A 57,564-nucleotide genomic window follows, 5' to 3' on the forward strand; every position below is an offset into this window, starting at 1 on the left:
AAATTGAATTGAACTGAAATGATTTGAAGATTCCACAATACACACTCTGTGTCAGGGCATAATTCTGATGAACTCTATGCACCCATGATAAAAATGTGGTAAGTTGTGCAGAAGTTTTAAAATATGGAAAATGAGGGAAATTTAAAAATATTATAATTCTTCAGAGAGTTGGTTATCACAGCCAATTAATTATTAAGCAGGTCCTTAATCAGGGATGTGATGAGAGCCCAAATGTTCAATTCAAAGTTGTTTTTTTATACTTGCACTGCAGCTGTAAACTAATCTTGACGCGCAAGAACACAGATATCCAATGCTGTCACAAGTATGAAAAGAAAGTCAAAAATAGAACTATTTTGGCTTTAAGCATAGTGTCTGGCAAACACTAGACAATAACCTGCTTTTCTGTAAAACCCTCAACGTTGCAAAACCTTTTTGGCCAGAAAAGAAAATGAACTACAAAAATTAGAAAACATATTTATTAGTAATATTTCAGATAACAATGCAACAACAGATATTATATACCTGAAACAAATTGTTGATGTCGTTGTCCCCAGGTCGTTGGTCCAGGTTTCTCTGGTTTTATATTTTTGATTATTCTTGGTTCCAGTGTCAACATTATTGTTGACATTTGGGCTTTCTGTTATGGTGCTATGGTTACTTTCAGGTTATCTGTGTATGTAGCTAACAAGAGGTTGTTTACCAGTTGGGTTTGTGTCATACTGCCTGTTACACAGCCAACCTTGACATAAATATCAACATGTTGCTTGAAAACTCAGAGCATTACCTTTGTACTACCCTCTTGGTTTTCATGCTGCAACTGTGCTGATTGATAGCAGATGGTCAGCAAGACATCTTCCCAACCTGTTAAGTCCAACCTTGAGTAACATGAGCTCTTGAATGGAAGTTGACCATGTCAACACTTCACCTGTCCATCAGCTAAAGCATGCAGCACAGGAAATGCCACAGATTTTCCAATCACAGTGAGTACCTAACTGTTTTTGAGTGGCCCAGCCAATGCCCAGGACACAGCTGAAGATGGTCATTGACAGATTTTTCATACCCAGTGAGATAAAGCTTGAAAAACAGGAAGAGTTGTCTAAATGGCTGAAATTCATGTATATAACTGAATTTTTTAGCAATTTCACCCTATTGGCCTTGTTTGACTGACCTGTGGTAAAGATGTATCCAAAAAAACCCTGACACAATAACTGCTGCAGCTTCCACAAAATGTTGGATCAACAGAGAGATTTCTGTAATTTTCAGTAATGCACATATAATATCATTGCAAGCAACTGTGTAATTGTTCTTTTTGTAAGTTTCTTTTTTTTACTGCTATGAAAAAGAGTATAAAAGAGTGTCTCAACATCTGCATGCACTTGCATTTTGAGTTAAATATAAACATGGTCATTGGATTTTTTTTGATCATCGTAAATGTGAAATGTAAATTCGACATCATAAGAGCCCCAGCAGAGATATTGTTCAATGTATTCTTTCTTCTTACTCTGCTTAATTTTATTAGTTAGTTTTATGATTAGCAAACATTTTGAAAAATGAATACATTAAGGGGTTTCTCAGTCAAAATTATTTTTATGCACAAGGCAGAAACTTTCTAAAATGTTATCAGATGATGGCTTTCTCGCTCATGTATGATCTATTTGAAACAATTTATCTTGGAAAAAAAATGATGGAGATGCGCAAAATGAGCTGCGCTGCCTCACCAGGAGAAACTGTTGAAAATTCATTAAAATGACACATTCGCACTCACTTTTTGTACCCTTAAAAGAAAGAAATGTCATCCCCCCCACTGCTGCCATCAGTTCCTCTGCTCTGCTGGAGGATTTTCCCATCCATAGCTAAGGGAGGTATGCTCCATTGTGCAGCTTCTAATGATGATTGTAATGATGGCTTGTCCATCTTTGATAAGAAACAGCACGCCCCTCATTAAAGGCCCTGGGGCCCTGGTTCTCATGGCTGCCGGTGCTTCCCCAGGAGTTGGACAGCAGGCGAAGGGGAGGCGAGACGACACCCGTGGCACACGCCTGTTGACCGTGCCACAAAGCAAAAGCGTGTGACACTCGCCCTACCCCCGCCGCTCCTATTGTCCTCCCCATGGGTCCCACAGACAAGACCAATCCTGTTACCCTCCCACCCCATGCCCCCACGCCCACATCCAACAACACACACTGCTGCCTAACACTCCCCTCCATCCTTTCTCCCTCTCCTTCATGATCAGTTTTACCAATCAGCTGATCGCTCCCTTTCTCACACACCCACCAGTGTTGCCTTCCTTCCCTTCTCTCCCCTCCCCTCCCCACCCTCCGCCCACCTCCTCCTTAACCTCCCCTCTTTCTCCATCAGCTGCTATGTAAGGTGGAAATCCATCATTATGTGTAAAGAAGGTGCTTGTGCATGCTGCTCAGCCATTACAATGCATACACACAAACACACATGCATGCAAACACTTATTTGGGGTGTGTTGGGTTGGGGCCTGATTGGTCCAGGAGGTTTTGGGTGGGGGACTTTAATTCACTGATTCAAATGCAGACAGTATTTCTTGGTGGTGTTGGTGGAGGAGGGTGTGGCAGGTGGGTGGGGTCTGTATTTTAGGGATGCTGGATAGTGGTCACGGACGTGGGATGGAGGAAAGAACAGGAGGAGGGAGGCACGGGGTGATGGGAGGGAGGATGAAGAGGAGGGGGAGCTGCAGCGGCTGCCGGGGTCAGGACTGTGTGTCCTGGGAAAGTTGGGTTCTCCATTTAAATCTGCACATGTTGTGGCCTTCTGGTGGCTGCGTGAATGTGCACGCTGACAGATGGCCCCGGCCCATAACTATAGAGTCCATGCACCCCGGTCCCCTGAGGGAGAGAGCGAGAGAGTGTGACAGATAGAGATAGAAAGAGAGAGCGAGAGAGAGAGAGGTTGCTAGAGAAGAAGAAGAAGAAGAAGAAGAGAATGTAGCGCTCAGCTGATCCCATCAAAAAGAGAGACAAGGGATCGAGGAAAGGCAGAGTAAGGGGAAAGAGGAGGGATGTTGCATGTGTGTGTGTGTGTGTGTGTGTTCATAAAGGGGGAGGGGTGGGCCCTTAATCCCAAACTCTAAATTGAGTTAATGTATTTGCTTGGTCTGCATACTCCAAAAGGAGGCCTGGGGTCCCCAAAGATTCTGATTAGGTGTCTAGTTTATCAGATGTTGGAGGGTGGGGAGGGTTTAGGGGAGACTGTTTGTACATGAGTAGAATAGCAGCTTTGTATGTTAGGTGTGTGTGTGATTGTGTCTCTGTGTTGATGAGATTTATGTGTTTGTGTGTGCGTTGCCAGCTTCAGACGCTGCCCCATGTCTCCATTCACTGAGCTGGTAGATCTCTGGTGCGTTCCTCTTTGTTAATCCTTTTAGGCAACAGTGTCCTTCGCTGGTTTAAGATGATTTCTTAGCAATGTTTCGTCTGCCTTCAGGACGACGAATTGTCTGACTTTGAAGACAAACGTTTTTAAAAGCATTAATATCATTTGCAGATGACAATTAAAAAAAAAAACGGTTTGGTGTAATGACTTGATCACAGTTTATAGGCTGCATTATGTTCAGAAATCCTCTGTAAGGGTAGAAAATGAAAACTTTTGCTTCCACACTTTTGTTGCCTACAATTATTCATATTTTTATGCAGATTATCAAACAAACACACAAATTAAAATAAGTTAAAAAAAATAGATTAAATAAAAGTAAATTGATGAAAATGGGCCTTTTTGGATTGAATTGTAAATAAACATGTGGCTTGATTGTTTTTATGAGTGTTTACCTTTTGGAGTCCGTCTGTCAATACGGCTCTGAAGCATTTTACATTTTGTGTCACAACTTCACAACTTTATATCAAACAGAAATAAGAACAACTGGAGGACGTCATCTTGATAGTCTCTAATAAATACCATCCTTCTGGTTCCACTTCCTCAGCTCATGCACAGAGTGGTTGGAAATCTCTTCTTATCCTGAGGTATTAAGTTCTTGGAGTTTGCTCTTCTTTTTGTATTTGTAGATAAAAACACAGCTTCTTTGAGAAACAAATAGGAAACAAAGGGTTTTCTTTGCATATAGAGAAAGACAGAAACACCTGATATTTCTGTGCTGGGAGAGAGATTGTAAAAAGACGTCCTCTGGACAAATACTTCAACAATGCCAATTGCCATTAAAGAAACGGGAACACTTCATGCAATGTGTCCCTAAGAAATATATTCTTGTTCTCACTCTGTGGGGTGCTGTTGCTGTTAAATGCATGGCAACACATTCTGCCTCCCACATTCTGCCTCCCACACATTTCTCCAGGAGACTGCTGTGCAGAAATCACACACTTCACACAAAGGTGCCGGCTGGGCTTAGTGAAGCAGTTTCTCACCTCGTCTGTGATGACAGAATAAATTAAGGTTAGTTTATTTCATTGGGTAGCTGTAATCCTAATATTTAAGATCAATCACAATCTGCAAGAATTAAAGTTCCCTGTTTGACTCCATAAAGGAGAAAAAAGTATTTGTTTTTAGATTATTATTACTGGTCCAGTGCTTCATACTTTTATCCAAATTAATTTGGAAACTAATCTCAAGGGTTTGACCTTAAAACACAAAACTTTCATGTTACTTTGATCACACACATCAGAGACAATTTCCCTTTTTAAATAAATGCTGAATTAGATAACTATGAACTATTTATGATATTTATGGTCACTGTGATTTTTACTGAGGGTGTTATAACAGCTTTCCCCCGTCACGATATGCAGCCGCCTCTCGCCACTTCTGATGTTTTCAGCCTTCCCTCTCTTTCTCTGCTGAAGCATTAGACCTGCAGTCTACAGCTTGTCTGAGTAATGATTTGCTACTGCTCCTTCAGTCTCCACAGCTGAAATGATTTAACCACCAGAGGGCATAGCAACGCTTCTTTCTCATTTTCACTAAGCAGCAGGTTGGCAGAAATGAACTGATGTCACAGTAACAGTGAGTCAGCATTTGTATTGATCTTTTGTTGCTATGTATGTTATTATGTCGGCTATTTCGTCAACATTAACATTTATTCAGCAGAGGAGTTTCATGGTGCTCCATCTGCGAAGATGATTTCTTTTTTTCTTTTTGTATATAGGAATGAAATCAAATCCGTATTTAACGGTAAACGTTTCTGGTAAGCTTAGCTGATTTCACTTGGAGAGCTCTGCAGCTTCAGATGGCGCTCAGCTCTGTAAGCCTCTTATAGGAGACACGACCACAGCAGATGCAGGGAGAATGCCAATCAGGAGCTCCTGCTGAGCAGAGAAACCCGACGGCTGTGCCACTGCCTGCTCCAAATATCTGACATGGTTAACACAAATCTCCGAAGTACCATTTAGCGTTTTAGATTTGCAGTAGAGAAGCCCAGTCAGAAGAAACAGTGTTCAGGAAAATGGAGCAAACGGGAAGCCTCCAACAAATCTGAACCGCCATAAAACTTCGGATCTTCTTCTGTGCAAAGGCAGAGCCATGCTCCCTCAGGATATTGGGAAGCAGAAGCCTCGCCTTGTGTCGGACCCGGTGTGCGCAGGGGACTGTCCCCCGGTCCCGCCTCTGCACCTGAAGAACCGGGACTTTCCGCTGAGCATGAAGCGCCTTCGTTCCGGCTCCGCGCCCGAGCGCAAGGTGCACTGCGTCCTGGTTGGAGACGGAGGGGTGGGCAAAACCAGCCTCATCGTGAGCTACACCACCAATGGATACCCAACAGAATATGTCCCCACAGCGTTTGACAACTTTACCGGTAAATCTTGATCGTTAGTGTAGCTGATCCAGCGAGACACACACACACACACACACACACACACACACACACACACACACACACACACACACACACACACACACACACTTCTTACATGCCTCAGTTAGTCGTTTATCCACATTTTCGGTCACAAGAAGCGTTTATTGCTGCAAAGCTTACTGAAGCTGTAAAGGATCATAGCTCAAAACATACTGTAAGCTGTCTTTTGATCTTCTTAGCGATGGTTGTGGTTGACGGAAAGCCGGTGAGGCTGCAGCTCTGTGACATGGCTGGACAGGTGAGCATCAGCTTTTCTTTTTAGTTTCTTATTTTAAAAAGCTAGCAATTGATATGATGAATTGGAGAGCTGGAGTTAAAATATTGATGTATGCAGTGTAAATTAAGTTTACTCCTCTCTTCCTTATAATGCGTTGCCATGATAGAAATGGGGGCTGGTTGATGGATCGATTAATGTAAGTCATCAGTGATCGATGAGTAGTTGTCAGTCATTGGATCCAAAATTAGCAGTGATTGTTTGTGCTGGCTGCCCCCTGCAGAGTACACAAGGATTTAAGTCCAGAGGTAAAAGCAAGTCCTGGACTTAAATCCTTTATCACCCCTTCAGTTTGAGTTGCCCACCAATCCCAAGTATGTCCCTGTAAGCCCCCAGTTTATGTCGCCCCCTGCAGGAATAAGTGAGTTTGTATTTCAGTAGTTTTTGTTTGTTTTTTTTGTTTTTTTGTGCTCCTTGTGCTCTATCGACTTTTTGAGGATTCTCTTATCTTCACCCTTTCTCTAATAGACTAATCAGTGATAGATTGGACAAAGATTTACACCCAGGTTGTTTTGTTCTTTATAAAATAAATAATAGGGTTGGGCTATCCAACTTATAACAAAACCCTTTTCCCCGCCTTATCACCGTAAATGATCTACAGATGAATGGCCCCATGAATGTAATCTTGTATGAGGAAGACCAATAGCAGTAACATCACCATAACAAAAGCTGCTGAAAACACTCATTAAAGAATCAAATTGGGAATTAGCCATGCTCGCAGCAGTACTTGTGCTCAGTTCTGATCAGTGTAAGTAAATAAACTATATTATTTATTTCTATATATTATACTTTATCTGTGTTTCTTTTATGAGTGAAAACCAGCAATCACAATATTTCTGTAACAGGGTTAGGGCACTTACAATATTATAAAAGAATAATTATTCCATAAGGAATATCTCCTCAGTGGAGTCAGCAGGCTTGGATCTGAGAGCCACAAATGAGGCGAGACAGATACGCCGCTGATGTTGATTTTTGTGGGAATAACTGACACAAACGCTGAATGAAGCCACCTGTCTGTCTGTAAAACAAATCCGCTTGATTATAATCTGGTTTGTCTTCATATTCACGCAGGGGAAGTTGGAGAGCCTCCGGCCCTTGTGCTACAAAAATGCTGATGTCTTCCTCCTCTGCTACAGCGTCGTCCGTCCCTGCTCTTTCCGTAACCTCACTACCAAATGGCTTCCTGAAATCCGTCAGCACTGTCCCAGCATGCCCGTGGTCCTGGTAGGCACCCAGCTGGACCTGAGAGAAGATGTTCAAGTACTGATCCACCTGGCACAGAACCAGCAGCAGCCAGTGTCCACAGAGGAGGGCCAGCGGCTTGCCCAGGAGCTTGGGGCAGTGAGTTTTGCAGAGTGCTCAGCACTGACTCAGAAAAACCTGAAGGACACTTTTGATTCAGCTATCTTAGCTAGCATCCAGTACACAGAGAGCAACAACGTCCAGCAGCAGAAGAGGCTAACGCTCAGGAAGAAGACCCCTGATAAGATCAAGAGCCTTTCAGAGACCTGGTGGAGGAAAATCAACTGCCTGATGGGAGAGCAGAGCTGTGAATTCAAATGAACACAGTTTGATTACAAACCTGAGTGATGTTGTCTTTTACAGAGCTGACCAGGTGACAGATAATGCCAGTAGAGGAGGCATTATCAACACAAAGAGCAACACAAGTTCCTGAAATAATTCAAATAGCAGTTAAAAACTCTCAAACTGACAGGAAAATTCTGCTAGAAAAATGTTAATAGATCCCCAACAATTGAATAAGTGCATGTTAGAGTACATAGAAAATGAGCTGCACAGCCAGTGTAAAGAGTCTTTGTCATTTATGAGGTATCTAGAGTATAAAGACAGATTTTAGTAAACTGCATTATGTAGTAGAAATGTAGTACCTGTAGTCTTGATGCATGTTCAATCATCCAGCTACGGAAAGATGTTTTTGTGCTGCGTTGATTTTTGACAATTTATTGAAGTGCAGCACTGCATTGCAGGAGCACTGCACTGGAATCCTGTTACTAAACCATCAACTACATAATTGCCATCAACAAAAGAAGGTGGTTGCAAGGAGAAATATTCAGCAGATCATTCAGTGTGCAAAAAGTTCCTAAAACACAACTAGGACTCGAAGATATTTAATAAAATAATGAAAGTAATGTTAATATGAAATGCACTTTGTAAACAATGAACAAATGATGCATGTAAGAATCATTTGTACTCTAAATCATTTTTCCTGACTTGTGAACTGAGAAATGAGCAGAATCTGAGGCTACATGTAGATTTGTGATTGTGGGTTCATATTTTAGCCCTGATTTCGTTAGCCTCACTCATCTAAAGGGTAAAAAAAAAGAAGTATTTGGTTTGTTTGTCACTTTTACACCCAAACATTATATACTCTTTGTTAGTTGTAGATTATTTATTGTGTGTTTATATTTATTGATTTGAATGCCATTCCTGATCATGAAATATGCTCAGAAGCCTTGAATAAAAGTTTATTACACCTGTGCAAGATCGTTTCTTTTAACAACAGAACAAAAGAAAGGTCACTTATAAAGGACTAGAAATCGTAGGACAAAACTTGAATGATTTGTTTGTGCACTTTTATCTTTCAACAGAAAGCTCAATATCAAATTAGAGCATTAATTGTTGATTGAATTAAGTGTTGCTGATTGCGTACTTAGCACTTTGGTCCACCTAAGCAACTCTACAAACTCTACAAAACCCGACTTGACAAGGTGAACCTACATGGATAAAAAGTATCTCTATCTTTAGAAGTTGGTTTTGAAAGCAGGCAGTCAGGGAGCAACTCCTAGTAAGCTGGTAAGCCAGCCTGTGGATTCATTGTGAACCTGGTGGAGTCTCCCCCACTGGCAGCCTCCTCTAATAGAAGCAGACAGGACCACCTGGACTGGATTAGACCAGTTTATTTAAGTTTATTTAGCCTGTGTCTCTTCACATGAAGGCGCGCCTCTCTCACACCTCAAGAAGCAGAAAAAGCAGATTGGTACACTTTCATTGGTTTAGCAAAATCTCATGTGCAAACTGTAAGTAAGAAAAACATTTACAGCACTTTACACACACAGACTGCTCAGCACACACACAATATGCATTTTGTACTTTCATTTTCAGGAGTTTTAACCCACTTTTAACAAAACTCTAAAACTGACGGTCAGTCAAAGTTTACTATTGTAAATGTTAAATATATGCGTGCACACATATGTGTAAATATACAGCTATAGTTCATAAAAATAATTAATCCAGTGATCAGAAATGTTGGAACTACGGGAAAGAAAATGAAAGAAAAAATATACTTTATTAGAAAATTGTAGCATGTAACCAGAAGACTAAAAAGCTCAAATTAATACAATTCTATTAAAAGTTTATTGTCAATGTTTTTAATCATTAGATAAAATAAAAGTAAATTTTTAGCATATGCTACCTAGATGTTTATTCGACTAGTTTATTGCCTTCTTTTTATTTCATTTACACCACTCGGCAGCATGCTGACCAGAAGTTTAACAGGTAGCCTGACCTGACCTGGCCTAAATTCCACAGCACAGAGGCACAAACAGCTTGGGAGATTTTACAGGCAGGTGTTGTGATTCGCTCTCTGGAAATCTGGGTGCTAATGCTCATCCCCTCAGGATTTCTCTGAAGAACATATTGTCCTGATTCAGCAGACTGTATGAGACCTACCCATAATCTATTTGAAAATTTAAACAACTTCCTGTTTCAGTTAGAAGAAGAAGAAGAAGAAGAAGAAGCCTTTCAGAAATATCAAGTTTAGGTTTAAAAAATAATCCTGATTGAAAACTTTGCTAACTTTTTCAGGCTGTGATATTTATTAGGGGAAACACAACGTTGGACAATGTTTGGCACCAGAGCAAACATGTTAATAACAAGATGCTAAAATATGTACGCATGTCATGAACTGGACCCCAAACGCAGACTCACGGAGACAGACTGAACTCAAAAAACACCTTTATTGCTGAACACCAAAAATACAAACTAACTAAACTGGGAATACACACAAACTAAATGAGCAAGCAGGCAGACAGAGACGGAACGAGACACACATAAGGTGCTGGGGAAACATGGAAAAACGTGATAGAAGAGGCAAACAGGGAATGAAACGCAAAGAGAGGAACATGGCAGCAGAGCAGGGAAGAAGACACAAGGACAGACCCATAAACACTGAACACACCGAGAGGGACACAGAGGACAAAGACACAAGGGGAACCTAATAGACAAGAACTAAATGGGGAGACAATTAAAAATATTGAATAAACTCGTGACTAACAAAATGAACGTAAACTATAATACAAAACAACATCAAAACACAAGAACTCAAAGCACTGGGTCAAATGACCCTGGACATTGACAATGAATGCGTTTTGTTTGAAAAGTCTGAGACTGGAACCAGCACACTTTAGAAATAATGATAAAAGGCAGCCCTGAAGAAGATATGCTTTTCGAAGTCAAGCCCAGTATCTAAAATCACACCCAAGTTTCAGGTGCTCAAGCAGTTTTAGTGTCAGTAGCATTAACAAGAAGTGAATCTGGTGCTTTGAAACCTTGGAATTTGCTGAAATAATCTCTGTTTTGTCTTCCTTTACCTGTAAAACAGAAGATTGTTGTTGCAAATACTTATAAAAATTATGAAAATGCATTTCAAAATCCTTTTATTTTGATTAGACGTTATTCTGACGTCATCTATAGATTATAGAGGATGTCAGGATGGTTGGAGGCCAGCAGATGAAGAGACTCTACTGAACAGGTGTCAGAGTAATTGGATGTTCTTCACTAAAGTTTAGTTGAGTGAGTAAAAGGGGGACGACATCTTGTGCCAAAGGCCAAGAGTTACACACTGACCAGAGAATGAAGCAACAAACTGCAGAGCCTTCAGTTCAGGCCCCTCTTCTGTGGAACCAGCTCCCAGTTTGGATTCAGGAGACAGACCGTTCTCCTGCAGCCAGTTAGGGCTCGATCAGGTGACCCTGAATTCTCTCTTAGTTACACTGCTTAGAGCTGGGTTTGCATCACTGCTACTTCTGCTGCCTCCTCGCAGGGACTCACCAGCAAAAAAGGAGGTTTCAGAGAATTTAGAGCAAACATGTTTAGATTGATGATATAATTGAAGCACGATCAGTTATATTGTAGCCTCTAGTCTGATCATTTTAAATGTGCTCTAATAATAATTTGGCTCAACTTTAACAACTTCATATTTTGTCTTCCAGTTTAAACTCCATCAATAGTGTAAAAATTCACGATATACTTTTAAAACCAACTGGTAACTGATCTGCTGTTTACTGATGTACTGTTTACTTACACCGAACTTCTATGAACACAGACACAGAGAAGTAGTGTCTCTGCAGGTCAAGATTCCTCTTTCATTTGTACAAAGTGTAATTAGCTGCTGCATTAATGGCTGCCTTTAAAGCATGAACCTCTCACATTGCAAACACACATTGTTGACGTGTTGCTGGAGACACAGTGAAGTGAACTCACACACAGATGGAGAGCGGTAATCCTCATATCCTGTGAAAGCAAAGGAGATGATGTCTCCAGGATAAAAGCAGTTTGTATAAGTAGAAGTTTGAACTCTAGATCCACCTGCGTCATAAAATTCCTAACATGTTTCTGAAAATACTGTCAGTGTGTGTTCATCACTTCCTGTAACGGTCTGAGTTGTAAGCTTGTAAACTAATAAACTAATGGAGAAGACCTTCATTACACTGAGACAACGCGTTTTGGGCTGAAGATGGCACCAGAGCTCACTAACCTGAATCTCCTCTTTCAACTGGCCACTCTACAATTTGTTCGTTCTTTGAATTCTGTATCACAGCAATAAAAACACAACTTTAAAGAAGATACTTCCATGACAGTTAACACTAAACTGCCATATGTTTCTGGGAAATAAAATAGAATCCTACTGAAAATTTTCTAAAATGAGCTTTATGGTCATGGTGATGAGTTACATTCATCGCAGGTCGGGAACTCCCAAAGAAACACACAGCAGATCCAGGCTGTGTTCACACTCTGAGATGTTTGTTTACTGTGCAGTGCAGAGGCCTCCTCCACAGAGGCTTGATGTTTTGATCTGTGAAGTAATAAAGCGACACAACTACTGCAGAACAAATATTAAAAGGTTAAACTTGAGGTACAGTATAGAGTTTAAGAACAGTTCTCCTGTGTAAAGAGCTGCTCACCTTCTAGTACTGCTGACATTAGTGGTGGAAAATACAACACTTTCATCCTGGTATCTCTCACGCTGACTTCGGTTAAAGTTGGAGTTAGTAGAGTCTGGCTGGGTTGAAGCGAATTGTACAGCAGCGTAATGAATCTCATCCATCTGATGGACACATGGGTCTTGTTGACACTTGAAAGCTCCAGTGAGTAGCATTGTTAATTAAGTGGAGGTGAATAATATGGGTGAACAAAGTGTCCATAGATACAGTTGTTGTAATCAGCCTGTGTGATGAGTTTGAGCCGATGGGTGACACAGCATGACTCACCTGTGCTCTGTTGTCTTGCCTCTCTGCAGCCTCTGATTGTTGTTTCAGTGACCTTCTGAGTAGATAATAAAATACATGTTAAACAAAAAACAGGATAGATTCATGTTTTAAGCATGCGAATGTCCAATGACATAAGACTGGACAGTACGAAGAAGAGGAATGATTAAAGCTAACAGAAACTTTATACAACATTATTGTTGCAGTTTAAATTATTAAACCTACCTTATGTACAAAAAAGTGAAGTTGTGAGGATAAACTGTAACGTAAATATACCAGATAAGGTCAGGATAAACATTCAAAAGAAGTCAACATTAGATATGAGGCCATGTTTCATCTGTATGCAGCTCTCGCAGAATCTTAAAATTCTAGCCAGCTTCTCACGTAAAAGCTTTTTGCTCACAAATATTCTGTAGTTTCCTTGCTGATGGTGTTTTTCTTACATTGTGCTAAAGATTTTCAAAAGGAGTTAAATCAATGCACTGATATGGTCACTCATATCTTTTAGGCTAGAGTCTTTAACAAACTTTTGGCTAATATGTTTTTGTAGCAAGTACACTGATCATGTTCTCATAATCTGTCCTAATTTATCAGTTTCACGATATGTACTAGGATTTTTAAACTTGTGAATGATACTGCCAACTAAGCGTCAGTGGACTTTAAATTTCTCTGGATGAGAAATCAAATAAGAAACATCCCACCTACTTCAGAGCAAGAGAAAGAGTAGTGTGACGACCAGAGCAGTAGCAGCGACTGAGAGAGTGATGGGGAAGTTTCCGATTAAAATATACATTTGAAAATATACATGTGTATACATTATCACTCTCACTGCACTTTATGTACATTAAAAATAAAATAAAATAAAATAAAATAAAATCTATATTTTCATGCATAACCATTTGCCCATAGTATAGCTTATCTTATAAGTATATTTTAAAAACGTGTGTCTATGATTTTAATTTTTTCAAATTGTTACTTGTCTGTATTCAGTTTGAACCTGGACCATTAACACAACATGAGTCATACAAAACACATAGAACCAAAGTTACATTTTAAATCTACACCTAAGTTATTCAAAGTGATGGGAAGGCAAAATTCAAACTTTTGTATAATCAGCTAACATTTCACAGCTTGATCACTGACACACATTCTTAAGAGTTTCATATGTGATGAATGATGAACTTATGGATGTTCACAGAATAAAAAGCAAGAGTTCATGTTATCTTAAAGTCATCATATGTAAAATTTTGGTAAACTGCATTTTTTTTAGAACTTAGCTGATAGCTGGACTTAATAAATACACTCGTCTAACCTCCTAAATGTTGTGATTTCAAAGTTTGGATGGGTGAAACTGTACAATATACAAAACATGATCCTCAACTCAGATAGCTACTTAGTTTTGAAAGTGAGACTATAACTGTAATAAATGTTGTAAAGAGGAAGTGATCTTAAGGTATTTCTTCATTTTCAACTCACTGTTGGCATTTTAACAGTTTCATTCCAGGACAGCTGAAAATGCTGCAAATGTGTGCTACGTAAGGGAACACTATAATCAAGTTTATACTGTTTAATGCTGGTAAATACCATTATAAGATCAAGCTAATGATTTGTTTTATCATTTTACTTCTGCATGTCCAGCTGTAGTGCAGCTCACAGGCAGCTTGCCATGTCAGGTCTTGTGTTTGGAGATCTATTCAGCTGCTGAAGCTTGGCAGAGTTAGTGTAATGAAGTATTACATTGTTAAGTATAGTCCTTTAACTAATGAAGGACATATGATAGGTTTATTAATTCCAACAGTTTATTTCAAGCTGAAAATTAAAAACGTGTTGGACGCTGTCGCCCTCTGCAGCAGGGATGTGGAACTAAAATGTGTGTGTTAAAAAATGAGTTTCCATCTTCAAAGCTAGACAGATAGCTTATACTATGAATTTTTCTGGTGAGCCATAACATTCTTAGTTCTTGCCAGACGACCTTGACTGCAGCTGTAATGCTGAACAGAGTTGCAGTACAAATCTGCCCTGCATGCTCTGCAAACTCCACTCCGAATCACTTTATCGTCAAATCCATCTCTCCTTCTTGATCTGAAAGTATAAGCATTTGTTGCATTTTGAAAATCCATGAATAATAATTCTCTGGACTGTCAACAAATTGCAAAGTAACTACATTAAAATGTTCTTCTGCAAAATATATTTTGTGATGTTTTGGACACCTTGACTTTGGGATGACAGCTCTCTTTAGGGATAAAATTGTGGCTGAGGTAATCTGGTGGCATTTGTTTTATCTATGAATTCATCTTTTTCTTTTTTTAATTCCAGCTTTGCCTTTACCAGGAACCACTCCTGCATTCATCGTCCTGTCACAGTGCTTACGTGCTCTCTTGTGGAAACTAAGTGGATCAACTTTGACTGAAATTTCCCCTGAATATCTTCAGAGCTTCAGAACATATTCAGATGTCTGCTGGTGCTCTAAATTGCTGCCACTGAGCTCAATTTTACTAGAGCTGTCTGCTTCATCATCAGCTGCAGCCTCAGCAGTATTAACCCTGATTCTTTTGTCCCCGTGATAGAACAGAGAAAACCGACTCATAGTGTGTTAAAACATTTATATTTCTTTTTATTCAGTCATCTTCCGGAAGAGAGAGACCCCTGCACAGACCAAACGCCAGTTGCAGGATCTCTAACATTAGAATCATAAACTGTGCCTCATATAGGTTTTATTTTGGTACTTTACAAAGTTCCTCTTTTCTGTGTCTTATCTATTAATATGCCTGTGCACTACAACTTCCTGTTTTTCAGTCTGGCTGAGCACTTAGTTTGTGAGTCAAAAGTGGCCTTGCTCTACAAGCCTTCATTATTAAAGTACATAAAACAATCTAATGAGCAGATACATATTAAAAATATCTCTCTATTTCTTAACAGCAGCCACCTCTTTGGCTTCTTAAAATATGAAGGTTAGATTTCAGCTTTCTAGGTTCTATTTCAAAATTATCAAAAGAAATAATAACAAATAAAACATTTTATTTTCATATGGAATTTGAAACTTCTTGCACATTATTGCCTTCTGCAGCAGTGAGACGCAAATGAAACACTTTTAATCAGAGTATAGCATCCAGTCAACTAAATTTGGGATATTGATCTGGTCAGTTAAGTAGCAAAGGAGGTTGTTAGTCAGTTTCAGCTGCTTTGATGTTCATGAAATTAACAACAGCTGCACTCTTATCCTGTTTAGTTTCTTATCCAGAAAACTGAACTCCAGGCTTTTCTGTGTTAATCATCATTTGATAACAGTTTTGTCATGATAGGAGTCATTATCTGTAGAAGAAAAGTATGATCCATGAAACACCCAGTTTAAATTGGTTGGATTTGGCTAGCACCATCCCTTTCATGTGAATGAGCAGAAGAGAAATGTCCCAATCATGCCCTCTCTCTTTAGTGGGCCACTGGGATCGGAGGAGGTAGGTCCTAGCTCCGGACTGTAACATCACATCGTTAGTATTGTTATTGCTGTGTAGGTGAATAAACGTACTCTCGTCCTGAATGGCTGCCTATGTGGTCCTCGTCACAATGTACTACACAAAGGAAGACAATAGAGTTAAGTTTAGTATTGTACGATGCAAGTAAATACCAAGATCATGGCTCACTCACTCTCATTCTCACCTCCATAGTCTCCACGAGTTCACATAGATCATTAATCTAGATTTAATACAAAAATAATAAATAAGTAAATTTTACATTTAAAACCTTTAAATCAGTTAGTAAAAGACTGTCTCGGAAGATGCTAGGATTTGTCATTCTGCTGAAAGATAGAAGTCAATCAGTCATCGTCAAATGAGGGAAGGTCATCGTTACAGAGTATACCTGCATAACTTGTCTTTGGAAAACCTGACAGGGAAAGACACAGTGCTAGTTTGTTCTTGGCATATCAGTGAAATATGACATGCATAGCTTTGTTCCCTTCAGCACCCTCTGCTGGTTATAGTGGGACTACTCACAAGCTAATATTTTGGTGGAGATTTTTTATGTTCCTGTTGGTGGAGGAAACAGGAAGCTGGCTGCGTTGCTGCTTTGCAGACTTGTTGCTTGTGAGTAGTAATGGTACAACATGTTTACAAGTTTAGTTAACTTCTAAACAAATCTGTGTGATAGAAATGCACTATTTATTCTATCTGCAGTCTTATTCTATACAGAAAGTTAAGCTAAGTATTTGATCATAGTCTTGGGCCCCTTCCTAATGCTTAATTGGCTTTTTTTCATTTTCACTCTTCATTCAAAGGCCCCATATCTACTCATAATGCAATATTATAGGTTTGTGAGATTTTGATCAATTTGAGGTGTTAAGTGTGAGCTGTGAACATCTGGAGTTGCTTGCTGCTGGCATTTTACCATTGTGCAAACAGCGGGGATTCTTTTGTAAGTTCAGTAACCACTACTGTTACTTGTTTTCTTTAAACATGTTTCACTGTTTCAAATGTGTTACTAGATTTTATCATTTTAATGAAGATCACATGTTATCAGATTTCAGACACCTCCACCAGCAAAACCGTTCTGGGTAACTGATGCTTTCCACTCGCCTTCAAATTCTCCAGCTAAAAAGGTATTCCCCCTCATTTTCTGTTTTATAACCGTAGTTTAATTTCACTTTTCAAACTTCTTTTCTTTCCAATAATAGCCCCACTTTGCACAAGTATCATCACTTTGTAAATTGTGTCTTTAGCTGATCTCGTGAAAAAAAGAAAAAAAATTATAGCTTTGAGCTAACAGGAGCTATAATGGTTTCACACATCTATCTGATGACAATTCCATTTAACTCCTGATTTGAAATGTTGAAACCCAGTATAAGAAATTCCCACGTGTTAACAGATGGCCAGGACACCTCTACTATTGTAACACATCTGGAAAGTGGATGAAGCACCATCCTGCACCCATTTTCTTTCTGGAAAGGTATTTCTGAATATCTGACTGTCTCCATCTGCTTCTCTCTGTGTCGCTCTCAGAGGTGGCAAAGGTCAGAGGTCGCTCTCAGAGGTGGCAAATTACAGACACTCTGTACTTTAGTGCAAGTACAGATACTCGTGTTAAAAATACTCCTGAAATATACTTAAAGAAAAGTAGTTCCTTGAATTTCTAACATTTCTACAAACCATTTTATGCAAAGCTAACTGAACCTCAGGCTATATTCATGTAATGATAAAATATATTAGTAGATAGAATACACACTTTATTTCAGTCTAAATTTTAATTCTAATAAAGGCTCCCAGCTTGAATCAGTAAAGTAGAACATGAACAGAAAAAAGGGAAAATACATCTATTTTCTTTTGCCTCCATTGTAGAGGGTGACTTTGCCCCTAAACAGGAAAATGAGAAGGAAAGAGATGACTCACAATATATTGCGATATATTCTTTTCTGCTGTCAAAAATGACTGAACAGTACAGAATGCCATTTTAAGAACATTGTGCAAAACTTTTTTTTTCCCATTTAAATTACAAAATTATTCAAATAAATTTTAAGATGTAACAGATCTTTTTCCAAACAATGTAACACACACACAAAAACAACAACAACAACAACAAACAAACAAAAAAACCAACACACAAGTAAAATATCAGTAAAACAATTCTAAATAGTTTTTTGGTTTTTTTTTGGTTTTTTTAAAAAGTGCAAAATGTGGCTTGGGAAATATCAGTTACTGGTGTGTAAGGCTAGGTAGGACTACCTTTTTTCTTTCCACTTGAGTGACTGGGCGTCTGTGGAGCGTGCAGTTTTTGACTTTAATCATATTCCAAAACAAGCTTTGTTATGAGGTGATAAAACAAATTACTTGTATTCCCTCTCTTCTCTATTACTGTCGCCCGGCATAATTTGCAGATGATATTTTTCTGCTCAACATCCGACTGCTTAAACCCAAACCAGGTCGATATGACAGACGTCGTACTGGTCTTTTTTATGAGCACCACCTCCTCCTCCCCACGTGCAATCTAACCCGTTTTTCCTGCACGAAACTACACAGTATTTTCATGCAACTTTTAAATATCACAGTGAGTGTGCCTCAGTTTGTTCACAATATGAAACATGTCATATGTCACACACACACAATAAATGAAATATACCAAAAGTAATGAGTCTGCTTTGAAAATGTAAGACATTTGAAACTTCGTTGTAACAAGAGAAAATACATTATATTGCTTAACCTTGAAACACATTTCATTAAATGCTTAAGAACAACATGTGCCCCCTCTATCATTCCTTGAACAGCCTCTCCACGACACAAATGAAGACCTACTGACGGAGGAGCTACAGAGCAACAAAGTTCAGCACTTTTGGTGTGTTAGTGCAACTCATTGTCAAAGTGATGAAAGGTTTAAATCGAGAATTCTCTAGAAATTATCAACGCACATGTAATTCCCTCAGATTCCTGGCCTACCACAATAAGGAATGACAATTCAACACAGCCCAACTTGATAAGGTGCTCAAACAGGGAGATGTACTCTATGGTTGGGTTAAAGCAAATCTTCTGCAGGAGGATCATTATATGCACAATCTGACAATAGAAGAACTACCCGATCAAGCTCCTACAGACACAAATGTCTACAGTGTGAACGTGGAAGATGTGCGGTATGGATACCTGAAAGCAGCAGAAAAAAAGTCCTCAAAAACAAAAGAGGTGGTTGCCTCAAGTGTCTGTCAACAGATGTGAACCATGCTTTGGTCTCACCTGAGTGCGTTGCAGTTTTCCATGACAGATCAAGGAGGTATGGATTCTTTGACTTACACTAAAGAAGTGAAGCAGGTTCACTTTCACTCATGAATGACCTGATCAACTCCCTGTGACCTTTAAATTTGTGGCAGTTATGAAAGATATGAGTTTGCACCAGTTCAAAAGTATCAGCACTCACAGTGAACATCCTGGACAGTCAACTCAGGTAACACAAAGAGCTACTGCTACAAGTGCCTCAACCAGAATCAGGCCAAACCTACATGACAATGTTACAAAGTACTTTAGACTCATCAGAAGACAAAAGGGCTACAAATCAAATCTGAAGACCAACTTGAAACATCTGTTGAACCAACAGGCAGCATCAGGAAAGAACAAGAACATCTTGAACTAAATGAAAGACAAAGTCACAGATAAAACCCCCAAAACAGCAGAAAATGTGTGCAAACTAAATAAACGACGTAAGTAAGCGATCTGCCAAGCCAAAACAAGTCAGAGGCAGCATGTACAACCTGAAGACAAATCTTCATCTGATGAAGAGGCAAAGACAAAAGAGAAAAAAATAAAAAGGACATGAGAACAACGATATGCCAGCTGTCCTGAATTTCAGATGAGATGGCTATGAAAACTCATTAGGCTGAAAACTGTCATTACCACAAACAAAAATTATTATTTTGCAAATCCTCATATTCAAGGAAAAATAAAAGCCCATAAGGTGAAGAGGTACCAAACCGATCCTCATTTTCAAAACAAAAAGAGACTATCATCAGAAGATCTACCACAGATCCTGATTTTCAAAGCAGACAGAAAAGAAAATACATGGACCAGAAATACAGAGAGGATGGTGTCAGAGAAAGGAAGAGAGCATAAAAAAGAAGGTACGCATCTGATCCAAACTACAGGCACAAACAAAAACAATTCATGTCAGGTATCACAATGACCCACAATTCAGACTGCACCATATACAGTGTCCTGTACCAGAGACACAAAATGACCACAACTGGATTTTTCTCCATACATAATAAGTTGCACTGCGCACTGAGAATGAAGATAAAATACAGCTGGCTCACAACAATGCCAGCAAACTCCAGTCTGAAGCACAGCCATAGGGTGTAGTGAACACTGATGCAAGCTGCCATATTAGCTTTCCGTGAAAGAATTCGATTAGGGCCCACCCATGTCTGTACAGTGTGGCACAGAACTGTTTCCTGATCAAATTAAACACTGCAACAAGTGTTAGAAATAGTCACGTTGTTGCTACTTGCTTGACAGGGAAATGTGTCCATGTTTGTGACAGGGAAAGCGCAACTCTTTGTAATTTCCAAAACAAAGAATGCAAGAGTGGATCTGCCACAGTTGTGACAGCCACCTAAAAAAAAAGCAGTGGCACACATTGTAGCACTAGTACCCATTCCAGCTGAACTGAGTGAATTAAATATACTTGAACAACAACTGATTGCTAAAATTCTTCCATTTGCCAAAATCATCGCATTGCCCAAACGACAGCAAAGAGCAATACGTGGGGCTGTTTGTTTACCATCAGATGTAGAAACCACAGTAAACTTGCTCCAAAGACGCAGCAATGAAGGCCAACTCCTGCAGGTAAAACTGAAAAGGCACACCAGGTACAAAGGATACCAGCACTTCTACACTGAACACAAAGAATGTGTTAGCAGGACTATCAAAACTAAAAGAAATATATTCAGAATACAAAGATGTGTCAATTGATGAGGAAGCTACTTTATAAAATCCCACAGATAATCAGGTAATAGAGACAGAACATTGCACTCCTGATGCAGATATACAGGGTGCACAGCCCAGAAACTCAGAACACCAAATTGTGTCAGAAAGGAGAACCACTGAGGATACAGCAGCTGAGCTGCTTCAGCCATCTAACAACGTAAATGAACAAATAGAGCTTGAACAGTCAAATTCAAATGAAGAGCCATTAAAAGATATGGAGAAGGAAAAGGAGGAACTTCGACCTGGTCTTTCTCTGGATACCTGTATGCAACCACCAGATATAGCACAGGAAATGTTATCATATGGCAAAGGAATTTTTACCTTTGCACCTGCCCAAGGAAATAAACCTGTTAGCTTTTTCTCTGTTCCTAAACTTGAACCTTTCTTGAGCAGTTTGCAACTGGACAGAACAGATTAGATAAAGCCAGACAAATTAAACTGTCCCCAAGCATGTACTTTAATTCACGGATGTTCTCTGCAGATACACGCTTTGCAACTTATTTTTTTCACAGTTTGTGACAGAAACACACATGGCTACAAACAGCATGTCAATTCAATTGCACAAAAGTAAGGCAATCACCAAAGATGAATCTAAAACTCTAACAGAATGCTTCAGAATAAAGATGAAGTGGTGAAATTGATAGATAACAAAGATGAACACGCTTCATCAAACCTCTGAGAGGTACTCCAGTCTATTGGGAGAAGGTCACTGAAAGATATCCATGCTATGGTCAGACAGCTAGGATAGCCAACTTTTTTCCTGACATTTTGGACTGCTGAAATAAAATGGCCTGAGGTTGTTGAAGGCATAAAAACTCAACAAAGTGAACAAGTGGAGTTTTCAGAGCTTGACTGGAATTCAAAGTGTGAAATTCTCTGATACAAACCTGTCACTGTCATGCACATGTTTGAAAAGAGAATCGATGCCCTAATGGCAAATCTGATCCTGTAGAAGGTGACTTCTATAGAATGGAGTTTCAGGCTAGAGGTAGCCCTCATATCCATTTACTGGTTTAGGTCAAAGATCCACCTGAATTAGGAAGTGACCTCAAAGACCATGTGTACAAATTTATTGACAAGTATATAACATGTAAGATGTCTGACCAAAATACCCAACTTGCTTCTGAGAAACACACTTGTCTGGATCCTCTCATTCTCCCTCCAGCTGGAACAATACAGCAGACACGTCTCTTACACAAACCATACAGACACGGCAAAGGTAAATGGTGGTGGATTTACACTGTACTATAAGAAAACTCTTAGAGCTGAGGCCTGAAAATACCTGCAAAATGTGACTGACCTTGAATTTGTTGTCCTCAAAGTTGAATCACCAGTCAGAGCTTTGATTGCAACTGTATACAGACCACCAAATTACAGCCACGACAGGTTTTTACCACAAATGCAAAACCTGTTGGACTCATTGAACATGACGAATCACCAACCAGTCATTGTTTGTGGAGACTTATGAGAAGAGGGAAAAAAGCATCTATGTCAAGAGGATATACGCAACTTATTGCTCCTGCAACTACTGAAAAACACATGCTGATTGATCGCCTTTACATATCACAGACATACGCCTGCCTCCAATCAGGTATTCTCAATACATATCCCAGTTATCACAGCTCCATTTACTGTGTTCTTCACTAAAATAAATCATCAATTTCATTTATACGTTTCACTTGTTCAGTGGTTCAGAGCGTAAAGTTGGTGGGTTTGTTTGTTTTGCCATTTGGTTCAATTGTTCACTATGACATTGTGTTCTACATGATGATGTTCTATTCCACATGATTATTTACCATGCTAGACAATGAAATTCCATTCTGCATGATAAAATGCCATTCTATACAATGACATTCCATTGTATATGATGACATTGCATTCGGCACTGTGACATTCCATACTTGAGTATGTTTCATTGGACAAGTTGAAATTTTCTTGCATATTTTGACATTCTATTTTAGACGATAATGTTACATTCTGCATGATAAAATATGATTCTTCATGATATTCCATTCTAAATGATAACATTCTATTCTGATCGAAGGAGTTTAAAGAGAAAAGTGAATCGACTTCTTTAGTTTTTTGAAGATGTTTCAAGAAACCTTTTAACGAGAAGTCTCTTCTGTCACATTTGCTGGTACTACACTCAATAGGCAGGACTCTGTACTGTGCAGTCAAACAGTCAGTTATACTTTATAAAGTCTCATTTTTCCCCATGTGACCTTTTTCCTAGCTGTTGACATTGTTCCAATATATGACCATCCTGTACACAATACAGACAGGAAAAAGCTTGATTTGACAGGAGACTTGTCATGTTTGAAAGAAGCAATTTTACAGTCATTCTTAAGAGAAACATGAGTGACAAAGGTGTTTCTTTTAAACTGCAATTTTATTTGAGATTTAATAGGTTTTATGATTCCCTTTGCAGCTGTAAATCCTGTATATCTCCAAAAACTGGGTCTGGTATAATCCTAATCTGATGTTCAATAAAGTTACCAATATCTAGAAGACATGCTCTTTGGTCAGTCCTCTCAAGAATCTTGTTTGTGTTTATTCTCCATTTTTCTCTCAGTTTGAATGGAAACTTCTGAATCTGAATTTTCATGTCAGCTAGCATGCTTAATTCTTCCAAGTGCTACAATTCCTCCATAGCATTGCAACATTCCTGAAGGAAGAGTCCATATGCTTTTAATGTTTAAGCATCCTCTCCTTTAATATTGGGCCAACCAGTGACCTAGTTTTAAATGCTCCAGTCCAAATGCTGTCAGTTGTTACCAAAAGTATTTTTTGCCACTGGCCTCATGGCATGTGTATTTGTCAGTTTCACTTTCAGGAGAAGAATATTTAAATTATATTTAAATTAAAGTAATTCCAAATAGGAATTAAAAAATCTGTGGCACACAGTTACCTTGAAAATTGTATATGTTTTATGACAACGTGATCCACAGACAATTTTGAATTTAGTGTGGAATTTGTCACCAGAAAGACATGCCATCCAACCACCACAATAGTGTTACTCTTTCAACAGTTTTCCTAATGCGCATTGTGACAGTGATTACTGCACTCTGCAAATGTCTCACATGGTCTTTACCTATGTAAATTTTAATAAAAGTGTGTTGAATTGAATGAATCTATTCTTTTAATTTTCATTTGTTCCGATCTTGCGCTCCTGGCTGGTGTAATTTGAGAGAGTTACTTTAATAGGTAGGGATAAAAAAACAAAACTTAACAATGAATGGATGTGACTACAGATCCACTTTGTCACACTGTGGACATTAAACACACACTCATCAGAAGTGATGTCTCGAAGCACAGAAAAGCAGAGAAGTAATTGCATTGCAAAGTGCACAAATGCAACAAAACTAAACAGTCATGTTGCTGTGTCATAAAGACTTTTTATGAGAAGGAAATTAACTTCATAACTTAACAACTAGTTTGTTGTTCAGCAGCAGCTCTGTCACAGCAGAGCAAACCTCTGACGCAGCTCTTCAACAACAGCTACAAAATATTTTCAAATCTTTATTTGCATGTTCTGTGTAAGAAATATATGAAATCCAAGGTCACTTTTTTACTGTAGAAAAAATATATAAAAAAAAGTATAATCATGATCAAACATTATACAGAACACCCTAGATATAGAAGGGACTACATTCGGTGCTTTGCATTGCATTTAAGGCTTGGATGCTGCTTGGCCATGGAAACCCATTCTGTGAAGCTCTCTACGGTTGTTATTGAGCTAATCTGAAAGCCACATGAAGTTTGGCGGTCTGTAGTGATTGACTCTGCAGAAAGTTGGTGATCCCTTTGGCCACTAACAGTTGAATGTTTAGTAGCGAGGAAATTTCATGACTGAACTTGTTGCACAGCTGGCACCATATCACGATGCCATGCTCAAATTCTCTGATCTCCTGAGAACAACCCATTCTTTCACAAATGTTTGTAGAAGCAGTCTGCGTGCCTAGGTGCTTTATTTGATGCACCTGCAGCCATGGAAGTGGCGTTTCTTTTCTTTCTTTTCATCACTTCCTGTAATGTTGCTGTCGGGGTTGTTTAAATGCACTTATGGAGCGTCTTAGAGACTGATAATGGATATTGTTGAATTTATGAAGACTTGTACCTGCTGCTGAATTATATGGAGCTGTTACATGCTGTTGCCATTTATGGAGAATTATATGGAGCACTGATATAATACTGCTCTGAATAATCCAATGGTTTTGGATTATATATACTACTACTAATACTAAATGGTTTTCAAAGAATTTCTGTCACTTCCTCATTATGTTTAATATGCACGTGTGTATTATTATTATTATTATTATTAATATTTACAGCTCATGTCACCCTTTCATTAAACCAAAATACAATAAATTTAGGTTGTTCTCTTTCCAACTCTTGTCCACTTAATTTGAGGTTGATACTATTACCAGCTCTTTTCCTCGTAAAAAACATTATTTTAGTCTTATCAGTTGAAAATTTAAACCCCCATTTATATGATCACTTTTCAACTTTTGTAACTGCTCCACATAACTTCTTCACAACAAACTAAATTTCTCTTCTTCTCCACGGTGCCCAATCATCTGGAAAAAATGAGAACCCAATCTGTAGGCTGGAGCCTATACCAGCTGCAATAGAACAAGAGGCTGGGTACACCAGGTTGCCAGTCTGTCGTGGCAGAGATCCATTCTCACACCTATGGGCAATTTTAAATCATATATATATACTACTACTAATATTATCACTACTACTACTATTAATAATAAGGTCATACTTGACAACGCAAAAGTAACTGTAATTTTTAAAAAAAAGAATTGACGCCTGGCTGATATTTTGTGTAAAATTTGCGGATATATAATAGCTGAATGAGCTGAATATTTAGTTCATTCAGCTCTGTTTGTTTACTGATATCGTTTTCCTCTCTATTAACCCCTACATTCAAACTGACCAATCATAGTAAGAGACATGCAAATCATGGCCCTCGTGTCACGCCCCGAGTTCGACAACCACCAATGGTTGACGACGTAGGCGGTGCCCAGAAGACAACAGCCGAGCATTCAAACTGAACATGGCTACAAGTAAAGCTGCAGATGAAAACACAGAAAAAAGAAGGTAAAAACGAAATAGATTTTTTATATTTTGTTGGTATTAACATAGACGAGGAGTTTCTTACGCTTATTGCTGAACTATGGAGTTTTTAAACTGCTGAAAACGCGTTATGTTAATGAGAGTGATAAACTGCCACTCACAAGCTTGGTCATTTTAGTGTAGTGGCACAGCAGCGTGTCATCAGCTTGTCGTCGTCGTAATGCAGTTTACAGTTTTGGAGCAATTTAAATGTATAGCTACGTCTAAAAATATTATCGGATACTAGTGGGAACATAAAGCACTGACAATGTTAGCTGAGTTGCTTGAATGTACATAATGTGTTTGGGCTGATCTACTTCACATCAGCTAAAATGGATCTAGGTTAACATCTATAATATACACGCTATCACTGTCTGTGTATGCATTCAGCTTCTTCAGAGGGTAAAACGAGCTAAATAACAAAGTAATCTTGTTTGCCGTAGCTTACTGTCTTAAAGTTCTTATCAAACTTTGCTTGAGATGTTGAATTTTGAAGATCAGATCTATAAGACAGTTTGTGTACACCTTATTGCTGTTTATGTTAACATTTCTTTGGGTGAAACTGTGAATCCCACATAGTTAAGGCCACCTTGGATGGTGACTCACTGTTATGGGTGTATCAGCAAATAGTTGAATGAGACACCAATTCCAGAGCCCTTTGGATAAAAGTGCTAAATCTAAATGTAAAGTGTCCTCCTCACACTTGCATACATGTGTTAACCTTATGCATCTCCTCCTCAGCAATACAGTGTACAGTATGGTGATCAACCATGAGGAATCTCCTGGGGCTTCTCGTGCTGGCCGACCACCAGTCATCTTCAACCCAGACTTTTTTGTTGAGAAACTCCGCCATGAGAACCCAGATGTTTTCCTGGAGCTGGTGCTCAGTAACATTACTAGACTAATTGATCTTCCTGGGTCAGAGTTTGCACAGCTTCTGGGAGAGGACAGCCCCAAGACCCCAACAGGCGGAAATGGAGGATTTTTCCGTTCTTTCAACTTTCTTAAACGCAAAGGTCAGACACTCAGCTAGGTTACGACTGTGGTGAAAACTGAAAGCGCATGCAGAATATGCAAATTTGTTGAGAGGTCTTTAATTTTTAGTATCTCCTTTTTCATGCTTTCACAGATAAGAGCCTTGTGTTTGGAACCTGTCTGACAGAAAGCTGCATGGCCCAGATGTACAAGCTTATTGATTACCTGAGTAAAAGTGAGTGATTTAAATGATATTCGCAGATTCCTTAATCAGTTGTTAATACATCCGTGTCCTCTTCGCTCATGTAGAAAGCAACTACACTGGCTGCAACATTGGCCGTGTTTCATTTGTGAAGAGGCTTTCTCAGTTTGTGCACTCTTTTAGACAAACTCTCCTGAGGTCACAATCATGCAGTACATTTTTGGATTCAGAGCAGAATAACAAGATAATCAGTTTTGAAAGTTTAGCACTGCAAATTTTATTTGATATGTACTATATGTTAACTCTTACTACACGTTTGCCACAACTTCTTCATACTGTTCAGATACATTGACAAAACACACTGAGTGCAAGCGCAAAGAAAAAACTGACTTATTTTTAAAGCTTGAAATATCCTGCTAAATGTGGTGATTATTAAAAGACTTTAACAGTCAGCATATTTTCAAATTGAATACATGTATGCACCATATGCATTAACTGTTCCAATCAGCCATATTAAATAGGGTTGCACAATTATGTGCAAAACGATTACCATGATCATTTTGCATAGAGTAGAAGTATTTCCATTTTCGGAAAAATAATTACAGAACAGGATAACGTCTGTTTTGTCTGAGTACATTGACCATTTTATTGAAGCCTTTGTGTCTCTGTGTGAGTAGTGGACACATCTTTGGCCACGTGGAATGCAATTGCATTGGGGATTTCAGTTCATTGTTGCAAGCTAGTTGTTCTTGGTTAACATCACTTGCCCTAAATCCAAAATATTTCTGTACAATTCGGAAAATGATCTGTTTTGAGGGACAATCATTTTTCCTTCTGCAGTGCCAAACATTTGAATTCAGTTTTTTTGTAGCGGATCTGACTTTTATTTACTTGTTTTATTTACTTGTGTTATTTGTTTTGATGCCATCCAGGAATGGTGAATCCGTAAACTGATCCAGAATGATGACATTCGATTATTCTGGTCTTGCACACTTAGATCTGCACGTTGAGGGACTGTTTCGGGTGCCTGGAAACAGTGTTCGACAGCAGGCCCTGAAGGAGCTCCTCAACAGTGGGGCTGATTTCAACCTGGAGTCTGGGGACTTTCATCCCAATGATGCGGCCACGCTGCTGAAGACTTTCCTGGGAGAGCTGCCGGAGCCCCTGCTGACACACAGACACTTTCATGCTCACCTCAAAATAGCTGGTAGGAATATAAACAAACACACGTTTGGTTATACCTTTATTTTCTCACTTTAGAACAGAGGTACAATTCTCATTTAATAATTCTGTCGTGTTTTTGGTGAAACATTTGTGTTTTTTAATACATAGCCACTCTAATCTATTTTGTCTGTTTTAAATAACTTTTTTTCTAGACATGACTCTGTTTGATGAACAAGGCAACAAGACCACGATACCCAACAAGGAGCGTCAGATTGAAGCCCTGCAGCTTCTTTTCCTGCTCCTACCTCAGGCCAACCGCTCACTGCTCAAACTGCTGCTGGACCTGCTTTACCACACCGCCAAGCAGCAGGACAAGAACAAGATGTCCTCCTTCAACCTGGCCCTCATGTTTGCTCCACACGTCCTCTGGCCTAGACATGTAAGAGTCATAATTTACTCCATATTAAAGATTCTCAGAAAAAGAAATAAAAACTTTGCAAATTATAGATCAAGAGTGTCTTGCTCATTTTGGAAGCTAAATAGTTTTTACATCAGTCATTCATGCAGTGGAGGATGGCGAGTATCCTGGTGGATCCCACTGAAAACACTACGTTCACATGAATAGAATCAAATGTTTGGGATATGCTGATGGATTTTAAGGGAATGCACATGTTTTGTAACACAGGCTAAAAAACCCACATTTTGTCTTTATTGGAGGGGCTTATATGTTGTTAGAACTTGGGCAATTTAAAAAAGCAGCATCAATGAAAATAATAAATTAATACATTGAGGCTGATTCAAACCTGGAAAAATGTAACATGTAATCAGATCTTATATTACAGAGATTTGAAAAGCTTGTTAAATACATTTTGTTATTGAGTCTACATTTTCATGACAATATCCTATGAAGGTTAAAAGACCTGCATTTTTACACTGGTAAGATTTATATTTTCTTCATTCTGTTCTCCTGCTCTAGATGACAGCTGGTGACCTTAAAGACAATCTGAAGAAACTAAACAGCAGCATGGCTTTTCTCATCAAACACTCACAGAAACTCTTCAGGGTGATTATAGACAAACGTGTGACTTAACAGCTGAACATTTTGAAAATGAATCAGGGTTTTAAAAATGTCATGTTACTGGTTTAGTGAGGCACATCTTTCTGCTGTATGTTGTTCAGGCCCCAGTCTACCTGCGGGAATACGCTAGAATGCATTTCATTGGGACCAAGGCTCTGCAGACCAAGGTTAGTGAACCAAGTTCACATTATGTTGCATTTCTCCTGCTTTTGAATTTTGGAACAATAAATTAATTGAAAAGACAATAAAAACTAAAAGACAACTTTTAAGTTGTTTTCTTCACTTCCTCTTACTTTTTACAGTCAGCGAAAAGTATGACGATGGTTATGCTAAGGTTTGGTTTTAGCAGGGCAGGTTTGATGTCAAATTGAGGCCCCAAATTGTACCTGATACATCCAAGTGTGATTATGTGTGAAACCTTAAAAAGCATTTAGAATAAATGGCTGCATTAATGTGCAGTAATGGCTCTAATACAAACGGTGTGCCCTCAAGTGTACAGTCTGACTTGTCCTGTGCTCTGTCAGGATGATCTGGAGCTTCTGGCGACCAGCAGCTCCCCTGCTCAGCGGACAGTACTACCTCTGAAGAGGGCAGCTGCTCTGGGCCCCGGCTCTCAGGAGCAGTGTCAGTCACCAGCTAACCAATATACAGAGGAGGCTTTGAAGGAGCTCTTCAGACACGTCCACCACAACATGCCAGACTCTGCCAAGAAGAAGAAACTTGTTAGACAGGTTCGCTTAAGGGTCTTCATACTATACTAAAATCTGACAGCTCAGTTTCTTTTGAAATAAAATGTAATGTGATGTTTTTGTGTGCAGTTAGTCAAACAGACAAACTCTGGGACACGTACCAATGAGGGCAGCCAGGTCCCTCCAGCTCCCAGCAAGAAACACCCGCGTTCCCGCTCCTTTGGTGGCTTCATCAAGGTAATAAATAATTCTGGGAAGTCTTGAGAAATGAAGTTTAATAATTAAACTTGATTTTTATGAAAATTTATATGCATTAACAAAAAGAAGGAAGACAGTTCAGAAAACCTGTGATCACCAAATATTATATAAATATTAAAAAAGGCATTACTGGAAAAATCAAAGAGCTTACAGGTTGATTTTTAGTGCTAATAATGAAGTTGTACATATCCATATGTAACTTTTGCTGTCTCTTACTGTTGCCCCGTGCTCCTCTGGTAACAGCGCAAAGCTCGAGGTGAGCAGCTGACTGCAGAGAGACGAGTCAGACACATCTCTCCTGATGCTCTCACCAGAACTGTAAGAAAATCTGATAAAGAGAACGACATCTTACAAGCAGTAAGTCTGTTTTTGTTTTTCTAACACTGACATTTTTGTATTAACCACAAAACGGGGGATCCCAAAATTTCACTTTTCCTTGGAAATATGATAACATCATGTGCTAAATGGTATTTAAAGCCAGGACTCTGTCATGTCAAACAGTGATACTTTTGTTTCCTGTGTGTGTGTGTGTGTGTGTGTGTGTGTGTGTGTGTGTGTGTGTGTGTGTGTGTGTGTGTGTGTGTGTGTGTGTGTGTGTGTGTGTGTGTGTGTGTGTGTGTGTGTGTGTGTGTAGGTGAACAGTCCTTTGTTGGGAAAAGCAGGACTGGTAGTAAAAAACCCAGATTTTGCTTTTCACAAAGACAAAGCTCTGAAGGTTTCCAAGGTATTTCATCATCCACTCGTCTTTGCTTAATATATATTTAAAAGTCAATGTTCAAATTTTAATTAATTATTTTTCTTCCAGGCACTAATGAAAAACTGTTTATTGCAAATAATTCAATTTTGTGTGTTAGGACTGTCATTTTCCATATTTACTTTTTTTTTGTTTTTGTAGGAAGTTGCACAGGCTTAACTTTAAATGTGTTTTCATTTCCTATCTTTAATACTATGTATGAAGATTTATTACGTGCATTAGAGCAGCGGTCTCCAACCTTTTTTGCGCCACGGACCGGTTTATGCCCGACAATATTTTCACGGACCGGCCTTTTAGGTGTCGCGGATAAATACAACAAAATAAAACTAGTACCGGTACCGAAAAAAAGATTTATTCATAACACACGTGAAAAGACCCAGGAAAACCGAGTTAACGATAAAAACGATAACAAAATAACGCTGAAAACCGATTAAAAACCCTGAAAACCATACATTTCTCACCTGAGCCTCTCTCGCGGCCCGGTACCAAACGACTCACAGCCGGTCCGAGGCCCGGGGGTTGGGGACCGCTGCATTAGAGTCTGTCACGTCTAAATGGGAATTTCATCTGCTTGTCTAGTTCATCTACTCTTCTCCAACCTAAAAGACTGGGCTTTTTAATGCGGATCCATCAGTGTAAACAAAGCATATTGGGCTTCATTACTAAATTGGGCTGTGGAATTAATCATGTTTTAATTTCATTTGTGAATTTGGCTTTTAGTGACTATAAAAATGAGACTATAAAGAGGACGTGTCTCTTCTTCCTTCGGTTGCTCCCTTTAGGGGTTGCTGCAGCAGATCATCTTCCTCCATCTCACCCTATCCCAGCCGTCTGCATGTTCTCCGTCACTACATACTTGACTCTTCTCTGTGGTTTTCCTCATTCCTGACAGCTCTATCTTTAACATCTATTGCGCTATACATGCACTATTCGTCCTTTGCACATGTCTAAACCATTTCAAGCTCGCCTCTCTTTGTCCAAACCACTCAGCTGGAAATGTCCCTCTCATACACTCACTACTAATCCATTCTGATCTCTCCCAATAAAAATCTGCTACTTCCTGTTCAGCCTCCTGTGTTTTTTGTTAGTGCTACTGTCTCCAAACCAGGTCTTGTAAACTCTTGCTGCTCTCCTTCTGTCATCCTTGACGTATGTGTTCACTCACTCCACCCTACCTGCTCTCTGATCTTCACCTCTGTCCACTGTCCATTGCTGTGGATGGGTGACACCAGTTAGACACGTCATCTACCTGCACTATCTCTGCTTCTTGCAGAGATAATACAAGAAGCAGATAATGAATAATCATAATCGAATCCATTTTAAACACTGATGGTTATAATTTTGTAGGTAATTGCGTTATTAGAAAATACTTATTAATTCATAAAGGCACGCATTTTGTTTTTGTAACGTTTCATTCTGCTTTTGCGGTTTTCATGATTCCTCTGTATTATTGGTGGTTGTATAGGTGAAATAGTATTATGATTGAATGCCAGCATTAACATCTTTTATCCTTCCACCTTCTTTCCACCTCTTTTTCTTCCATCCATCTCTCAGAAGGACTCGCCCTCAGATTCCAGGCTGTGTTGCTCTCCTTCTCAGGAGATCTCCGTGTAAAGCCCCACACCGCCTCATCTCAGACAGGACTTTGGCAGTATTAACTTTATTGTTGCTTTTTTTTTTTTTTTGGTTGGTTGGTTTGTTTTCAGAGCATTTTTGATGCATAGCAGTGAAAAAATTAGTCAGTACGGCCAAACCAATGTCAGAAAGTTTCTTTGTCTACTGCACTGTTTACAAACTATTACAAACATGCATGATAGGGTTTTTTTTTTCTTTCTTAGCTTCCATCAGTGAAAACTGTTGGTCCTTCAGTTTATTTGTTTGAATTGATTTCAACTAATTCAGGTGAAACAAAAGAGCTCAGATTAGCTGTTTATTTTGGTTATCAAGTGCAATATGAGCAGACTTGATAACCAGTTGCAATGTGTTACAATTTGAACAGGGAAAAAAAAGTCTGCTCCTTCCAGTTTGATCTGCTGAATAATCAAATTTGCACATAAGTTTTAAACCATTCGAACAGTGTCGCTTGCCACTAACCTCTGGGGTTATCACCCAGCTCTCCCTGAATGTGAATGGTATCAATCAATAACAGGATCCTGGCTTTGGTTTGGCTCTGCTGTTGGAGCTGCTTGTGGCAGTCATCACTTAACATTCTAGCTACTGTATCAAAATACATGACCACTAGATAGCTGTGTTTACAGTCTGTTGTATAGAATATGTATACATGTTGTACAGTATGTTGTTTTTATATGTTTTTAGGCTTTGTTTTTGTAAACTTCATTAACATGTTTGGTACGTCGTATTTTAACTCTTGGGTTACAGTAACTGGGTCATTGATTTTTTTTTTTTTTCCTGTGCTGTGCTGCTGATCCAGAATCAGTGAGCAGGTCACCTTATTTTTCCCCCCAAATATGGAACCAGTGACTGGGATATTTCTCACTGGTCAAATACGAAATGCTGCATTCTCTGAATGCTTTATGGGAGCTAAAATATATATTTTTTATTCTTCATATATATTGTGGCAGGTTCTTATTCTTAAAGGTGCTATACTAATTCTATTAACTTGAAAGTCCAGATGCTGCTTGCTTCATCTTGTGTTTTCCTACACTTGTCAGTGTGGTGGTCTCCTGCTGCAGACAGACCCCAAATCCACAGTTTGCAGGGAGGGAAACATGGGAACTGCTGAGCAGTCACTAAACTTTCAAAATAAAATATTTGCACAGCGCCTTTTAATAAAGGTGGTCAAAGATTTGTTGGTCTAAGGAAAGTTGAAAGGATTTGGCTTTGTTTGTTTGTTTTTATTTTTTTTTTTAAAGGTTATTCTGATTAAGATGAGTAGTAATCTTTTACAGTCAGGTTCTTATTGTAATGGGTTTAGTGTCTTTGGCCTACTCTTGGGAAAGTACTTACTCCACTATGACTCTTATTACAGTAAGAAAGCAGCTACAGTTCATTTCTTTACCATTTTAATATCACAAAATGCTAAAACATAAGACTGCTTGCAGTCACGTGCCAGCACATAAGTGTGATTTACAGATGATTTATTTATTTTAGCACCAACGAGTCTGTAAACATGTTCGTCTTCAGAATATTTTTAAAAATCTGTTTGTGATGTCATAACACACATGACGACTTAACTATAACTCACACAAAAGTTAAAAGTAAAATTTAAGCAATCTTATCTTTCTATAAACTTTTAAAAAGGGTTGGTCAGTGTTCAAAGATCGGACATACACAGGCAATAAGTAATGTTATTTGCTTTGCCTTTTATTTGAGTGCATAAGTTATGTTCCTTTTATTGTTTATTCTCTGATCTGTCGAGACAAAAGGAGATCAGCTTAAAAGCTCAGTTCATTGTATTGTGAGTACGAGCCCAACAGTTCCAGATTTTCAGATTACATCACTAGATTTTTTTCATTACAAGTGCTGGTTTAAAATTTAAAAAATGGTGTTGGAAAGCTGTTTCTGCTGTATCTTGTTTTGAAAGTACCGTGGATGTTGTTACAATGGGTTTGATGAAAGTGTATGAACTGTTGAACATCACTGATGGACACTGAAACCTTGCCTTCTCTTTGCTTTATAGAATTAACAGTCTTTAGAGACTAAATTGGGATTTCCATTTCACTTTTCTACAGTTTAAGGGGGGAACTCCATTGAATTTTTTAATATTTGCTTGTTTGTTTTGATTTCAGATATGCCTCTGTGTTGGAAGAGCGTCTTCATGATGTGAAACTGTTTTATATGTGAAACACAGCACAATAGATGTTTTAAGTCTCAGTGTTGCGTGTCTGTTAGATAATACATGTCACATTTACATCAGTCAGACAGCGCACACAGTCATATAAGATACACACACACTTAAGCCAAGCCTACTCATATTAGTAACTATGCATACACAAAGTCAGACTCAGGGAGCATCTCGCCACACATTTTTTTTCTCTCTCTCCTTCTCTTTATTTATGAACAAGTGACGTATTCTCTCCACCTGTCTAAGCGACGCACACAGCATACATCCCTAGTTATACACAAACATCTATGGGTACACTGAGGTTCATTACATGGAATATAAATGGAGCTGGCTCCAGAGAAAAGATGTTAAAAATATTTAACCAACTCAAAAAACTACAGGCGGATATTGTCCTATTACAAGAGACCCACAGACCTCTTAGAGGTTCGAATGAACTTAAAACACCTGAGTTTCCCAATGTGTTCTCAGCTTGTTATAATTCTAGACAAAGGGGAGCAGCAATTTTAATACATAAAAATATTAATTTCACAGTACTCGATACAATTATAGATCCAGAGGGTAGATTCTTAATCATTAAACTATCTATACGTGATAAAAAGCTATGTATTGCAAGTGTATATGGTCCAAATGTTGATGATCCCTCATTCTTTCACGGTTTTTTCAGTGCACTCTCTGAACACTTAGATGGCACACTTGTTCTTGGAGGCGACCCTAACCTTGGACTAAATGAAGACATGGATAGGCTCAATACAGCGGGAACTCAGCGTAATTGGCAGTCCACAAATATAATCAAACAGTATATGAGCGACTTTGGTCTTTGCGATGCATGGCGCTCCCTTCACCCCACCAGTAAGGAATATACTTTTTTTCTCACATGTCCATCACTCCTACTCTCGCCTGGATTATTTTTTGGTCAGCAGCTCACTGCTGAACGACATTTCAGACACTGAGATTCACCCTATAGCTGTCAGCGATCATGGTCCTGTATCTTTAACACTAATGCACAAGAATAATACTACGCCAAGAAAAAACTGGAGATTTAATATATCACTACTTAAAGATGAAGACTTTATTAAATATTTTAAAAAAGAGTGGACTTCATATTTGGACTATAATGACACTCCCGAAACATCAGCTTCTGTTCTATGGGAAGCATGGAAAGCTGTGATGAGAGGTAAAATAATTTCTTTCTTATCACATAAAAAGAAAAAAGAAAACAAAAATATTCAGGAATTAGAAAAAAACATCAAATCACTAGAAGAAGCCTACGCGTCCCACCAAGATCAGGAAACATTGAACAAAATACGCAAAACAAAACTAGAATTAAATGAGATAATTGATAAAAAAAACAAAATTCTTAGTACAAAGACTACGCCTACAAAATTATGAACATGGTAATAAATCCGGTCAATTTCTAGCAGACCAGCTAAAAATAAATAAAGAAAAAACAACTATATGTGCTGTTCAAGATTCATCTGGGAACACAATATATGAACCGATACAAATAAACAACATTTTCAGGGATTTCTATAAAACGTTGTATTCACCACAAATAAACCCATCTAAAAAAGAAATTGATCAGTTTTTGGACAACATAACTCTTCCAAAATTATTGGACACTCAAGCAATGGCACTGGATTCACCACTGACACCAGGTGAACTCCAGGAAGCCCTGATAAGTATGCACAATAATAAGGCTCCAGGTCCAGACGGCTTTCCTGCAGAATTCTACAAAGAATTCTGGTCGATTCTAGCACCAGTTTTCTACAGAACGTTGTTGGAAATTAAAGAAAAGGGCAGACTTCCATCAAATATGAATTCTGCAAACATTAATCTCCTGCTAAAACCAGGCAAAGACCCTGTATATCCCTCAAGCTATCGTCCAATATCCCTTATAAATGTAGACCTTAAAATAATCTGCAAAGCTCTCTCAAAGAGACTGGAGAAAATAACCCCCCTCTTAATTCATCCTGACCAAACTGGTTTCATAAAAGGTAGGCACTCATCAACAAATACACGTAGATTACTTAATTTGATAGACTACTCATACAGTAAAAACCTAGAAACTACAATATTCTCTTTAGACGCAGAAAAAGCATTTGACAGAGTTAACTGGAAATTTCTATTTGCAACTTTACACAAATTTGGTTTTGGATCCTCTTTCATAAACTGGTTAAAAATATTATATAATTCCCCAACAGCTTGTGTCAGAACAAATGACCAGACATCCTCCAGCTTCTGTCTCTTGAGGGGCACCAGGCAGGGATGCCCACTCTCCCCTTCACTGTTTGCAATTTTTATTGAACCACTAGCAGCAGCAATTAGACAGAATTCAGTAATTAAGGGCATAAAATGCAAGAACGTGGAACATAAAATCAGCCTTTATGCGGATGATGTGTTACTCTTTCTCCAAAATTCACAAACCAATATCTCTGGGGTGATTGAATTAATAAACTCTTTTGCAAGAATATCAGATTACTCAATTAACTGGTCAAAATCTACAGTCCTACCGATTAATTGCTCCTTCCATAATTCCTCTTCTACACCACTGCAATCGGGAAATATAAAATATTTAGGTATTAATGTTTCTCCCAAGCTTGCAGATCTAACTAAATTAAACCATATCCCACTTTTAAAGAAGGTAGAAGATGATCTGGCTAGATGGAAATGTCTACCCATATCACTCATGGGAAGGGTTGCCGCTATAAAAATGATGGTCTTACCAAAAATAAATTATTTATTCTCAATGATCCCAACTAAACCGCCACAAGATTGGTTCAGATCTCTAGATTCATGTATGTCCAAATTCCTTTGGAAAAATAAACCCCCACGTATAAGCTTAAAAACACTACAAAAGACCAAGGATAAAGGAGGACTAGAACTGCCTAACTTTCAGCACTACTTCTTAGCCAACAGGCTTCAGTTTATCTCAGGATGGCTAAAACACACCCTCTTAGATGAACCTTGGCTAGATGTAGAACAAGCACTCTGCAATAATCTAGAGATCTCAGACCTACCATTTATCAGCTCAAACATCCAACGACATGAATGCTTTAAAAGCATCAACATCAGCTCTTCTCTGACAGCATGGTGGGAGTTTCTAAAATTGACGGCGTCTTCATTAATCCCATGCAAACGTACACCTATCTGGAACAACCCTGACATATTATAAAACAATAATATGATAAACCTTTCAGATTGGAGTGATAAAGGAATCAAATATTTAGAACATATACTAGAAGGAACAGAATTTATTTCATTTGACGGACTAGTTACACAATATGGGATCAACAAGAAAAGATTTTTAGAATATCAACAAATTAAATCCATAGTAAAAAAGAAATTTAAACCGGGTCAAGTTGAACTACAAACACCACCAAGTGTGGTTCAATTTCTTACTCTTAAACCCCCCAAATTACTATCCAAAATATACAGAATGCTTTCTAAAACAGATGAATCAATATCACTTCCTATTGCAAAATGGGAAGCGGATTTATCAGTTAACTTAGACCTAAACTTCTGGTCTCAGATTTGCTTAAAAACCTTTCATCTAATTAGAAATCCCAGTCTTCAATTAATTCAATACAAAATATTACATAGAGTACACTATACAGGTCATCGGATGTTCAAGATGGGCTTTACGTCTACCAACAACTGCTCACACTGCCAAACCAATTCACCGGACAATTATATCCACGCTCTTTGGTTCTGTCCACCAGTTCAGAAGTTTTGGCGCGAGATATGTGAAGACTTATCGAAGTGTCTGAAATGTAACATTCCACCTTCCCCCTTAGTGTGTTTGTTGGGCAGCTTAGATAATGTCACTTCAGAAAAGAATATAGCCCATATGGTCTTCACTGCCCTATGCATAGCCAAGAAAACAGTCCTCATGAACTGGAAAAATAAAAATAATCTTAATTCTAACCAATATAGAAATTATCTATTAGATTACATTAGTCTTGATACAGCCTCTGCCACCACATCAGATCAATTGCTCTGGGCTCCTTTGATCAGCTCCATCACCTAGTGGGGGTGGGGGGTCATAGTTTGGTCCCGCCTTCACTGTTGTGATTGGTGTGGGGGTAGGGACAGGCTTAGGTCGTCGGGGGGTTCCCCGGAGGCATCTTCCTTGGGGGGCTCAACCCGGGGTAGCGGTCATGTCCGGTTAGGGGCTCTGTTGGCTCTCAGGTGACTGTTTCCTCACGGCTGCGTGCAGCGGGGCTAGAGGAGGGTCTGTGCTGACGGACGTGGGTTACTGACCTGGTAGCCTGGCTGCCCCTGGGTGGGTCCGGGATGGGCGTGAGGTTCTGGGGGCGCTCCGTCTCTGGGCTGGGACCCGGACCGGGCCTCGGGGGCTTGGGTCCTGGTTGGTGTGTTGCCGGGGTTGTGGGCGGGTGGGTGCATGGGGGCCCAGCCCTGGAGCAGGGTGCCGCCGGTGCATCGAGCCACCTGGGGGGCTCTTCAACTGGTGGGGGAGATTGTCACATCTTGCAGGAGCTTTCCTCTCCTCAGGAGCTCCCTCTGCAGGAAGGGGAGATACAGGAGAGGTGGAGGAAGATCTCAGCCTGGGTGTTTATTGTCTTATGTAGTCTGGAAGATGAGTGGATGGTGGGGTAGGGGTAGGTGCAGTTTTCTCTGTGGTGGGGTTGGGTGGACTGTCCCGGGCTCTGTGGGGCCGGGCGGCGCTGCTGCACTGGGCCCCGGTCTGGATGGGCCTGGGCCCCCTTTCCCTGGCGGGTCGCGGAGTGTGGGGGTGCCTACTGGGGTCAGCGGGGGAGCTGGCCCCAGGGAGGGGTCACTTGCCCCTCCCTTCCTTCCCTCCCCATCTCCAGCTGCCTCCCTCTTCCCGCTCCACCACAACCACCCACACATGCAGGGCCTTGGAGTAGGGGTATGTCACCAGGGTGCAGAGGAGGCTACCCCCCCCCTGTCCCCTTCTGGCTGCCTCTGCCTCAATTTTATCCCACAACTTAGACATTCACATTACTCACACTCTCATTACACATACATATAGGATCTTGGGGGTGGGCACGATACACGGAGTCCAAAGTACCATCAGGGTGTACACCTCACCCCTGGCATCGTTGCCCACCTCTCAATTTTAAATACACATAGACATTGAGGGCTAGCAGGAGGGACCATGCGCTTACCTGCTGCTCTCTGGCAGGTAGCTCCAAGCCCTCCTGGGTTTTAAATGCACCTTAAAACACACATGCATCAACACTACAATGAGCGGGTGGAGGGAGGTTTGGAGTCTTCTCTCACCCCCATTCTCTGCGACCTGCTGGAGCAGGGGGGCTAGGAGGAGGAGTTGGCCGTCCGACTGCGGTCTGGAGTGTGGAGCCTTCCTGCTGCTGCGGAGTTGGGGCGGTCTGCCTCCCCCCACCGCAGGGAAAAGGGAAACACCACCTGGGTCTGGGTGCAGTTCCCCCCTCCAGGGGCGGGGGCACCTAGACCCGGTTTGTAGAGTACGCTTAGGGAGTGTGATCGTGTGTACAACGTCTCTTTATGTCTGTCTCCACGTTGGTTGAGTGTGGAGTAAGTGCATATGAGAGCATGAGGGTGGGAATGGATGTTTGTATCTGTGTGTGCCTGTATGTCTGTGTCTATATGTCAGGTTGGGTGTCAGGCGCCACCTCTCTGGGGACATCTCAGGCCCTCCAAGGTTTGGAGGCCTATCTCCCCCTACCACCACTTCCCCTGGCAGTGGCGGACTCCCTCAGACATCGGTGCGTTGGTGGTTCTTTGTGTCCGGGGATGGGCGTCCAGGTACACACCGGCTCACTCCTTGGCGGCCGCTTATCGGGGCCTGGAGCCTGGGGCTCGCTCGGGCCACTTCGGAGGTGGGGTGCCCCCGGCCTCTTGGCCTGGGGCTCGGTCACTCAGGCGCAGCAGGCTGCCGGCGGAGCTCATGGGCGCGTCACTGCAACTCCCCCTGGCTTCTGCTCCGCGGCTGCTGAGTGAGCCCTCATCTGGGACTCTCCTCAGCTCTTTCCGGGACAGTGGCGCAGCTGCCCCTCTGTTGGTCTTCCTTGGTCTCTTGTGTTCTGGGGGCCTCTGGATGTCTGGAGTTTTGATCTCCTCCACACCTGCTTCATGCCCTGGAGGACGGGGCTGTGGCCCCCCCACACCCTCTAGCAGATTATTACATGAAGGAACCTTTTAAAAAACAAAAAACAAGCGCGTCCATGCTCACAGGTGTACACATGGGTGATCACACCCACAAACTACACCCTTTTTGGCTCCTACCTCAAAGCACACTGTGTTCTGTTGATCTTATGTGCTGCACAATAATGTTTAACATTTAGTATTTACTGTCATATTCCCATATATCATTGTGATGTTGTTTATTCTATTACTCTTGTTCTCTTCTGCTTGCTTTCTTTTTTCTTTCTCAGCAGGTGACCCAGGTGATTGATATATGCATTTTTTTTCTCTGCCCGTTCTGTTGGTTTTTGTCTTTTGCCCTTCTCCCCCGTCCCTCTTCTCAGCTGTTTCTCTTTCCCTCTTTCTTTCTCCCCTTCTTTCCCCCAGTCAAGTCTGTCCCGTATTCAGTAAGTGAAAATAAAATAAACAATAAAAGGTGAATCAAATGGACCATTACGGCAAGGCTGGGATGGTCAGTTTGGTAAAGTAAATCCGTTGGGCATCTTTCTTTGCCTTTAGACAACAATTCTGAGGGCAAAAGAGCCAAACGGGACAGGCCAAAAAAAAAAAAAAATACAAAAACTGAGCGAGAGGGGCTGCTATTGTGTGTGTGTATGGATAATAGCAAACACTGAAATACATTTTTTGCACGCAGCAATGAATTTTGTTCACTCAAATTCAGCTTTTCTTCGCTCAAAATAAATTTCTCCTCAAAATGCAACACTTGCACCTGCAAACTTTTTTTTACTTGCGCTCAAATTTTTTTTTACGTGCGCTCAGAATAGTCCCCCCTCCATCTGTCAGACACTTGAAAGTGACCCGCGTGTGCTTCGCAGCAATCACAGCAGTACAGACACCCAGCCTTCCGTTTCCACTATACTCTTTCATTCACATACATTATTCTCTTGCATACATATATTTTCTTCAGACATGTATGCATTCTCTTCTTACATATATATATTATTTGTGAGATTAAATGCATATTGAATGTTTTGCATGTAAATGAGAGCAAAATGTAGGAATGCATAAAAAAATGCATGTATGTTAGAGTGAAAATTTGTAAATATGTACATTAAAATACATGTATAAGAGAGCACAATATTGCAATGTGTGTGTTAAATATGTGTAAACATGAGAATAAAAATATCTAAATATAAAAATTAAAATAAAAACTATGTGAGAGTGAAAGTATATGTGTGTGAAAGAAGAATGTATGAAAAAAAAAGACAAGAAAAAAAAAAGAGAAGAAGAAAGAAAAAAAAAGAAAAAAAAAGATAATACATGTGAAACATTTAGTTGACTGCTTGCTTGCGGTGCATGGTCACTGATGAGTTCTTTGTGTGCTGTGAGAAAGCTGGAACACTGATAAATCCAGGTTTTACTAAAGTGGGTGGAGCTTTAGTTTTTACTCCAGAAGTTCGTGTGCACCTTATTCCTTTGTAATGGGGTGGGGGCAAACACACACACACACATGGTAACAGGTTACCTTTTCCTACTGAATTCATTATTGGGTTAAGTTTTCTCAGTTGTCCAAGCGCTAACTAATCCATGACTATTGTTGTATCATGTGGTGTAAACTGTGGTAACCTGATTGTTTTTGTATTTTAGTGTAAAATAAGCTCAGCGTGTACAGTGGGTTCCTTGGTGGATTATCCACTTTGCATTAAAACCTCTGTTTTCTACAGAAAACTTGTCTGAGTTAATGTTTCAATTAGTGTTTCAGTTTCAGGCTGGAATGAATCTGAAATTGAAGCCTTCGTTGCCCAGCAGCAAACACACAGCACCCTTAAATGCAGTGACAGTATTTACCCACTGAAGGGTGCTGTTGAATAATGCAGATGTCTGTCTCCAATTATGTTTTCAGATTAATGACATTATAATAGCTTCTTGTGTCTTGGAAGGACTCATGAGCCAGTTAAGTTTTTTTCTACATACAAATACACTTTAGCTTGTTACATATTGTTCACTGTTGCCATGAACAGTTTTTTCATGGCAGTATTACCTAGTATATTTCACTTCCTGCCCTCAGCGTACTCGGTAATCAGTTGTTGTTATCAAGAAGTAAACGTAAGCCCATATTTCCCATGAGATTGCCCTTTAACATAAGATGAACTAAACAAAATGTTAGTATGGAAAACTAACCAAGCTTATACCTGCAGTAATTATTCTATTAATTACAAATACAGATTTGTGATTGAAGATTACGACAAATTGAAATACAAAATTCTCAGTGCCATCTTCAAAAGATGTTTTAATGCAGTTTTATAGTAGAAGGATTTCCTGTTTGCATGTATTTCGTTAACTGCGCAGTGTGCTCCTTTAGTCCTGCACACAGATGAGTCAGAATATCACGACCGCCTGCCTATGTTGTTCATGTCCCTGATGTGCAGTCCACACAGTTTGGATATGGGACTGCTGGGGGTCCTGTCCTGTTTCCTGACACCAGGACTTTGGCAGTGTATCTTTTGGCTCAGTCGAACTAGATTCTGGTCATCTGGACGGTTTCAGTGGGAGAAACGTTTCGTCACTCATCCAGGTGACTTCTTTAGTCTCAGCTGACTGCAGGTTTCCCCAATCTTATAAACAGTATATTTGCAAAATGACTGAAGCTAGACCACTAAATGAACAATGGGCTGTGAGGTCAGTTCCTTGATCATTAATATGCAAATTGTCATGACCATTGATCAACAACCACTGATCAAAGACCATTGCTCCATGGCCATGAGTACCATTCACAGAAAGTTGGGGAATGGCTGCAATCACAGCATTGTAAGATGGCAAAAGATGCACCCTTAGGCCACTTCCTCGCTTCAGAGATGGTCTTTCCCTTTTCACGTAAATGGTTTTCCCAACCATTTACGTGAGACTGAAGAAGTCACTTGGATGAGTGATGAAATGTTTCTCCCACTGAAAACGCTACGTCCAGATGAGCAGAATCAACCTTTTGGGATTTGCTTCGCTGGATGACTGAGCATGCATCAAGACATAGATTCGGGGAAATTTGCCTTTGTTTCCTGTCATTTCTGAGCAGTTTTGTTGACCCACCTGAACATCACGTTGTAATGAAATAGCTGATGTTGCTTCACCTGTGAGTTTTATGTGAATGTTTTGGGGACTGCATCATTTATACCACCACATATTCATACATTGATTTAGATTTCCAATGTTTGTGCAGTATGTGTTCTCTAATTTATCAGATTTACCAAACAATTTAATGGGCAAACTAATTTCTTCAACATTTAAGTCTTCCCTTGTTTTCAGGATTAAAACTTTTATTGACAAATTGCATTACATGTAGGGAAAAACACTAGCGCTTTTGGGAATTGATGCCTTTGAGACAAAAGCATCTGCTCTTTACTTCCAGAAATCAATTCAGACGCGTCTGCAGTAAAAGCTCCCTCCCTGCCTCGACACCCACCCCTGCCTCAGACAGCTATTATGACCCTAGAAATAAGGGGGACCACCCCCTCGAGATGTCAACATCTTGTCTCCCTCTCTTTGTTACCGAATATGGCCAAATGAGTCATTCAATTCAGTTGCACAAAGGAAGCAGCCGGCCTCTGCCTGTGGCCAATTTGTTTTCCATCACTTCTGAAGTGCAGCGGGTTAAATTAACCCGTCACTCCGAGTCTGCCAGGAGAAGACAAAGTGAGGCCACGAGCAATAATCACTCATGTATAGTGGTAAATAAAAAGCTGGGTAAACTGTGCCCTCCGGGTGTTAGCAGTCACACTGAAAAGTAATAACAAACCAGATCTATCTCTGAGAGAAGCTCTGACTACACTCCACAAAACTGTTGTATAAAACAGTGTGAATCAGGAATACATTTAAGAAGGGATACAAGCCAAAGAACAGATTTTTTCTTCTTATAATGCACCAATAATGCTGTGCCTGAAAACCATTTAAGACTAACTTATAATACAGCTGATTGGCAGAATATTACATTTAACAACAACTTCTTCTTCTCCTTTTTAACATTTTTTATTTATTTTTTGCTGTAGAAATCTGGGGTTTATTTTACTGTTAAACTGAAGACCTAAATAATTCATAACTTAGAAGAACAAATCAATAAATGAGCAAACACTGTTTCCTTGTGGATTTAACACCTTGTCACTGGTTTTACTGTAGATTTCCAGCTGTAAGTGGTTTTTCTTCACGGTATCCCTGATAGCTTTTTTTCCCCCGCTCCTTTTTTCCTTGGTAGTATGGTGATCACAAAAAGCTGAAGCCAGGGTTTCTGTGGAGACTGGGGAAAAAAACTCTGCCAGGCTCCATTTGAATTTCAAAGCCTTGCCAGTGAATTCATAATAGACTTCTGAGTAAGCTCTGGCAGCTTATGGCATTCCAGTTATGCCAGTCTCACCCCCCCCCCCACTTTCCCCAACCAACCCAAGTTCCTGCAGCTCAGTGTGCAGTCTTGGCACTGAGCCGTGGCCAAAATAAATAAAATAAAATATCCCAATTAATCCGCAGTACAACTTCCAACCTCTCCTTTTATGTCACATCTATTGTTCTTCCTCTCCACAAATAGTTTCTCCTTTTCGGTTATATTTTCTCGTGCTTCGTGGTGATCACAATTTACTCTTCCTCTCTCCTTTCTCATCATGTTCATGCAGCCTCGGGCTCTTTTTTTTCCCCCAAGGGAGGAGACCGCATGTGGGCGAGCGAGATAGACAAAAAGAAGGAGAGGGCAAGAGAGAGAGAAAGGCTGCTGTCACCTTCAGTGATGGTGGCGGCTCCCGCTACTGCTGCCACTGAATAGATGTGAGGTCACTCTGGGTACTGGTGTGTGCGTATGCGTGTATGTGTGGAGTTGGGGGGGGGGGGGGGGGGGGGGGGGCATAGGAGGAGTCTTGCTGCAGTTATTTGTAAAAGCTTTTGATGGATGATTACTCTGTGTGTGTGAGATAGAGGGAGTGAGGGAGTCCCCCCTCCACACCCCCTTTCTTTTTCTTTTTTTTCCTAGTGGCTCACTGTTCAGTGCACAATGACTCAATGAAAAGTAGAGGGGAGAGGCGAGCACACTGTACAGCTGCATGAGAGAGAGAGAGAGAGAGAGAGAGAGAGAGAGAGAGAGAGAGAGAGAGAGAGAGAGAGAGAGAGAGTAGAAGAAGAGAAGCCAATTGGAGGGAGCTCTAAAGCTGGTGACAAGTAGAAGAAGAGGACATACTCGTATTTTTTCCCTCCTCCTTTATTTCCCTGAAAGGCCACTCCAGGATCAAGTGGCAGTCGTTCAGTTTGAGCTGAACTTCACTTGGCTATGCTGCTGTCTCAGCCCCTTTAAACACTCTCCTGCTGGTTCTCACTTCTTTAAGGAGGTAGTACTGGTCAGTCATCCCGGGCAGAAGGAAGAGGGTAGGATCTGTTGGCTGGTTTCTGCAGTGTTGGGGAGCTCCGCAGGAGAGCAGAATGCCTGCTGGAAAAAGAGGGGATGGAGCTGGGTCAGGAGGCTGTGGGATGATTGCAGTGGACACAGGCCGGGCTCCTCAATCTTGGATGCAGGTGGTGTTGGCGTGGAGTGTTACGGTGCTGTTGGCAGGTCACGGAGGTGCAGAGGCGTGCCCCACTCCCTGCAGCTGCCTGAGCAACACGGTGGACTGCCATGGCCTGGGGATCCACACTGTGCCCAAAAACATCCCCAGAGGCACTGAGAGGCTGTGAGTACATATGCATTTATATTCTACTGCATCTCCGAGGACCAAATGTGTATAGACACATAGTAGGATGAGGGGAATCCTTCAAAGTGACGGCATATAGCTGCTCTTCACTTAAATAAACAAGGAGCTATTTAAATCTATGTTAATTATGAGTTTGGGTAAAGGTTTGCTTTATAGGTCAACATATCAGTATCTGCAGGAATATGATCTCACGTGTATAATTGTTAAAGGGCAAAAATGAGAAAACAAGGATGGAGTTTCAGAGTGAACAGGGTCTACAGTGGATGATTTAATTATCAGTATAGCCCACTCTTTTGAGGCATTTCACAGTACGCGTTGCATATTATTTCTTGTTTGTGTCAGTGTATATTCTGTTGTGGTGTCTCTCTTCATCTGTTGCCTGTTTAACCTCAGAAAACATGCACACATGATTGATCCACTTGAGTTTCAGGATTCAGTTGCTGCTCAGCAGCATAATTTCTCCACATCTCATGTTTCCAGTTATATGTTTAACTTTTTTTAAAAAAAAATCTACATCTTTTCAAAAAGGATGTATCGTAAAACTTCTTCTCTTCCCCGGGACTTGTTTTTAATCCATTTTCTTCTGTTTCTCTTTTTATTTACTATAATATCGTGTCTTAATTTTTTAGTGGGTTTCTTTTCAGTAGGGCAAATGCACTGTGGAAGGAAAGCAGTGATAAAGAGTTCTCCTGAGCGCTGCACACATACCTCAGTCTAATGCAGTCAGTGCACAAATGGTAGGCAGTGGTAATGATGTGCTGGCCCACATCACATTAAAATTTACAGATTTGCTCAATATCGAGGCACCTGAAAAATAAGCACAGGAAGAAATTTGATAAATCTGAAAATTTGTCCTATGCTCCTCGCTTGCAAGTCATAATCTGCACTGTATTTTCAGACCAAATCTATCGTTTAGGCCTCTGTAATTAAAAGTATGTATTTTTAGCTTTAATAGAGTGTCAGGGCTGACCTACTGATCTGATTTTGATGAAACCAAATTATAACGACCCTTACATACTTACATGCTGTACAAACCTTCCTCGAGTGATTGTGGTTTCGTTGTTGGTTTCTTAGGTTTATAAAAATGTCTAGAAGTGTCTGTTTTACAACAGCCTGTGAAACACCATGGTAGGGTTTATCTTCTAATGCAGTAGATGATGACTGCTGGTAAAATATTGCTGCATATCTTTGCTAATGCCGTCTTGTGCTCGGTGTCTCGGTGTGTGAATGCTACATGGTGCAAATTATCACCTTTACCAATGAGCCCTGTTTTTGCCTTTGATGGACTGCCTCTGCTATGACTCTATGGTACAGTCAAATATTAATTTCTGACATCAGGTTTGTGGTCTGCCTTTTTTGGCAATTATTGGTGCAAATAAGCACAATGCACCTCAACAGTGGACCCATGGATGCAAAGCAATGCTCCAGTATCAGCAAACACAAACTCCGCCGCAGTGAGGACAAATAAATTAGGAGGTACTTAATCTGTTTCTCTCCGCCTCTGAAGGTATGAATTGACTGGTTGTCTCAGTGCCTGGTGAACATGTATGTGTTTGTATATGGTGAGTGTATGTGTTTATTTCAGGTTGTTGAGTGCCTGTGTATGAATAATTGATGACTTTCAGGGGTGCCAGCAGAGAGATACATTATCCTTGGTCCTCTCTGGTTTACTGTAGCGTGGAGGATGTTTTCCCCTCTAAGGCTAATAGCTTTATGATCGGGAATGGGGGCTTGGGCTCTCGGTCAAAGAGAAATGGCCTGGAAAAAACTGTGAGCCTGTAGACACATTTGCCCATTTTTCTATTTATGTGAGATGGTGAGATATTAGATGGTGCTCTGCAGGGTGAGAGTAACTGACACAGTGGTGAAACTGAAAAGTTTCACATAATTTTATTGCCATGAATGCCAGCACAGGTTCATTTAGATGAGCAGAAATGGGTAATAATATAAATTCTGCCTCCAGCTTGGTAATGTGGAAATGAATGCAGCTGTAGAGTTTTTATCTTCAAATGTAAAGCATGTTGAGGCAACTGTTGTGATTTATATACTTATATGCATAAATGTGTAAATGACACTGGTGCTCTGGATAATATATGGAACACACTGTTTTTTACTTTCCATAGAGATTGTGTGTTGGACAGAAACTGATAGATACTCATGGTGGGATCTATAACCAGAGTAAAACAAAGACACTTTGATGTTTAGTTTTTCAGTCTTTGACTTCCAGACTCAACATTTTACATCTATTTTCTTTGGAAGGAACCCAATTGTTTTCTCTCCTACTGGAGGTGGGATAACCTGGACAGCTTCTGACTCAGCTTCACTAATGCAATCTGATCAATAGGGTTGTTGGTTTAACCTGTGCCACTGTCTGAAATGGGTATCATGTTCTTATTTCAATCAATCAATCAGGCTTTCTATACATAGCCAATGTGACCTTTTGACCCCTGAGTTGCATCTTTATTCCGCATTCTTCCCATCACGTGGTTATGTAGACTCAGGAAGACCCTGCCCTGCAGTGGAGAGGAACGACTCATTAGACAGCTATTTGTTAAAGGTCTTGTCGGCCAATTAGCATGTAAAGTGATCTGAGTGTGTGTATCAGCTGGACAGCTAGCCACTGGGGGAAAGAGAGTCGGCGTGATTGTGTGTGTGTGAGGGAGCAAAAGAGGGAGAGAGTGTATACAGTAATCCCTGGGCGACAGCCAGCAATAAGAGGGTCATTTATCAACGTGACTGCACCAGTCAAACTAAACACCCCTCCTCACTGGGATTGTCATGGCAACACTGAAAAATGGATGCCCCTTTGGGCCCTGATGAGCATGGTTATTTGAGAAGAGGAAAGTGTGTGTGAAAGCCATAGAGAGGAAAATCTGTGAAGAAATGCCGATGAGTACAGGAACGTGTGCGCTGGTACTAGACAAAACACTGCACTTATGAGGTTTTTGTGAAGGACTTTACTGAACACTTACAGATTGTTTTTGGAGTTTTCTGGTGCTGATCCGTTTAGTTTGTGTTTAATCCAGATTAAATTATCGTCATAAATCATAAAAACAAAACTTGTGTTTTTCCTGCTCTTGCTTTCATAACCAGGGCTTAGAGTGAAGTGGATCAACTTATAAGAAGGGCAGCATGATAAAAATAACCTGTCTGACAAAAATAAATAAACAGTCAGTTAGGTACAGTTAGTCAGTGTGATTCCTGGCTCAAAACTGATCTCTGGGGGCTACATATAAGCAGAATCGGTGCATGTACATTAAAGCCAATAAGCTACCACACAAGTTAAAAAAAAAAAAAAAAAAAAAAAAATGTTTTCATGTTTCTTCTGATATGAAAAAAAGTCTGTTGTGCTTGAGTTCAACTGTAATTAACAAATTTCACTAAGAAGATAATTTATTTGTATTGCTGTTTATTTTTAAAGGTGTCTAAAAATTCTTTCTTTACTAATTTCACTGTAAAAAGTGTCTCTGAAGTCTTTAAAAGGAATTGTGTGTGATTTTATGGAGAACACAACTGAAGTAAAAACAGAAATTGAGAAACAGCATGATTACTTATAAAGGTCAGGATGGTCCATTAAATATTTCATGGCACTGAAAAGTCAAAACTGTCGCTCCCTATTAGGAAATTTACTTAAATGTAGCAATTAATGCACTTAAAATGTCCGCTTATACCTTAATACATGATGCAATATTAAATAATGTGTCAAATGATCAGTTTAACCCTTGTATGGTGTTCGGGTCTGTGAGACCCGTTTTCAGTTTTTTTCAAAAGAACAATTAAACAATGAATTATTTTTTCAACCTGAAATTCATTGGCTTTGGCTTATTTTCTGTGAAGAACATAAATCCGAACTAATTTTCAATGACCTCATACTGTACCTCCCCCCACGCATTTACATTACATACAAGGTGTTCGGGTCCACTGGACCCAGGTCTAATAAAAGTGTTGAAAGTGTAGGTCCTGTGTTCCCACACTCTGTCTTCCTCCTTTCTGGTGCTGCTGATAGTGTTTTCTTCCCCTCCTGCTCGCGCACAAAGTTGCAACATTGTTGAATTTTCAACAATCAACACTGTCTGCTCTTACATTCCTGCACATTTTACCCTCTTTCTTGAGGGATCCCAATTTTATTTTCTCATACCGTGTCCCACCTGCAAATTAGGGGCATAATACTATAAATAAGACTTTGCCAGTGTGGTTCTTTATCACAACTGATCAAGATGGCAAAAGATTATCTGCTGCGAGGGCCATCCAATTGATTTTGGAAGAGAGAGGGGCTTCGGATGATGATGTTGACAAAGAGGGTTCAGAATATTTCACATTTCTGAAAATTCAGAGTCTGACAGTGACTTTGAAGAAGAGGATGAGGTTGAGCACCATTTAGTAACAAAACAAAGACGAGTACCCCATCTGCAGCCAGCTCCAGGACCAGAACAAGCCCACCAGACAGCAAGTGAAGAAATATGGATGTCAATAACTGGTGAAATTGAATGGTCTTCTTGCCCAAGAAATGAGCCACCCTGCAGAGCTGTTACTGTGATCAGCCAGGGCCAACACGGCTGACAGTTACTCATGTGCAGGACATCAAGTCTTCATTTGAGCTTTTCATCCCAGATTCCATCCAGAAAATTATTCTGGATTGCAGATCTAGAAGGAAGGTGTGTTTTTGGAGAGAGGTGGAAGGAGATGGACCAAATTCATCCAAGAACCCCAAAGGCCTACTTTGGGGTTCTTATCCTTGCAGGAGTTTTCAGGTCCAAAGGGGAATCCACAGAATCCCTGTGGGATGCAGAAACCTTTCCGTGCATCAATGTCTCTGGAAAACTTCCACAAAATTTCCAGGATTATCCGTTTTGATAACCGAGACGACAGACCAGCTCGACGGCAGAGAGACAAGCTATCTGCTTGGACAGTGTGGGATAAGTGTGTGCACCGCCTCCCCCTGTTTTACAACCCTGGGCCTAATGTCACCATTGATGTGCAGCTGATCCCATTTAGTTGTGAAACATATTGCTTCACGTGTAAATGTGTTGTGTCTTTCCACTCACTCCACTTGATTATAACTGATTTATTTTTTTATAACATTTTATAAAAAAAAAAAAAAAACCCAAAACACAAGAAGCACATTGATTCATAAATGTGATCTAACAAAGGTAAAGGGAAAAAATTAACCATGTTTGCTGTTCATTTGGCTTGTAATTGGGATTAAGCAAACATCTGTTGAGTAATTTAACATAAAATTGTTTGATAGTGTTAATTTGGAAAGCCAAAACTCTAGCGGGTCCACCAGACCCATGAACACTGGCTGAGTAACAAAAATATGAACACCACACAAGGGTTAAAAAAAAACAAAACAAAACAAAAAAAAAAAAAAACTAAATTGAAAGGATGGCTAACTTGTTTGACTGGACAGAATGTGGTGAGTTTATGAAAATCAACGGTCCAGTAATCTAATAAGCCACCACACCAACTACCTTGAGTATTTCTCGTTATGTTCCTTGTGGATATTTACAGTGTGGACATCACTCCACCTTTTAGTTGTTGGCGTGAAACTGATGTTCATGTGACCGAACTTACTATTTTCACGAGTCATGACAGAAAATGTATCGTAATATAAAACACATTATATTCTTTGGCAACATCAAGGTGTGACCTCACTGAGTTTGTGTCTAGTTTGTCTGTAACACTGAAAAGCGTTTGTTCCAGGACTGGCATTTCTTAATTAGAGATAATGCACATTTCTGCTGGTTTAATCAGCCAAACAAAAATGGTCTACACTCTTTAAAGTGTCTCCTTGTGTCACTGCTAATGAATCCAAAACACAATTAGAAACACGAAATCTTAAAACAAACCTTAACTCAGTGTGTTTGTATGTGGGAGAGAGTGTGAGAAAGTGCAGGTTAAGGTCTGTGTCAGACTCAAGTTGATGGTCTTTGTGTCTAAAAGACAGAGAGAAAAATAAATGTGTGTGTGTGTGTGCGCGCGCTCACAAGTCAAATGTAAACAACTGAACGAGCCAGTCTCCTGCCACGCACGGCAGCCAGTCATGCACTGCAGATTTAAAAAGCACACTCCTGGTCTGTTCATTTCTTTTCCTGGATGGCATCATTATATAAATTGGGCATAAATCACTGATGAAAATGTTAATCAGAATGTCTACTTTCATAAGTATGTGTGTGTCATTACGGGTAGCTGCCAGCAAGACTGCTAATTGAGTGTGCGCAGGATTACTGTTAGTGCCCGACGCAGTGAACAAAGAGCAGGAAACCAAGACTCACACACCTCACACACCACGTGTGGCAACTGGTTTTGCCACTAATGAGGGACTCTAACACTGATTCAATGAAGATTTACCTCTCACCATAAATCCAGATAGAGATACAAATTTAGCTCCAATGACCCTAACCTAACCTGGATAGCTACTTACTTTAGTTACAAAGAAGTGAAGAGCTTAATTGTGACTAATAATAAAACTACTTACAGATGGAATATTTTCCTGTCACGATGAGTTGTGTGGCTGTCAGTAGTGATGTGTCCTGTGTGTCGAAGCTTCGAATCGTGCGTCGGGTAATCGCGGGGGCGTTTTTCTGAAGCGCGTATCGAGGCTTGCTTTGATTACGTATGCAGTGACGTTCGAGGCCTCGCGGGCAGTCCGTACCACGTGACTGATTCAGGGACTGGTTCATCGGTTCGCGCCAGATTCGAAATAACATGGGCAGGAAAACAGCTGATTCCCCATCACACTGTGTTGTGGAATTGGATTACGTACGTGCTACATAGTTACTTGTGCATTTCTTCTTCGATGGAACCAGCAAGGAAGAGATGGTTGTTTTTTTTTAAATTTTGTCTCTCCTAATAAAGTATGCACACAGTAATAAATATCACAAATGATAAACACCAAAATATAAATAAACAACACTACACATCCTATAATCTGATTTCTGTCTTTTAGTTTATTAAAAAGTGAAGCACCAAACACTAGTTTGTGTCATTATCCAGATGTACATAAGGTTTACACATCATTATAATCAAAGAGCCCGCTTCACTAGAATTGTCCACTTGATGGCGCAGTAGAGCAAATGAATCATCACAATGCTTCGAACCATGAGTCGACCAATTGGATGGAAAGCTTCAGTTCATCATGAGGCTTCATCTCACCATCACTAGCTGTCAGTGGCTGGACCCACGTGCAGGACTTGGAGACAAAACATTAACTTAAACGACAGCTTTATTTGCTGGAGAGTCACCCTTGGCGATAAATAAACAACTTAAACTAACTAGACAGGAGATGCTGAAGGTAGACGACAATGGATACACACAACAAACGTGGAGGACGCAACAACTGACAGGGAAAAACACAGGGCTTAAATACATACTGAGGTGATTAGGGAATGTGAAACAGGAGGAGAGCACAGCTGGGACTCATCAGACGTGACAAGACAAGGGGAGGCAAAACTCAACACATTGACATAGTACACAGACTTTCAAAGTAAAACAGGAAACTAAACAGACGTGGACTAAACTAGGGGATACAGTGACACAACAAAAGACACACTGACAAAGACGACTGTATACTAACAGAAGTAACACAGAACCACGACCTAAGAAGGAGAACACAAGAAATGCCCAGGACCTAGGGGTTAGGAATACTAGCGACAGAAATCAAACCCAAGAAAATCAAAACACATCATGAAATCAAAGATAACTAATACAAACAGAAAAACACTAAGTCCACAGACTCAGGACCGTGACATTTCCCCTTCAGTATTTGTTCTGTTTTACTGTCAATTTCATATTTTCCAGTCCTTTCTTTTTCATTTACACTGACTGCCACCTCAGCTTTTCCCACTGCCCCTCTTTCTCTCTCGTTCTCTCTCTCCACATCTCTCATCTAACCATTCTTCCTGCGGCCCCTCAGTGGAAAAGGTGCCCCTAATGAAGTGCCATTAGACCTGTGCATGTATGCTTGACTCTTAATATTAGTCTCATTCACCTTGGTGTGACTGAGGAGAAAGAGAGTTAACAGGAGAAAGGAGCAAAAGAAGTGAGAAGGAAAGCAGGACGAGAAAGAAAGAGTTTTTTTAAAAGTTGACAGTAAAAGAAGAGAAAATGTGAAGGACAAGAATTGGTGAGGATGGGAGATGATGAAAGGCATAAGAGTGATAATAGAAGAGGGGAGGAGAGAAAACTGAAATTGCCTTTTACATCTGCAGTACAGTTTAGTGTTGACTCGGTAATCTTTCACAAAGTTGGTTTTAGACAGATTGTAATTTATCAATAAAAGCTGCCTGGTTTTCTTTTCATGTCAGGAAATGACTTTGTTCTGAACAGCAGAATTTTTTGCTGCCACTCTTTATTTCATGTATCCGTGAGTCTCTGGGTGGAATATTGGTCATGGTCAGATCTTGGGCCAAATGAAGCACTTGAGGGCTGGCTGGAAACAACCCGTGAAACCTGCTCCGTAGCATCTTGTACAGATTGTTCTGTTTTCATTTCACCAACAAAAGAAAGAGCCCACCCTGTGTTGCAGTGAGAAAGGCAGGAGGGGACATGCTTGGAGTTCTTCCAAACTTCAGTTGATTTTCTACTTCTACCTCAGTTTTTTTTCAGCTTCTCTTGATGACAATTAAGCCAGTTTGATGTTTGTTTAGACTTATCAACATCAAGATCCTGACAATTCAAACTTAGCTTGATGGATCCCTCCATTTCTAATAGAACTGTGGTTTGTACATGGCCAGCTGAATATGATCCTAGTCTGTAACACACCATTGGCACCAGCCTAGTCTCACAACAAAACATGAAACAGTCATGAAAAAGCAATATGATTTTCTGCATCCATGTACAGAGCAATCACACTGTATAGCCTAGTGCTCACAAATTTATAAGTAATTGTTTCAGTGAGCCCCGCTTAGCACCCCAGGAGACATAATAGCAGTTGTATTTTTACCCAATTTTTACCCAAGTTGTTGCTTATGTCTATGTTTAATCCTAACCAAGATATATACTACAAGATAAGGGGCGATCGTGGCTCAAGAGTTGGGAGTTTGCCTTGTAATCGGAAGTTTGCCGGTTCGAGCCCCGGCTTGGACAGTCTCGGTCGTTGTGTCCTTGGGCAAGACACTTCACCCATTGCCTACTGGTGGTGGTCAGAGGGCCTGGTGGCGCCAGTGTCCGGCAGCCTCGCCTCTGTCAGTGCACCCCAGGGCAGCTGTGGCTACAATGTAGCTTGCCATCATCTGTGTGTGAATGGGTGGATGACTGGATATGTAAAGCGCTTTGGGGTCCTTAGGGACTAGTAAAGCGCTATATAAATACAGGCCATTTACAAATGATGTGTGAGGTGTATGACTTGACCTTGGGTGTTTGATGTAAGTAGCAAAATGATTCGCCTGACCTCTGACCGATTGACCCCTGTAAACACTTTTCGACTGTGTTTAAGTCCTTCATTCATCTCTTTTGTAAATTCTGCTCATATGATGCTTTAAAAGGATCATCTGTGGTATGCTCATTGGCTAACGACTTGTGATTGATAAGTTATTTGCAAGCATTTTCACAGTCAGCCCCACTCTTCTTTATCACATCCATTTGAAAAAACGTGTTTTGGCATTAAGGAAAACAGTTATTTCAGAGGTTCAGAATGGGACTTCATACACCACGAGAACTACATTTCTCTTTTATACTTTTAATGATTGAGATGACACAACATCCTTGGAAACGCACCTGGCTTAATTAGCTCCTTTAATGTGATGTTTATCTCTAATAAGGTCTGGAATTCAATCACAGCTAACCTAAAACAAAATCAACAGACGAGTTTAAACCAGGACCAAAATGTACAAGAGCAATAACTGAGGACAGCAAAGCAGCAGTATATTAATAAAAAGCAAACAATAAAAAACAACAACCCCAACTATAAATCTGCAGCCACAAGTCTTTTTGTGTCAGTGTGATATAAATGTCATAATCAGACACTGGACTTGAGGGTCTGTGCAGATACCAGTACACCTCTTTTTTTTCTGACTGCATGGGCTTGTCCATGAAGATTTACATTACAGTCCACCATTGAAGGCGCCGGACTTCAAAGATGTATAACAGGATTGGCCAGTGGGCTGATGTGTCTCCAGTTGTCCGCGTCTGTGTCAACAACATTTATGATCAAGTCTGAAAGGGGGGCTACCTGGCAGTACACAGAAGCAACCTCATGTGTTGGGTTCTGAATTCCAACTCATAACAGCTGCACTGAAAAGATGAATTTAGCGACCACGTTTTCTTGGGTTCAACGACAATAACAGTCTAACAGCATAATGTAAGGCTTGTACCACTGAAAATCCTCCAGTGGACCATTAGTTTCTGCTGGGTAAATTAAAACAGTGCCCCCTTAATTGCACTGCAAAGGCACAAATTCTAGTAAATTATTGCTCACATATTTTAAAAAATAAAATGAAAATGAAATTCAACTACCGAAAAATAAGAGAATACTTCTTGGAGTCTTCAAAATTAAGCATCATTGGCCCTAAATTTGCCTTTTCGACCAGTACCTACTCAGATCGTCTCGACAGGCTTTTCTGTTGGGTGGCTAGGGTTCCAAGCAATCAGAAAATGTGATGCCAATAGACTAGATGCCACCGATTGGCTAGTAAGT

General features: G+C 40.1%; 3 protein-coding genes across 5 annotated transcripts in view; all 3 read left to right on the plus strand.

Annotated features, from left to right (window-relative positions):
• The first annotated feature begins 5,192 nt into the window (after window positions 1-5,192).
• LOC113024676 (rho-related GTP-binding protein RhoU-like) lies at window positions 5,193-8,594 on the plus strand. Of its 2 annotated transcripts, XM_026171935.2 has the most exons (4): window positions 5,260-5,764; window positions 6,004-6,062; window positions 6,208-6,237; window positions 7,170-8,594. In XM_026171935.2, the coding sequence occupies exons 1-4, from the start codon at window positions 5,494-5,496 to the stop codon at window positions 7,659-7,661; spliced, it is 852 nt and encodes a 283-aa protein (XP_026027720.1). In that variant the 5' UTR covers window positions 5,260-5,493; the 3' UTR covers window positions 7,662-8,594. The 2 variants fall into 2 exon arrangements, with proteins under 2 accessions (XP_026027722.1, XP_026027720.1); XM_026171937.2 differs by lacking the exon at window positions 6,208-6,237 and having other exon boundaries at window positions 5,193-5,764.
• Window positions 8,595-26,013: 17,419 nt separating this feature from the next.
• Window positions 26,014-33,869, plus strand: arhgap19 (Rho GTPase activating protein 19). 2 transcript variants are annotated; one of them, XM_026171938.2, is made up of 12 exons: window positions 26,014-26,163; window positions 26,920-27,194; window positions 27,308-27,388; window positions 28,353-28,562; window positions 28,732-28,958; window positions 29,496-29,582; window positions 29,699-29,764; window positions 30,122-30,328; window positions 30,416-30,523; window positions 30,788-30,901; window positions 31,179-31,268; window positions 32,853-33,869. In XM_026171938.2, the coding sequence occupies exons 1-12, from the start codon at window positions 26,120-26,122 to the stop codon at window positions 32,910-32,912; spliced, it is 1,569 nt and encodes a 522-aa protein (XP_026027723.1). In that variant the 5' UTR covers window positions 26,014-26,119; the 3' UTR covers window positions 32,913-33,869. The 2 variants fall into 2 exon arrangements, with proteins under 2 accessions (XP_026027723.1, XP_080159373.1); XM_080303247.1 differs by having other exon boundaries at window positions 32,856-33,869.
• A 12,228-nt stretch (window positions 33,870-46,097) lies between these two features.
• The window catches only part of slit1b (slit homolog 1b (Drosophila)), a 79,514-nt gene continuing 68,047 nt past the window's right edge, over window positions 46,098-57,564 (plus strand). Inside the window, exon 1 of the mRNA XM_026171939.2 lies at window positions 46,098-46,907. Within this exon, the coding sequence (XP_026027724.2) occupies window positions 46,660-46,907 (248 nt within the window). The 5' untranslated portion in view covers window positions 46,098-46,659. The remainder of the gene's footprint in view (window positions 46,908-57,564) is intronic.

The sequence above is a fragment of the Astatotilapia calliptera genome, chromosome 6 (genome assembly GCF_964374335.1).
Source record: "Astatotilapia calliptera chromosome 6, fAstCal68.1, whole genome shotgun sequence".
In the NCBI taxonomy this organism is placed as follows: domain Eukaryota; kingdom Metazoa; phylum Chordata; class Actinopteri; order Cichliformes; family Cichlidae; genus Astatotilapia; species Astatotilapia calliptera.

Coding starts and splice junctions, on each gene's coding strand:
- LOC113024676 (XM_026171935.2), top strand. CDS start 5,494: ATGCTCCCTCAGGATATTGGGAAGCAGAAGCCTCGCCTTGTGTCGGAC. Junction 5,765..6,003: donor AGCGTTTGACAACTTTACCG/GTAAATCTTGAT, acceptor TGATCTTCTTAG/CGATGGTTGTGGTTGACGGA. Junction 6,063..6,207: donor TCTGTGACATGGCTGGACAG/GTGAGCATCAGC, acceptor TTGCCATGATAG/AAATGGGGGCTGGTTGATGG.
- arhgap19 (XM_026171938.2), top strand. CDS start 26,120: ATGGCTACAAGTAAAGCTGCAGATGAAAACACAGAAAAAAGAAG. Junction 28,563..28,731: donor TGCTCACCTCAAAATAGCTG/GTAGGAATATAA, acceptor CTTTTTTTCTAG/ACATGACTCTGTTTGATGAA. Junction 29,583..29,698: donor ACTCACAGAAACTCTTCAGG/GTGATTATAGAC, acceptor TATGTTGTTCAG/GCCCCAGTCTACCTGCGGGA.